Here is a 55,948-nt window from a genome sequence, read left to right as displayed (position 1 = left end):
TTCTTCCTAACATCCTATGGTGTTGTTGCGCTGTCACCGACAGGGGTTGTGCCAGAGGGGCGGCCGGGGACGGCCCACCCTTGGAATCTGGCTGCGACACGATTTAAAACGGTTAAAATGACATGTAAAATGCCTAAAAAGACGTTAAATGCCTTAATAGAGGCCTAAAGCAACTAAAGAGATGCAAAACAACTAAACAGAGAAGTAAAAAAACTAAAGAGACGTACACAGAACAATAGACGCGAAGTGTCTACAGAGATTTAAAACAACTCAAAACAGATGTAAAACAACTAAAGAGATGCAAAACGACAACAAATAGTAGCAAAACAAGAATGTAACTATTAATAATGTACAGTTTATTACTGCCAAGAACCAGGGCCCCCCCCCCCGATTCAAAATATTTTGAACCCGCCCCTGGTCTCTCACAAACCATGTGTTCAGTGCTGCTTTGAGAGGTGACTGCATGCTGCGCAGTGTCCAGACTCCTTGGCCCCGACCTCAGCTCCATTCATTGGGATCAGAAAGAGCTTTTCACTGGATGGTGCTGTAGTCACAGAGGAGCTGGACTCAACTCTGCTCTCTCTTTTCATGGACTATACAATAACTCTGTGCCAAGGGACAAATATTCTCTTTTACTGCAAACCTTATATAAACTTTCACTAGGATAAATGATTTTTCTTGAAAAAGTTAATGTAGGCCTGACTTTTATGATTTGATCTGAAGCACATGTGGAGAACACCTACGATTATAAAGCCACAGCTGTAAAATGAAACAATGCGTTATGCTTTTTTGTGTGGTCACTTATAGATAGGTCATCTTTTCAGTGACTTATTGAGTTAATTTTGCATTCAGCCCTGTTGAATTTCCAACGTCTCGATCTCCAGGATAGATTCACAACACAAAACGTGTCTGTCGTTTATAAATGACGAAAGCACAATGTCACTTTGGGCGTGCCCTTTTGCGAGAGTCCAAGGCTCAAATCAGCCGCATTGTATGCTTCTTCCTCAGTATATTGTACAGGCGTCACTGCACAGGCCCCTCTGCCCTCATAAACACATCCAGAAGGGAGTGATTATTTCTCAAGATGTGGAGATCGAGGACTTGCCAGTTCATGCCTCTTTATGAGTGTTTTGGCATGACGGCTTGTTCCGCCTCACAATGCTTTTGTTCCTCTTGTTAGAAGAGATGCTTATCCCAACCACCCTGTGGGCCATGTGTCTCTGTCACCTTGAGCTCAGCAACTGGGCTGAGAGGAACACCACTGTGGCTTTCTGTGTTTGTGTCTCCCTCCAATGAAATCCACCGTATCAAGTGTCCCCAAATTAGTAACAGTATTGCAGGTCATAAAATATGGCATCTCCTTTAATCCACAGTGACACGACCATGCCCGCATTCTCTCATGTTGCAACATCAGGAATGCATTTTCATCTAATATGGGGCTTCTCAGCCATGTTCATGCATTTTTGAGGGGACCAATTTGTCCCCAGATTGTGAAATTTGAAGATGCAATAAATCAGAACATTTAGCAGGGATATTATGGGTGGTTGAAGTGTGGGCTTTGGAAAATGATTAAAAAAAATGTGCTCAGTCATAAGAAAGTTTTTTATTTTTCCTTTTCTTGGAGAAGACGCCTGAATAAATGCCAGGAAGCAAGTTTGTCATTAAATTGGCACAGATAAGCTTTGATGGGTTAATTCTTAAAGCTCAAATATGTCTTGCTTCATCTTTTATCCTCATTTAGTGATAAAATCTAATTGTTCTTATGTTTCCTACCCAACACAAGGAAAATTTCATATCTTTCTCCACAAGATTATTTGTGATTAGTCCTCCACACACACTGCTATATCAAATTATGTCCAAATGGAACCAAAAGGAAATCTGAGCAATGCCTGCTGATGAGGATCTTGTGAAATGATTGAAATTTCCAGAACAGCTTTTAAATGGACTTTGTGGTGATTGTTTTCTAAAACTTCAACCTAATTTTGGAATAACACCAGGGAATAAAACCACCCTTTCTTTGATTATGAGGATGGTTTTTCCTTTTTCATTCATAAAACTGAAGAAAAACATTGACAGAGGTGTGAAGTAAAGTAAAGAAAACCATCAAATGATGGTATTTGTTTAAAGTAGCCATTTGTTTATTTGTGTCTACATTACTCTCTAGAGTATAGACTACAGTTTCTGACCTGAGATTTGTGCTCTCTGGAGTCAACAAGACTGAATAATGAAATCATCACTTCTCCTTAAAGACCCACTCATCTCTGAATACCTATCATTTTAATTATATTGTACAAATACTACTGGCTCTTTTCCCAGACCTATACATACAGAATCAGTCACACAAGATTGGGCTTGGCAAATGTTTATTTTCCCAAATACTAAATGGGACCCTAGGGATATTATGCTTCATTCCACTTTGTCTCTCACTTCAAAGGGCACTGGCACTGCTGGGAATCAACTGTCATATTTCACTGAGCTTACTTGTCCTATGAACTAGACACAGAAAAGAGCATATATAACATATATGTGTGCTTATTCCTTAATAATTTCTAATTCTCAAAAAAGTATTCTCTAGCAATGAATAGAAAAAGTCCACACAACCCAACGCATGCAATAAAAAGATCACTTCTGATTTTACTCAGGGATTTTTATTTCCCATGGCCAAGCATTATCCCTTTGCATCAACATTAGTGAGGAATGTACTGGCTTCATACCTACAGGCCTCATAAATTAAAATGTGTAGACAAATTACACACAATAGCCAAAAAAAAAAAAAAAAAAGTTAGATGATAGAAATGTGAGCTGTGTATTCAGCAGCATGCTGTTTGACTCTCTGGCTCTATAACAGAGCTTTTATTATTGTGCTGCTTCCCGGTACTCCTCAAACAAACTCTAACACTCACTTAATTAAATCCTCGATTGGAAATGTGTTTGTGGAAAGAAAGGAGATATTCCATGCAAAAAATCCTTTTGCAGACAATTCATGGCCTTTTGTTTTCCCAAAGAGGGCTGCTCTCACTCCAACCCAGATTGTGTCTGTGTTTGTTGGCTTATACATCGGTGAATTTATTTCCAATAGCCTTTTTTTTTTTTTTTTTTTTTTCTTCTCAGCGTCTCGGCTGTGGATTCTTACACTGCCCTAAGCTGAGAGTCAAACGGAGGCCCGGGTCATATGAGCAATTAAAATACTCAAGGTATCCAGGAGTCCATACTGACATTGTGCTGGAACATTATGACACTAATGCAGCATCGATCTTACTCCGGTCAGAAAGTGTTCCCTTGGAAAAGCTTGCATTCTCTAAAGTTTGTAATATTACCTCTGCTAATTTCTACTAGTTTTTCTTTGGATGAAAAGATGGGGTGTTTGCTAATGATCCACCTTGAACCCAGCAATCTTACTTTGAAAGATACCTGCTGGACATTTACTGTCTGTTCACTTTCAAAATCATTCCCAACTTCTTATTAGCAGGTTTCTTCATCTGTCAAAGTTTACATTTCGCTTTCAAGCGGCTGTTAATATTTTTGATATCATCACATGCAGACAAAAACAACTGGCTAAAGCCACTTGACGTGAAGTTTAAAGGCATTCCACATGTATTATCATAGTGGGGACTTTTTCCAACCCACAGACTAAATCCTGTATAATGCTGCTTTCTTACACATGCCTCATGGTTTGGGATATTTTTGGCACGGCAGCCTGGGGAGTCCACAACAATCTGTGTTGTAGAAGCGACAGGCCTGTTATGATTGACACATTTCAAGTGGGATTTGCAGGGATTGAAAGACCATGAGCACATTAGGAGTGGAGACATGGTGCCAGAGGCAACACCTGTAACATGAGTCGCATGAGTTTCAAATGAAGTAGCATTACAGTCAAATTCAATCTGTGCTCTCTAAGAAAATTAAATGTAGCAGCCAGTAAAGTCCAAAGAAATACGAAACCCTCTTGCTTCCCCATGCCTTGACATTCTTGTATTCATGTCTCTGGTGATATTTATTTACCGAAAGAGTAAGATGGTGGGAAATTTGTCTTTTCATACCATTCATGTAGGCTTGTATTCAGAGGCCAAATAACCTCCATTAGGTTGAGCCCAGTGGAGTGGAGAGCAGGAATGCATGAGGGATGGTAGCTCCGAGAGTGTGTTTACTGTAATGAGAAGCAGACAGGAGGAACTCTGAGCTGCTATTGTTGTGCACAGGTTTGCTTTGGATTCCTGTCTCACCCCTGCAGGCTACAGACCCATGAATATTTAAATAGGAAAGGAACTTCCTCCAAACATCAATCAAATCCCTATCTATTCAATTACTGGCCTCAGATCTGAGATGGTCAACCGACAGCAGCTTCTGATGAGACGAAATTCTGCCCGTGGCAATGCCCGCGAATATTCCAGCCAAGTGGACAATGAGTCAATTAAAAACAGCCCCTCAATAGCTGGCAGACCTTCAAGAGAGGAAAGTCACTGGATATTTTTTCAGTGACACTGCACTTGGAATAAATTCATAAGAAGTTTAAGTCTGTTGAAAAGGATCACAATACAGCTGAGTTATCACAGTAAAGAAATATAATCCCCTTTAAAAAAAAAAAAAAAAAAAAAAAGTGTATCCAATATGAAAATTTAACAGAATTCAGTATTTTCTCATAAAGTATGTTGAATAGGCTCAAATTCAAAGGTACTTTCTCTCCCTGAACACATTTCATCCTTGATAAATGCCAGAGGCTAACACAGTTTCTTTTGCACAAAAAGCAAGAGCAAGCATTAAAGAGCGTGTGTGTGTGGGTGTGTGTGTGAGAGTGGGAGGGGAGGAGTGAGATGGGATCAGATAAACAAACACTAATGTAAAAAATAAATAAATAATAAAAAAAAACTTGACAAAAGAGGTGATGAGAAAGAAAAACAACAGCTTTGGACACCTGTTTCAAAGACGCTCTGTTTGGCCTCTGCCATGAGAAAACGATGGCCTGCACTGGCAGGGGATCAGTTGATTAGAGGTGTGTCATGTAGCAGCCGCAACATCTCTGTCAGTGAGCGAACGCACACAACTGTCCCGCAGTCTTTTCTAACCGCAAGAGCAGCACGGCTCAGCCTGCGGAGAAGCTGTGCTTGACACAAACCTATCCTCCGCTAACAAGAGCCAGACACATCAGCCAGAGTGCTATTCTTGGCAGTCAGCACTGGTCGTCCATGAAAGACAGATCGTGCAGCGAGGCCAGAGGACTACTAGAGGAATTTTACAGCGACCACTACAGTGGTTAGTTAATATAATGTTTGCTTTTTGTATTATCTTTACATATTGTGGCTTCCCGTTCTTGATTTGGTCATACTAATTGAGTTAAAATCAGAGTGTTGTGCCCAGCAGCGAAATGGTTGATTTAGTCGTATGAACAGAAGAAAACCATAGAGAATCTACAGAAACACAGCAAGGAGATGAATGACCAGCGAACAGTGGCGTAATTAGTACTCTGATTAAAGGAATAGTTTGACATTTTGAGTACATGTAATTGCTGAGAGTTAAATGAGAAGATCAATATCACATACTGTATGTCAGGTAAATATGAAGTCTGGAGATGGTTAGCTTAGCTTAGCATAAAGACTGGAAACAGGGGGAAACAGCTAGCCTGGCTGTATCCAAAGGTAGCACCTTTAACCTCACTAATTAACATGTTAGATTGTGTTTGTGTAATCGGTACAAAAGCCGAAGTGTAGAAACGACTCATTGTTGTTTTAATGGAGGTTATGTGCAAGATTATATCCTGGCCAGGCTCACAAACTGCCAAACTAAGTTAACCAGCTGCCTTATCTTTAACAGACAGATATGAGAGTGACTTCAATCTTCTAATCTAGCTCACGACAAGAAAACCAGTAAGCATATGGCTCAAATTGTCGTGTTCATGTGGCCAGTGGATTTCTTTGCCACAGGTTCACAAAGTAAGCACAGTTCGCTGGAGAATGTGGTGTCTCCACAATACTGAAAAATATAGTCATGAGGATGCAAAATACATTCATGAAGCTTCATATTTTTAAAAGTGTTTCATCACCAGGGTAATGATTTTAAGTCTGTAGTGTAATAGTGCTATCAGAGCTTGGTATGTAACCCATACGCACTATGATCAGAAATTCTGGCATTTCTTTATCAAGACATGGTGTTATTTTTCCACATACATATGTAGAAGCCATTTATTAAAAATGAGGTTGACTTTGTTTGAAACAAAGTGTAATAAGTTTGCTTTCACGTAAGATTAATTGATTGGCAATCCAGAAACCCACTAAAGAGATGATGGTAAAATATTGTCTGAGCTGAAAACAATCTGCAACACATTAAGAGCCTCGCTTGGAGGAGCAGATGAAAGGCTCTGTCCTTATATTAAAAGAACTGCTGGGGGGGTGAGGGATTCTCCTCAGGAGAAATCAAAAACACTCTTTTCCCACTGGCGCACTGACAGTAACTCACCGGGCTGTCAATCCATTTTAATCAAATTACTGTGATGTTTCAAACGGTCTATTTTAAAAATGGAATGACATAAGTCTCTGAGATTGCCAGATTCACATTTTGAAAGCTGTTTTCAATCACATGTGCACAATATTTCATTGTTTCTGGAGCTTTGCTTTAAAGGACTGTAAATATGAGAGGAGATGAGCAGGGAGCTCTCTGGCAACATCATATAGTCACAGATGTTAGAAGAGAGAAAGCTTGAAAGCCGTAAATTATTCCTGAATTGAAAAGAGGAAAATGTTTGTTTGCTTTAGCACATATGAATTGTGCAGGAACAATGTGTTGTTGTAAGGTTTTTCAGGAATGATTTCTCTTGAGGTCCTTTGCTTCAGCCAAATGACAGCTTATGTTTGATTAGACAGTCTCTTGAGTAGAGTAAATAACCTTCGGGCAATTGAAAACCTCAAAATATGTTGCTACACTCATCAGATATCAATATAAAGGGTCGGGTGGTGAACTGAGCCCAGAAAATACTCTTTAGGTTTCTGTCATAAGTGATGCAAAGCAGATTGTCCCAAAAAAGTATCGGGTAATTAAGCTGATACTGTCATTTATCCCAAAGGTGGGAGGCGGTTAACAGGCACTTACCATCAAAGCGTGGAAAAAGAGAGATCATCCCTTGTTTAACCGTGCCGCGTAAACCTTTCTAACATGTATAACATATGTTTTACTCCTCCTGAGCGTCATAAACGTGTCACAGGCTGCGCGGGCACAGTGGCCTGTCCTGACACTGAATCACGGGACTCCCCCAGCTCACCTAAATCTTGGCTCCACTCAACACCTCAACACAAAGGGAACTGTTTATGTTGCAGACAGGCTCAAAAAAGTACGCTTGCAACGGTGCATTTAGACAAGGGATTTATGAGCAGGATGTTACTGCTCTATTTTATGCTGTTGATCCACCCAGTGTGGATTTAGCACTGTCCCAAGATATTTACACCTAATATCTGTTAATACCCACTTCAGTCTGGTAACAATATCCCTATTATCCCCTCTGTAATCTGTAATTTTTGGTAAAATGGGACTTGTTAGAGGCTTCAGTGGTGTGACAGTGAGATTTATCTACATGCGCTGTGCACCACCGTCCTCACCCTCTGAGACAAACTAGACCAGGCTGTGCCTCCAAGCATGTTGAGACACAGGAAATGGTCAGCCATCACTGGGGCCATAAACTGAAAGTATTGGACGTTCCCTGTACTCTGCATTTTTTGGTACTGCTTTCTAATGAGGCGTACTTTATAAAGGGCTCCCCAAGTTGTAACTAAGGGCTTTGTTAATGGTTAATAAATACCATGCTTCATAGAACAGTGATAAGGCTTTAATAGGGGCAACTCTTGGGTAGACTTGGTGGTTTATTAGGGAGTAAAATACCAGGACTCTATATGAGTAGCTTTATTTAGTAAGGTTGTTTATTAACCCTTAATAAAGCCATTAATCTCAACTTTCTTAAAATATGCTTTATTAGAAAATGGGACCAGCTTTTCTGACACAGTCTTACAAAATGAATTTAGCATTTCTGACAATGCTGTGAAAAGTACACAAGGGGAACTCTGTATAGTCTGAGATATGTATTAATTTATATTCCTGGATGTGTCAAAGTTATACATTGCATGATTTCTTTCACATTAACCCCCAGAACCACCATTCGAAGTCTTCTTTTGCTTTTCTGAGACATTACTGACCAAAGCCGAAGTCTCATGTCGAACAGGTCTTAGTGTGGCAGGCATCTGCCGAGAAGAGCTCGCAACTAGAGAGCGAGGGCAGTTGACTTTCACCCGCCAAGGCCCTCCGTTTGACATCATGTTTTCTTAATGAGAACCAGCTGCTCGCAACATCAACATTCAACTTCATCCCAGAATCAAAAAAATATGAAAGTTCGAGTTTTAAACATGTCCAGATTCCTTTGTACGCCACGGGCAGAACTAGCCTGCTCGTTAGCATTACAATCAATGGTGCCTGTGATCATCAGCGGTGGAAATGAGGTCATAAACATTGTTGTTTGTGGGCCATCTGCTGGCTTTGTTTGTAATGTATGTAGATAAACATATTCATACAAAATAAAAACAATAAAATCATATTATCCTGGTGCTAATTTATTTGTGGGGTCAATTGCTGTCCCATGCCATGGAGCTGAAAAGCTTTTGCCTCCATGATCAGTGATTGCAGATATGAGCTGTTCTTTTACAGAGCAATCGATTTCATGCTCTCTTTTCAGCCCATGCCTCATTTTGATTTTCTCAGAACAACAAATGGATTTTACATAAATTTTCAAACATGTCCCAGTGCTTGTATTGTGAGCAATAATGGCTTCAGATGCCTTCTTACCATATGTAAACAAACAGCTGCATGTATTATTTTGGTTAAAACCAGAACACAGCAGACAGACATATAGATTGGCCGTTTAAAAGATAGTCTTTGCCAGTCTGGAACAATCAAAAAGAAGACAGAGGAGGTTTTCCTCAGAGAAATCTCTGGATTAAAATGTGCATCTGTGTCTGAGCTGATTTAAAAATTAAAAGGTTTTGTTTATTGTAAAAAGATCTAAATACGGCGATCTCGAAAACAGCCGTCAGAATACATTCCTCTCGTCTGTTTTTTCTGTCGCCCCAAGTTTATTTCGAGATACTGAGGAAGCAGAGGAGCTGAAGCATGGTGTTTACACATCAAATTATGCCTGTCATCATTTCCTCTTTTACTGTAACAGCTGGCCTGTGTGGTAGATGTATTATCTTATTAACACCTTTGAATTAGTGCTCAGAGTTGGAGTTGTGTTTGCATTGTCTGATTCTGCGCCTGCCTTGAGCAGTCTTTAGCCGCAGGCCTGCGGGAAAAGTGGAGGAAGCTCTGCTCTCCCCGGACAGTATCTACTTCAACATCCTCTGTGTGGATTCCATCTGAACTCAACCCCTGACCCTTCCCTTGTCCCTGAGCCTGGGCCCTGCCCTCACGCTGCCGTCCATCCTCCTGGGTACAGGGTGACCTTTGAACCTTGCCTCGCCTCTGAAGCCCAGCTGCCGACCCCGCCTGCAGACTTCACAGGAGAAAAGAACACAAGACGGAAAGTTGCCCCTCATCACTAGTCATGCCCGGGGGTGTACTGTTCTGTGAAAAACTGACACTGTCCAATTTAAAAGTGTGTTGTATGTTGATGAACTGTATCATTAGAGCAACCTATGAACTGTATCATTAGAGCAATCAAGATCCTGTGACACTGGATTGACCACAATGAATAGATGATTACATACCAAATTTCCTAACTTCATTAATTAGGAGTAGGCCGCTTGGGTCAACATGTGTTTATTGTCAGGAAGAAGCATTAAAGGGATTAACACTAATCAGAGGGGATTATAAGAAGCTATTACCCAGCTGGATGGTACTTTCTTGCCTGATCTCTTCACTTTGTAAGCCTGTGGAGAAGGATGTTTGGTTTGGAAAGAGGGATCTGGATAATGACTCCTCTGGTGACGTTTTCTTTGTAAACACAAACATACTGGACCTCTTGCTTACCTTTGACCCAAACTCCGAAGAGCCAAGTCTGTTAAGGAAAATGTGTTTTAATTGAGCAAGAGTTAAAAAAAAAAAAAGTAATGGAGATGTTTCATATTTATTTTTTATGAGGTTCATTGATTGCAAGGATCAGCAGGAGTCTTGTTGGAGTAATGGTATGGGTCATCATTGAATATTCTGGCTCTGGTTCTACACACTGAGCTAGCAGTTTATTGGGTAGATCTGTACAATCCAGTTCAGTAGGTCTGATAAGAATCCTCTCTTTGTGATTTTCATATTTTTTGACACTGTGTCAGAGAGGTGTTGATTCAACTGCACTATTAGCACTTTTGATACTTTAATTGCATTTCGGTTTTAGTTCATTTTTAATATTTTGCCTCCACTATATATTAGAAATGCATCTTTCTATTATGGAATCCAATATTTCTCCACTGCAACATTATCATAGAGCCCAAACAACACTCTCTGACACAGTAACAGCAAAAACTGAACATTATGAGAATGAAGTTACTGTGGCGCTATTGTACTGATGGCACAGGTGTACCTTATAAGCTTGTAACTTGGTTGATATGAAAGAATTTTGTTATGATATAATTATAACAACTGACTTGAACCCTGTACGACCCAAGATAGCCCATCTTCATTTAATCTAAAATATACACCAATATACAACAGGCAGAATCTGGGAAAATCAAGTTCCCTTTGGAGCCGCAGATGCAAAAGAAATTGTTGCTGAAATGAAAGGCAGAAAAAAACACACACATTGTCTTTCTGTCTTTGGATGTGTCAACGTTTTAACTTCAGTGTCCTGTTAGTACTGTTTTTTTTTTTTTTTAATCTTACCACACACATGCGCTTATCATGATTTTCACTTTGTCAACCTTTAGAGAACAGGAGAAGAATACTACACTTGTCAACAGTGTTGTTGCTGTAGTGCTCGTATAACGTGTGGCATGCATGTTCTCACGTCTGTCTGTGTGTTCTGGTCTTCATTAGACTTAGACTGAACATCTTTGCGGCCTGACAGAGAGATCCTTTCATGTATCCCCTGCCTGGTCCCACTCACCAGAGCCTAACCAGAAACATGCCACTGCCCAGGGCAAGGTCAGATTTCTCACCATACCACAGCATTAAAGCAACATTGCTGTTCCTAATGGAGGGGGGAAATATTGGGTATTTTTCATCAATCTCTCAGACAATGTATTCCATCTCATCATATTGAAGGAGTACCAGCGCAAATGGACATAGTCCATGTGGTAGTAATCTGGACTGAATGCCTGGCTCTGCTCGATGATCTCACTGACCTGAAACTCATGAGAGTAAAATTTGGAGCTTTCGAATCATTCAGGTTACGATCGGTGTCATCTGAAAAGGGGAAGCAAAGTCCATCCATTTTATTTTTCACCTCATACTTCAAAGTCAAACTAGGATTGAATTTATCATCAAAACTTAAATTCCCCCCGTCCTTTCAGGAATAATGTTTCAGTTGTTCAGTCAACTATCGTAGGATGACCCATAAAAGTGGCTTAGATTTGATAAATAGTCATGCATGGCTCATTGCAGTGTTAATCTGCAGAACGGGTGCAAAGAGGTCAGAGGAAACGTGTTGAAGAAACAGCCTATCTTTGTTGTGCGCTTCTGAAAGGACTCACTGTTTTATTCTCAATTCTAATAAATTAGGGGCTAATGTCAACCAGAGGACGGGTAAATATTAACTGACTGGGATTATTCAAAGAGCCAAATAAATAATATTGTTTGCAGAAATATGTGTTAGGGATGTAATGCCATGCAAAGTGAATAAGCCCTCACTGGCCTTGTACCATCAGAGACAAAGCTTTTGTACCGACGACTGGCCTATTATTTAGTTGTTGCATTTTTCCCCTTTCTTTTATGTCCTCTGAGGCTTGGACGTCTTGCAACATGCCTCAAAGAAGGCTGGAGGCCCTTTTGTTTCGAGGTTTTCACACTTGAGGGCCATGGTATTTGCTGTGTGTAGAGAGGGACTGTGACAGCCTGAAAGGGAGAGGGGCTGGACTGGCTCACACAGAAAGGAGCCTTGGCTAAACACTGGCCCGGCTCCTAGAAAAGAGTGAGGGATTAGCGTGCACAGACCAAAAGGAACTAATCTCCTGTGACATAATAGAACTGTACATAAACAACATCCCTGAGAAGTGAGTGGCGAAGCCCTGACTGACTGAAGAGGCTGAGTGTGTGAAAACAAGGGCTCAGAATAATTTGTCGCTTGCTGTGGAAACTGGTCACAAGAACAGACTTTGAATCTTAAGAGCAACGTCTCTTCATAAACACATACACTCGTATATTACAAAAAAACAAACAAAAAAACCCACATACAAATGTGCAATCATCCCACCAATTTCACACAGACAAAAACAATACAGTGTTTAATTTCAAATTTTGCCTTAACAAAGTTGTAATTGCAAGACTGAACAGACACTGAATAGGACACTCAACCTTTGCTAGTGGCGCAATGGAATAAAATTTGCCAATTTGGGGAAGGGAAGGCAAATTAGAACTGCAGTCTGGACCAATACCAAGCTCTCAAAACAGCCTCAGTTCTTCATGGCATGGACTCCACAAGATGTTGTAATCATCCCTTTGAGAGTCTGGTCCATGTTGACATGATTTTGGGAAACACTCCGGACCCAAAAGCACAATAGTCAATGATGGCAGGTAAGGGGTATTTACTGGAATGTTCAAAGGCAAACAAACCAGGCAGGCAACGGTGCAAAGAGGTGGAAGGCAGAATTGTAGTCAAGCAGGCAGGCAAACTGTCAGGAACAGGAACCAGGCAGATGTGCAACATAAGGTCTGGAGAGCTTGGCAATGAGCACAAAGACAATGTGACAACTGGTGAGTGGAAACAGGGAAGTATATATGTATATATACAGAGGGGGTGATTAAGTAAATGGGAACAGTTGTGTGCAGGGGCAGAGCAGCCAGCAGGTGGTAAACCAGGCAGAGGGGCGTGACTGGAACTGAAATGACATGAGAGGTTGTGACAATGAAAACATGGAACTGGCAGAAGCATAGATGGAATGTGAGAACCATGACAGATTTTTGCAGATTTGTCAGCTACACATTCATGCAGCCAATCTCTCGTTCTACTACACCCTAAAGGTGTTCTACTGGATTGAGATCTGGTAACAGGGGAGGCCGCTGAAGTACAATGAACTCATTGTCATGTTCATGAAACCAGTTTGAGATGACTTTTGCTTTGTGACATGATGCATTATTTTGCTGGAAGTAGCCATTAGAAGATGGTAAATTGTGGCCATAGAGGAATGCACATGGTCAGCAACAATACTCAAACCATGATTGATTGGTATTAAGGGGCCCAAAATATGCTGAGAAAATGTTCCCCACACTATTAGCCTACCACTGCCAGCCTGGACTGCTGACACAAGGCAGGTTGGGTCCACGGATTCATGTGTTGACGCCAAATTCTGACCCTAAAATCTGCATGCCTCAGCAGAAATGCAGATTCATGAGACCAGGCTACATTTTTCCAGTCTTCAGTTGTCCAGTTTTGGTTAGCCTGTGCCCACTGCAGCCTCAGATTTCTGTTCTTGGCTGTCGGGATTGGAACCTGACTTGGTCTTCTGCTGTTGTAGTTCATTCACCTCAAGGTTGGACGTGTTGTGCATTCTGGGATGCTTCTCTGTTCACTACAGTAGTAAAGAGTGGTTTTCTGAGCTATTGTATCCTTTCTGTCAGCTCCAACCAGCCTGGCCCTTCTCCTACGACCTCTCTCATCAACAAGGCGTTGAGTCAGCTGTAGAGACCGTTGTGTGTGAAAATCCCATGAGGTCAGCAGTGTCAGAAATACTCACACCAACCTGTCTGGCAACAACAATTATGTCAAAATCACTGAGATCACATTTTTTCTCCATTCTGATGTTTGATGTGAACAAGAACTGAAGCTTCTGATCTGTATCTGCATGATTTTATACATTGGGTGATCGGATAACTGGATGAGTAAGCAGGTGTTCCTGATAAACTCCTCAGTGAATGTACGCTGAAAGAAAGAAAAAAAAAAACGAAATCTGATCGCTGATGGGATCCCTGCATATTGTCATTAAGATAAAAACTTCATCAAAAGTCTGTGTCTTTTGAAGTCCAGAATGTTCGGTTTGGATGTGGAGCACAATCAACGCAGATGCAGAGGTGTGCATACTCTGAGTGAAGAGTGAACCACCATCTGGTGGAGATACTGATATTCAGTAGTGCAGCTCAAGACAATTTTTGACAACAGCTCTTGTTCCTTCGGAGGTTGAATGCACGTCCTGTACATCACATTAAACAAAAGCATCTGAAAAACGGAACATAATGTGATGACAAGGACCATAAATCATATATTTCTGTGGTGTAATAAACCTCTATCTCACTGAAACTACTATTAAGAAGAATGTAATGCATGCCAACTTGCCTGGATACACATGATAAAGTATGCACTATTAAACACAGTTCGGCATGCACTGCTTTCAGGATCGTTACGCGTGTGCTAGAAAAGGCTTTCATTCGACATATACAAGTAACTCATCTTGAGCTTTTAAACACAAAAGTACACAATCCACACATCTACTGTAAGCTTAAGTCTCATAGTGTCACTCTGAGTTTTATTTTCTTCTAAATATTTCCACTTTTCATTTTACAAGGGTGAAAGGCTGCTGAGCAGGGGAGGGATTTAAGGCTTTCAAACACACAAGCGCTCTGAGAAGTAGAGCATTATGTTGAGAGGTGCCCGACCTCAGCAATGGTAAATTCACTCGGGCTGTTGAGCTAGATGACCTGTTTATTTGGACTTGCAGAGCGCATGTCTCAGTCTCCTGGACCGATCAGTGAATATGCTGTACACAGAGTCTGCCATGGTGGATTTTACAGCCAAAATAAGCAACAGTAACTGCCAAATAGCACTGGGAAGAGAAGCATGTCTATTTACTGCTCACAGAAGCTTCAATTAAAAAAAACAGCAAAGGGAACTGGTTAAGGATTATTTTATTACTTAGCAGTTTGTACAGTTTCTACCATGGAAAAATAACATGTAACATAAGACTGTATTTACAATTCAATTTTTACAAAATGTCTTTACAAGATTTTTTTGCCGGTTCAAAAATTTGAGACTAAAACACACAAAACATACACATTCACACACATTCAAACCAAACTTTGTAATACACACATAAATAAATATAGACATTCAATGACTGTTGCACGACAAATATTTCTACAGCCAAGAACATGTACAATTCATCATTTCCCAACAAGTAATAATTTCATTAATAAACATTACATATTACTCCCAATATAATTCTTTGTTAATCTGTTAATGAAATATTGCTAACATAGTGAAAAGAGGTAACACAGACATTATTTCATGCCAACAAAAGGCTAATGGTTGTCATGCAAAACCATTACAAGCTTTCAATTTGAAGCAAGTAATTCATTTACAGTTAAAAAAAAAAAAAATCAAATGTACTACATGCAACATATTACGCAAGATATTCTGGGTTAGACAACAATGACTTTAGTTACGTTATCCATCAGTACTGCCTGTATGCCTAAGCGCCTCTGTAAAGGGTAAAACAAAATAAATAGATTCATTCCTACTTTCCTTTCTTCATGAATAAACTGTTTTACATGTCTAGCATTTCCTACCATCCATGTTCAACTATCTTCAATCAAGTTGCCAAATTAATTGTGTTTCTTTAAACCATGTACTAATTGCTTTTCATTAAATGGCTGATCAAATCAATTTGAAATGATTCATATCTTTTTACTGCATGCAATGACAGCTGAATCACAACAATTTTGGGGGTTCCTGGACCTTACTTTTACCTGGAATTTCACGACTTCCTTATAATTTCACTGTACAGACCAACCCATTCGGTGCCATGTGTCAGTCAAGAGAGAGGGGTTAAGAAGAGAAGCCAATGTGTTTGGAGCCTGGAGAGGATGGACCCATATTTCACGAGCAGGGGGTTTAGTTCATGGTCTGGTGTGCTGTGTTTCTGTTTGGTTCCACACTTTCCTTCCCTGACAGACTGGAGCAGAGAGCCACTGGTACGTTTCCCTATTGGGTTTGCCTTGACTTGAAACTCAGTGTCTCTCTACTGACGGCTTCTGGTGATGAGAGTGGTGCTGCCGGAGTCTGGGTCCTAGAAAACACACATTATCAGAAACCAGTCAGATAGAACTTAGAGGGCTAACATAATATTAATAACTGCATACTTTTTTTTCATTCAGGATAAATGTGATCTTTTTTGCTACTTGCTGTTACTGATACATAGCCATGTTTAACCTGTTATCTAGGTCATAAATACTTTTTACATCCTCTCCTTTTGCGGAGCTAAAAACCCATTTTTTTGCAACAGGTGCCGCAGGAACAAGCTGTAAACACAACACTGACATATTATCACCTTATAAAGTTGATATGGCGAACAGTTGCCTATATATCCAGTAAATACAAAGCAACATTAGCTTTTATTTATTTATTTTGGCAACATGAGGAATGTAGGATTAATATTCACTGTCCTTTTAGCTTCGTTTTGCTCTCCACCAATTCATGAGGGAAATATTTGTCTCTTTAGCTGCTAGATGGTCCAATATGTTCACTAGCTTGCCGCCCGTTTTGTGCTGGGCAAGTAGCATAGAGTGGGTTTTTAGAGATTTCTCAGTGAAAACAGCTGCCTGTTGCGGCTGGAAACAGTGCTAATGAGAAAAGTGAGAGTGAACCAAAACAGTAAAGTTGCGTGCCTGAAAACCAAATCAGTGAACTGACAGACGTTTGCTATTCTGCCATTTTACGGGGAATTGTGAGCCAGACTATTTCTTGGCTCTGAGCAGTTCAGATTTTGTTATCACTGGACAGAGCCAGGCTAGCTGTTTCCCCTTGATTCCAGTCTTTATGCTAAGCTAAGGTAACTGGCTTCTCACTGTACCCCTATATTTATTGCTTGATCTTCTCATCAAACGCTTGGCAAGAAACTGAATAAGCATGTTAAAGATAAATGGAAGATCTTCAGTAGGCTGTTGAACACAAACTTCGTATCAGTGGACATGATGTAGCACCAAAGATGCCACAATATTAAAAAAAATCTGGCAGATTATCACTTACATTGAGCTTATTAAGGTTCAACTCATAGCAGCAGCTAACAATGACTTAGTACTTACGGTGTTGAATGACTGGTAATATGTTTGGGGTCTGGAAGGTCTTGACAGTGGCAGGACCTTCTCCTCCAGTTGTTATGACCTGCACCTCCAATCTGTAGTAGGTGGATGGCCGCAGGTTGGACACTACGAGCAAGTTATGATCCTGCCAAGTGAGGGAGGAGAGCAGCAGAAGACATGCAAACAGTTGAAATACAACAGAACGCATCTCTGAATTTGACAGGATATAGATTTGAAAGGGCTGTCGACTAGGGGAGTATCAGCCGCATAGCTGTCTGTGCACAAGCCACAGACAAAAACAAAGACTTTATTTTTATAAGGCTTGCTGTCTCTCTTCATTGCTGCCAGCTTGATAAAGTGTGCGGTGGGAGGTTTTATTTATAGATGATCTCCAGAGGCTGAGAGGTGTAGATAGGCGGAACGTGTTGTTGATGGAGGAGATTATGTCAAAGAGCGGCTTTTTCAGAGCTCTCACGGAGGATGAAAGAGGAAGATGTGAAGGCAGATGAAAAGGTAGAGGAGGAGAACTTCAAGCAGGACACAACATTTCCTCAGATCCATCCCTGTGTCTGTCTACACACCACCACTTATCACAAGATTCATGCAAAGAGGCCACAACAGTGTTATCCCTAAATCACCCTAACCTCTGACAGATTCTGTGAAATTAAATGCTGAAGGTAAAACACACTTTCCTACCGCAAGGTCCCTGTGGCGTATGGAAAAATATTCAACCTGCAACATTTGAAAACAGCCTTTATTCTATGGCTTTTAGGGGAGTTAAAACAGAAACCAATCCTGTTTTAATGAAAACACACTCACTGGAGGCAGGATCTGGGACTGGGAGATGATGCTGTTGGGTAGACTGTTTTGCCGGCTCTCAGTGGTGATCTCAGCCCAGGTGACCTGGAAGCCTGTGATTCGCTGATGGGGAGCCACCCTGGACACACGCCACAGGAAGTTGCCAGTGATGTTTCCCTCATTGATGGAGAAGGAAGCTGTCAGGTTCTCTGGCTTAGCCAAAACCTTTGGGGGCCCTGGTGCTGTTAGGAGAGAGGTGGTGTTAGTCAGGTTGGTAATATTAGAGGAATAGTTTGACATTTTGGGAAATATGCTTATTTGGTTTCTTGCCAAGAATTAGATGATAAACAAGATACAACGTGTTAACTTGTGAGCTTTAGAGGTTCTGGTAGGCGGATTTTGTTACCTTTGGACAGAACCAGGCTAGCTGTTTCCAGTCTTTGTGCTAAGCTAAGCTAACGGAATGCTGGCTGTAGCTTCATATTTACCATACAGACACAAGAGTGGTTTCTATCTACTCATCTAACTCTGGACAAGAAAGCAAAGAAAGGTATTTCACAAAATGTTGAAGTATTCTTTTAACAGTGTATTAATTTTGTCCATAATCATGATTATAATATGCTACAGTGTATGGTTAATGTGTTTACACTAATGTGGATCAATTTTACAATGCCCTTTATATCTCAAACCCCTGAACACTCACCTCCCTCCCCTGGGCAGGGAATGTGTTTGTGAGTCTTGCTCCGAATGGTAGCACAGGATGGGGTGAGGAAGGTGGTGCTCTCATCCTTGGAGCGTCTCTTGGACTTCAGCATGTGAACAGTGACTTTGTACTTGCAGGAGAACAGCAGGCCCGGCAGGTTGATGTAGTTCTCCTGAGCCAAGAAACACATTATTCAGCCCTGATGACTTTGACATGTTACCCAGGTCAGGTCCCATGGAGTTTCGGAGATAATTAAATACAAAGTGCCGGGGCAGATCACATTCCCACTCAGTCCTCAGGAACATGCCCCACATTACAGGACCACTTTGAACAGTCACATGGTAAAGGTTAGACCTCTATTCTCCTATTAAAACTGCAATATAAGTGATTGTTTATAGCTCCCAAATGAAAAAACAAAGATGAACTTAATTAAGAAACAGTAACCAAATTGGAATCATGTGTAACTTGAAAAGAGAATAGCCTCTAAATCCATATTAATGAATTCTGTGCAGCAGTCTTACACTTTACACTCACTTCAAACTTTAATTGTCTATTGATCGTAAAAAAAAAAAAAAAAAAAAAAAAAAAAAAAGCCTTTCTAATCTTTTTTGGAGGACACAAAAAAAATCACACTGACTAGTGTATTTAGATCTTGCATTTGTAATAAAGATATTCTACATTAATAAGCAGTCCCTTGAGAAAGAATGCATGTATATTCTCTCTGATATGAAACAGCTTTGATTAAAAGTGAATGAGGCGCTGTGCTCACATAAAAGCACAAGCCTGGACTCCTTCCCAGTGATTTATAGAAAATGAATGTATATTTCCTAGCAACCAGAGCGCTGGTCCCCAAAGAATGTGTTGATTGCCCGGCCTCTGCCATCCTGTATCAGCCTGAGTTAACCCTCCCAGCCCGTACCCAGGCCCTACAACAGCCTAAAGGAAAACCCCATGTAGAGACAGTGCTGGAGCCATTTGACGTCAATGATTCCCCCATTCTGGGAAACATTTTTTCAGTAAATGCATTTTATTGGCCAACACACCACATGCTGACCACACGACTGACTCATAATATTCAAAACAACAGCCAGAGATTTGTCCAGCGCAAATCCAATGCAACAAGGGTTCGGGCTCACTCCTTGGAGTTGCTTTCTTTGGAGGAGCTGTCCTTTATAAGCAGTAGACAAAAGCATAGCCACATGCTTTGCATAGCATAGAGCTGCTGATCAAGTCATAGCTCTGTGCACTCTAAGATCCAGTCTTCAGTTGGAAGGTGTGAAATGGTTGCTGGGGACTGACCTGCGTGACAGATTTCTCTGGTCCTCGGGTCTCATTGTGGCTGCAGTACTCCGGCATCCACTGGACGTGGTAGCGACTCACTGTGGGATCTGAAACAAGGAGGATGAGAAGAGAAAATTCCAAATCACATAAGAAGGACCCAACTCAGTATTCAGATCTAATACTTTTTTATATTTTCTTATAAAATGTAAAAATACTCCATTACAAAGGCAAGTCCCGCATCAAAATTTTTACTTAACTAAAAGTATGTGCAAAATGTACTTCAGTACTAAACGTAAAAGTACCCATCAGGCAGCATAATGGCCCTTGTCAGTTATTATATTATTTTAAAATTGGACTATTTACTGGTGTCAAAATGATCAATTGATCAAATCAAAAGAAAATGTATCAACAATAATTTTTATCTTTGATCTGTTCTGTCTGTTTGGCTTCCAAAACAAGCAACGTGGCTCTATGAAACTGTGACAGTGTCTTAACCACTTTCTGAGATTTCACATACTAAATAATCAATGGATTAAAGAAAAAAAAATCAATAGATTAATCGAAAATATTGTTTAGTTTTTTAGCTTCAGCCGTAATTATTATTACTGATGCAATACTGTGTATGGACCAGGTCAAGGTGCAACTAACTTTAGTTACTATACACACTATTGGGTCCTTTAATTTTATAACAAGGCATCGTATCTATAAGGTCATTGCATGTTTTATATGTGAAGTCTTATCCTGCAAAGTGATTGGTAGCAAGTAGCTGTAGTTCAGTAAAACAGCAAGATAAATCGCATGGTTGGTTGTTTGATCCCCAAGCTTCTCCTCCACAGATCAAAGTGTCCGTGGGAAACAACGTTTGAGTAGGTGCACACAATGTAACTCTCTTTAGACATTGCGATGCGATGTAGCAACAGTGATCAAATAAATGCATCGGAGTACAAGGTTCTGCCTTTCTCCATCTGAAATAAGTTAAATGGGTTAAAGTATAAAGTAGCTTTTAAATCCTTAAAACTGTGCCTCAGTACAGTACTTGAGTAATGTTCTTGGTTACGTTCCACCACCGCACCCACTCAACATTAATCTCATATCAAAAGACAATCTGACAGACTGAAATGATTAACTGATGGGTATCTCACAGATTACAACACTTCCTATCTGAGATCTGGTATCACTGTTTCCATTATTGATGATCAAGATAACGCTCTGAAAGGAGAAAGCTTGAAAGTGCTTCCTTCTTTATCTTTGTATTAGCCTATTAACAGGATCTTCCTGTTTCCTGAACCTTTCCTTTTGTTCACTGAAGGCTCATTTCCCAAACCAAACTCTTCTGCTACAACTTCAAGGATTTGTATACTCAACAGTGGAGTAGCAGCCCTGGTCATGCTGGGACACTCTAGCTCTCTCAGCTGCACACTCAAGCAGCAACATTCGGTACAGTACTGTACAGTAGCTCCTCATAAGCTCATCAACATTGTTTATCTGCCCATCACCCTCATCTTATGTTACTGGATTTTTTATTCATTCAACTGTGTTGCTTGGATATGTGAAATACCTCTCAATTAATAATTGAGTTATGCTATGTTAACCCGTTGGCGGGGGCCTGGGTTTTGGTGAGGAGATAAAAGGGTTCCTTTGAAGGCTTAGACACAGATCTGGCACTTAGAGCCCCTGAGCTCTTTGGAAGCAGAAGAGAGGAATTACAGGGAACCGGGAAAAAATAAACAAGATATGCTTAGCGGGGTCTGGCGGAGAGGGGAAGTAATATGTAAAACAAGAGATGGGACATGGAAATCAGGTAGAGAACAGAACCTCAGCAGTGTCTGATAAATCACGACTGGAAGCAAGCCTCAGAAGTGCCGCCACCGCTGGACTGCCGTCTATTGTCTGGGTGTTGGGCAGACAGCGATATATTATCTGAGCTGGTGTACAGTAAGGTTCTCTTTCGACTGCTGGAGACAACCCAGAGGCTGGGCTGCTTTGGATCACAGAGACAATGAGTGAGGGGTTTAATCATGGTTCAGTTAACCTGTACCTTTTCTTTGTCACACAAACCAGATGTCCAGAAACTCAAACTCTCCTGGCCATCTGTATGTCTGTATGTTTACAGTAGTGGAACGCAGGTTGTCAGAGTCAAAGCCAGGTTCATCCCTCTGACTAACGAGCAGCAGTGACACACACACTGCAGACCAGCATCGCAAACAAGAGACAGAAAGAGAAGCTGGACCAGGAATCAACTCTGCTCTGCAACACTGTGATTCCCCAGCCATACTTGATCCTCGTCAGCATCACTCAGCTCTCTGAGTCCAGGCCAACCTTGCAAACAGCTCTGGGCCAACTCTATCTTCCCCCTCGTTCTCTCTCATTCTGATTCAGCACTTGGTGTCTCACCAGGCCTCTCCTTCAGCCAGGGTTTGCATTCTTGACTCTAAGATGTGGAGTTTGGCTTGGGCGATGACATATATTAGTAACATAACATAGACCAGTGAATGGGACTTGACAGGTTACCCTGAGAGCACAGCTTTCAAGGTTTCCATATTTTCACTCTGGTATTAACAGAAGGGCTGGGGAATGGACACCACTGGGACAGGCATTCCTATAGGCTTTAACCCCTTGCGGTGCTGCAACCCACGGCCTATTCTGCTCCCTATGACATCAGGTCTTGTAAAACAAAATGGGCTGCTTCAATGCTAATGGGAGGGTGAGGATCTATTAAATACAGCTGTCAATAAATCCCAGTGCACGGCTCCGGCTCTGTGTGTTTATTGTTCTTTACTAAACAGTGGCTCCGCTCTACCAGTCCATGTGCAGGTCTACACCAATTTGCCAAGCACTCACATTACCCAGCTCCCACAAAGACACATTGTTTCATTTATTATCACATTTCTAAAAGGAATCTTCCATTGTTTGAGAACCTGAGAATCAGTCATAACACTTTATGATAGTGTACATGCATCATAGTGATTGATGGGCATAATGGGGTGCTAATTAGATTCTAACAAAGCTATAAATCAATACAGTAGAGCGCATACCTCCCCGGTTCTTCCAGTAGACACGGACCTGCAGCTGGCCATCCTGGTAGAAGGGCGTGCCTACCTCTAGAGGGCCAGAAGGGCGTTTAGCCAGGGTCGATCCAAGAGGGGATATCTCCTCCTTCTTTGACTTGAGCACTGATTTTACTGGGAAGAGAAAGGAGAAATGTTTGCTGCTGTAGCTAAGACACAGTAGTGACTGTGTTGTGGCAAACTCTCCAGCATGGTAACAAAAAAAAACAATTGTTTCTTTGTGAAATAACAGCAGCTACAACATATTCACTATGCGTAGATTTGCTGTAATTTGATGGGTACACACAGCACTAACACTGCCAAGGTTAGAGGTTCAATTCCCTCTAAAGTTACACATGCTTAAACTGTACACACTCATAGTACTGAAGCTTGGTCTGTTCTTCCTAAAGACGCAGGAGCTCCGGATGAATGCAGATGTGTTGTCAGTGCACTTTGGCCATTCCTGTTTTTTGCAATTCTCATGATGATTGTTTTCTTGAAGACTCAGTAATTTGGGAAAATTAAACTTGATTAAAAATTGGAAACTGCTAGGTTTGTTTAGCCAATCCCAAACGGATCTGTAATCACACATCTGCAGCTCCATCCAAGTTTTTGTTTGATTTCAGGAAGTGCATGACCCTTCATGTGACTCATGATTGCACCTATCATTCGTACTTGGCTGCTAAATATCCTCAGCTGCATCAGTTTCTGAGCGGAGACTTAATCACCACTAAGGTGCTTTGGCTAAACATGTTCACCAAATGGCATATACATACATAGTATAGTGTAACAAGACTGCCCAGAGGCCATGCTAGCATCTCTGTGTGGCTATACAACCCTGCTTTGAGCTACATGCTAACATCAGCGAGCTAGCATGCTCACAGTAACAATGCTAACATGCTAGTATTTAACAGGTTTACCACATTCACTATCTTAGTGTAGGGTGTTAGCACACTAGCATTGTTCATTTGGACTAATCTAAAAGTGCAGCTGGGGCTAATGGTAACGTCATTACGTTTGCAGGTATTTCTTCCTAAACCAAAGTATTGTACAAAGTGAAATTTTGATGATGGCAATAGAGGAAAATCAAATTAATCAAAGTTATTGAAATTAAGTCTGAGGAGAGGATGAATGTTTGTAAGAAAAATCATGACAATCGTTACTTGTCGAGACCTTTCCCTAAAAAGCCACAACTATCTACCTCATGGTGGCACTACAGGTAAAGTCAGGGGATCACCAATTTTTTTGGATTCATCTTCTGGGAACCATGAATGTCTGTGCAAAATTTCATGGCAATCCATCCAATAGTTGTTGAGATATTTCAGTCTGGACCAAATAAGTGAACAAACCAACCGACACTGCCAACCCTCGAGCCATGAAGTTAGGGTGCCTAAAAGACATGGCTAAAATCAAGTTTGACAGCTCGATGAACAATAAAATATTAGCACCAGTGTTTACCTGATTCATTATTCAGGGTGGTGCTGAAGTGAAGAGAAGCCTTGGAGCTCTTCAGTCGCACCTGTCCCCAGTATGTGACAGCCTGCACCTCCACAGTGTAACTGTTGTTCTGTTGAAGTCCCTCCAGATCCACCCAGCTCTGAGCCTTTATCAACAGAAAACACAAGCATGTTGGCACGTGTATGTTACCGCACTGTCACTTGAGCCTCCTTTCAAAGCCCTGTCACTATCCCCAGTCATAGTTCCAGCTCAGCTCAGCCCGGGCCAACTTGGGCCTGTGGGAAATCCCTGCTTATTAAGAACACATGTGGAGCTGAGGAAGGTACCGTGGTGAAGAGATAGCCTTCAGGGCCTTCTGAGGAGCCATGTTATCAGAGCCTCCCAGGGCTTCCTCACTGTGTTTGACTTCCAGCATTCCACCATCAGCGTGAGCTTGATGAGTTCTTGTTATTGACTGTGCGTGTTTTGACATTCCTCTACCAGCAGGCTGCTTTGAAAGCCCTGAGGTGCCAAAGTGGAAACCAGTAGTACATGTGTCAATAGGTGTCTGGTGTCTCCCACCTCTATCTCTTCTGTGCCACATCTGCTACGCATTTCAAAAACTAATTCAGGAGAAGACTCTATAGAGGTGTGTTTGGACTGTCTAGACAATCTGTCTTTCTGCTCAAGTCTCTAATGAAATGCTATGCAGAGATAGTGAGCCACAGGTATGTGCTATCATGTTACATGTTTCGCGATAAATTGTGAACAAAACTTTTAAACACCAAATGTATTCAGCTATACATATAGTCTGTGATTTATGAGTAGAGTAAATTATCTTGTCATATGACTTATCTATGAGGTAAATTCAGTGTAGAAGGGTTTATGGACCCACTCCATCAGTCTTTGACAGTGCAATCAATGTTTGCATAGATAATTGTGTAATTTTTATGGAGAAACAAAAAGCATATTTGCAATACTATCAAAATGTTTGTGGGTTTCTGAGTTGCCCAACTCAGGAAGTCTACCTTTGGAAACTCTTAGCTTGCCTGTTTGTTAGAGCTTTGGTAACCAAATTATATTTATCCTTTCTAGGTGATTGCAAGTGGGGGGCTTAGTTTATGTGACATCCCAGACAAAGGGCCATGAAACTGCTTCTTTCTGGCCAGAGAAATTTTTGAGAATGTTCCAGTATGCAAACTAAACTTTTCCAAGGAATAATAAGGGCTTTAACAACAAGAATCAAGAAGAAAAAAATGTTTCTTGGATGTTTTAAGCTGTTCTGTCGTGTTTTGCTGAGTCTCCCTTTGTTCTAAATATACTGTATCATGTAAAAGATAATAATAGGTTAGGAACTGAGAGTATAGTTATACAACCAATGACTTTGAAGCTACTGACATTCATGTTAAAATAAGTAATAAATAGTCAAATAAACCCATGTACCACTTCAAAAATATCTGAAGTACACAATCATAAACTGAGTAGGAGAAAAGAAAAGTGCCAAAATACCAACTGAAAAAATATGAAGAATACAAATTGAGATATTTAAGAAACACAGATTTCAAATCATGATTTACCACTATAAATAGGGCTATTTATCACACTTAATGTGTTTTCTTTCAAAGCTTAACAGTGTGTTTAAGAGTTCTTTCATCAGTATAAGGAATCAAAACAATGAAGAACACATTGTATCAATCTGTGTGTGATTGATAGCCTTGCAAGTATATATAAAAAGAGGCAACTCCTACTCCATATTTATCCTTTTGGAGGCCTTCATGGATATTTATAGTGATGTGTTGAGGCCAGAGGACAAGATGCTGAGATAATCCTTGACAAGACTCTGTAGTCTTACAAAGAGATAAACAGAAAGAAAGGGAAAGAACACATCCCCAAAACAGGGTGGGAGGATTACCCCATTGGTGGTCTTTCTCCTTTTCTTTTTGGATGGCACCATGGACTTGGTGGACACAGTCCAGCTCCAGAACACTTTGAAGTGATGTACGGGGATATCGGGCTCCTCTGGCAGGGTCCAGTTGAGACGAGCTGTCACCAGGCCTTCATCACCCAGCGTCACGTTGGTGATACGCAAGCTGGTTGGGCTGGGAGGGGTGGATGGATCTGTAGATGTAGCAGCAACAAGAAAAAACACCGTCAGTGTTAACAGAGTTTAGTACATCTGTATACATTTAGGGAGGAAAATAAAAAAAAGTCTCTGGTTCTTGTATGTGACAAATCTCTTTCGTGACAAAGGCAGTTTTCTTCCGAGTATAATTTCAGGTTGAATGCATGACAGGTTAAGATTCCTTTCACCACTTGAAGGGGTTGCATTGCAGGTGAGGAGGGGGAGCAGTATGACACTGTGTAAAGTAATTAGTCCTCCACTGATAATCTGCCGTGAGATGTTATGACAGGTGTCATGTCACATCTATGAGAGCATTCTGCAGGACCGAGAACACAGGTCAGGGGTTAACAAACACATGCTGCTCACGTTGGCTACACACTCAGCATCCTTGTACTCTAACTAATGTGTGTGTATGTGTCCAGAGTGAAGCTGGTTCTGAACCTATCCGTATGTGCTGTGACCCGGCCTGCTGCCGGCTGCTGATGTCAGCCGGCTACAGGATGAGAGGCAGGGCCACTTGCCATACGCCAGACCAGAGGGAATGGCCCTGTAATAAGAAAATGATTCACGTCACAGCCCAGTTAGCTCTCGTCTCCACTGCCCTCTCCCACCTGAAACACATTTAATCCAGTCGAAAAACACTATTGGACACATCGGTTCTCCATACCAGCTGACGTTGGCTGTGCAAGATAAATAAGCGATCAGTTCTTACAAATTGCCCTAACAAAGTATAGTAGTGCAAAATTGCAATCAGATGATATTGCCAGACTATATAAATAACAATGGCATGACAGAATGGCCAGGAGCTCATCAAGTCCATGACAGCTCCCATCAATCTATCAACATTCTGGCACTGATTGGTGTGATTGGAGATCGGTTTCCACCCCTGCAGCAGAATCCTTTTCCCACCTGGTGTCCGGGTCTGTCTGACAGCCATCCAGAACACTCTGGGGAGCAAATGTATGGCGAAGGATTGACAGGACAGGTCTCTCTCTCTCTCTCTATTTCTATCTCACACACACACACACACACACACACACACACACACACACACACACACACACACACACACACACACACACACACACACACACACACACACCACCAAATGCTATACGTTTTGTCTTTGGCACAGGTTTTTAGTTTTGGTTAATGGTTAATGCTTAGGACCTCTGCCACTGCTCTAGCAGAAAAAAAAGTTTATCTACTTTTGTGAATGAATAACACAAGTTTGTTCATGTGTACTCGATGCGCTTTGTTGATGTGAAAAAAAAAATGTAGCGGTCCACACAATGCAGACAATATTTTACATCATATATACTGAATTCAAAGCTGCTTCCTGAGCCATTTAATCTCAATATATGTGAACTGGTGGGCACATGGTTCTGACTCAAACACGTCAAACAAACACACTGTATCTGATCTGAATCAGATGCAATCTAGACGCAATATTACATTCACAAACCTGTAATCCCGGGCAACCACACAACAATTGGCTGTAACTTTAACAAATGCCATCTGCAACATCAGGCGGCTATTTAGTGTCATTCAACACTGAAAATGCAGGGAAGGGGAATTAAGCAGTAACACAGGATGCCATCAGAGCTCTTTCACTAATCTGTGGCAAAGATCTGAAGCGCGCCTCGGTTACGTCACTCCCTCTGGAAGCAAGACAACACTTGCATTCATTTGAAACCTGCAATATCCCGACTAATTCAGACATATTACATTTTATATGACTGTAAAGAGGGGGAACCCCCTCCTTTGAAGACATAAATGAAGATCTGGTTACACCACAAAGAAGAAATGTTCTGCACACCCATTCGCTCCTCATTACTCGAATTCTACTTGGCATCAACATGAATTACCCTTTCTATTTAGCACACAGAGTAAATGTGTGGAAAACTGTGGAGGGGAAATACTTATTTACAATTCAGGTTAACAAGGCAAATAAGAGGAATTCAAAAGTTTCACACCCAAACACAGTTTTAAATAAACACGTGTAAGCAGTATCAACACCATCAGTCAAAAGTGATAAATGTATATTTGGTTTTACCATAAATAGTTTGCTGCTGCCTAATGGAGCCCTGGTATTGAAAAGCGAAAAGGGGACTAAAAATTGAATTTTTTTTAAAGTTTTTTTTTTTTTTTTAAATGCAGAATTTCTTTGAGCCAGTGATAAAGTAAGGTTGGATGACATGCAAAGGGAATGTTCACCACATACACCTGGTTTGTATGCTCAGATAAGAAGTCAAATCAGGTCTAAACCTCTTTCCCAAAGGCTCCACCTGTTCCAAGGTCTTAACCATAACAAATGGGGGGAAGTAGGTGTCAAACAGGAACTTACACACAAAGCAAGGCCACACACACACACACACACACACACACGCGCGCGCATATGTACATACACACACAGACCTCTGGAAGAGCGGAAGTGTTTGCTGGGTGCAGTGAAGCCGCGGGTCCCATGGACATTGACTGCAGCAACTCTGAACTGGTACCATCTGCTGGCTCTGATGTCGGCCAGTTGGACACGCTCCTCTGCAGTCTGAGGGACAGATGGGGGGAGAGAAAACCACAGGGGTCAGGGTTCGAGCAGGGTCACAGCCCCATGTGAGTTTGCTGCCACATCAGTCATCTGTGTGTTTCTCTTTGCCAAACTTTCAAAGACACTGTGACTGTGAGGAATGTGCAACCATGTGCAACAGTCTGTCAGTGCAGTGCAGCACTTTCACAGCTGTAGCATGTGGCACGCTGGGACATGTGAAGCTGAAATTTCATTCTGATACAAATCTGATCGAAAGAGAAACAAAATTTGATGGGATTTAAAGACAAAAATTTTTTTATCTTACTGGTAAGCCTCAGCATTTTACTTGCAAGGTATGTAGATTCCTACCTGTGCCACTGTCTGCCACTCTGTGGCATCATCCTCGCTGGGATGGATGCCATAGTTCCAGCGGCGCTGCACCACATAGAGGACAGGCTCCACGGATATGTTGAACTTGGAGGACCAGCGGATTTCCAGCTGACCTGACAGCTGCTCCAAAAACACCAGCTCTTTCCTCGGCTTCAGAGGGACTCCTAAAAGTACAAGCAAGGAAGACAACACTATGACGAGAGTTGATATCACCACTGTGTTGAACATTACAGGTCAACTTCTTCTTCTTCTTCCTCTCGCGAGTGAAAGATAAACGACACCTCAGAGTTGGACAGATACAGATTTGAAAATGAGACATGACCTCACTAGAATAGATTTAATACATGCTGTGGGTCAACAACATCAACTTTCCACCGTGACAGATTGTCATATTTCCTGGCCGGAGTGATGTGTTTTATGAGCTGTGCTTCTTAGTAATGATACAGATAGTTTGCATTTAGGTATGTGAGAATACGTCTCTCTCTCTCTCTATTGCAGAGACAAAATGCACAAGTCCAAACATACACACATACATGTTAAGCTCATTTGCATCGTTGCACCTCACACAGGGCCTTTCAGACAAAGTTGATGTGGTCATGTGCAATAAATTACAGATTTATTAGTTGCAAGAGTGGGCCAAATGCTCAGCCAAGTCAGACTGACTCTCTCAAGTGAATTTACTGCAGTGGAGATGTAGTGAGTTGTTGATTGAGCGTCGGGCACTGTGATAATGAGATGGAGATTGGAAAAGCGAGTTTTGAAGTACAGGAGAGGGCTGAATACATCTCACAGTTCTCAATAAATCACCTCGCACTTCAGACCATTATACTGGACCTCTGTCGCTGCTGAGCAGCCCACCACTGCTCCGTATTTATAAACAGCATCAACACACGCTCAGGGCTACCGCACAGCATGTCGGTAAACAACATAATCAAGACTGTGTTTTGTATGCACAGCTCTACATTTACTTATATCTCTATTCAGTCTTCATAAACAGCATGTAAAAGTGATTGATTGATGCATATAAAATCCTCGAAGATGGAGGAGGGTGCTTGAGTCACATGCATATGGAGTCAGTACTTTGTTTTGACCCGCTGATAGCAGCTTTCTGCATACTAACAGCTGGGGGTCATTGTGCTGTGGTTTCACAGCTCCACAGCCGAGTGTGTGTGTGTGTGTGTGTGCGCGCGCGAACAAACGTGTCACGTTTCCTGTGCAATAATGAACACCACAGCATTCCTCTTCTCCCTCTGTCTTAACTCATCCTCCAACAAAGTCACACAAGTACTCCTGCAAAGCACACACTAAAATATAAACACACACACAACCTCTCTCTTCCGCAATATGCAGGAGGGGAAACGAATACACTTTTTCTCAGCTTGCTCTTTCCAAAGATAGCTTTTGGGTCAGGGTTGGTCCAAGAATCATACAGCGTTCAGTTTTCAATGGCCACACGCTTACTCCAAACCATGATGTAACTGCTCCATTCATGTCTTAATCATGCCAACAATTACACTCCAGGAATATAATTCTCAATACTCACGCACATACTGTCATAATCACTGCTCTAATTACAGGGGCTGAGGAAAACACTACAAATACTTGTAGCACAAGGACTTACTGTAAACTGAGGATGGCTGAAAGACTGATTGAGCGACTGACTTGTTGTGATGGTGTGAATATAACTCTTGCTGAATTTAATTTCATGCTGACATCTACATTTTTCACATATTCTTTATTTTAACTACCCCCAGTTCTTCTTTCCATTTCATTCACAATATAGAGTAGAACTGTGCACGGCTTTTGATCAGAAAACATTCGTAAGAAGTCGGCCGGCATCACATATGGTGCTATTTCTTCCAAGGGATAGAGCAAGACAAGGGGAGAACTAGAGAGAAAGATATGAAAATGAAAGACATACAAGATCCTAAAAAGACCACCTATTTCCATAGGTGCACAGCATATTTTATCTGTGGCAGACCTCTGCAAATCTTTGAGTCAAATTTACAGAGCAGTGGATGATGGGTGACAGCATTGGCTCTATCGATGTAAAAAAAAAAAGAAAAAAGAAGACGCTTTGTTACACAACAAAGGCCCAGCGGGGTTCCAGTGTCTCAGAGCTCCTGAACACTGCGGCTTTTCTCTATCAGTGACATGCACATGGGCTGGGGACCCTAACCTGAACATGCACACACAAACACAAACACACACACACACATCTGAGAGTGATCTCAGTGAGGGAAACGCTCCATTTCTCCCCGCTTGTGTTTGGTAATAGCTTCCAGCATTATGGCTCACCATGGCAAAGACTACATACACACTTGTGCACACATAGAAACAATTATGCTCTTCAAACCATGAGCAACTAATTAGACCTTTAACACGGAGGACCAGGGCAGGAATTCCATCCGGACTTTCACCAAAATGCTCAGTGTAATTCAGTGTAAATGTAGTGCTGACGGCAACCCGTCATGAGTTTGGGCTAAATCAGCGGGTAGGCTACTTGATTTGAAGGTCTCACAGCGCGGTGAATGGTTTTCATTGACTGGGTCACTGTATTGAAATTTTCAAGGTTACGCCTGCTTTCATCTTTCCCCGATTAACGTGCTGTTCACCTTTAGAGCATGACATCCAGCATGAAGTCCCACGGGATTTTTCCAAATCAAATATAAATACTAGCATGCCCTTGTGCTGTGTGCACGAGCTCAAACTCACAAATCACATGCTCTTGCTTGTCACTACCAAACACAGTATGCACAGTAAAACATGCTTAAACTTTCTGCAGTGTGATTCAAAGCAAACACAGCTACACTGTGGCAGTTCAAAGCTTGATTTAGACCCACTGCTCTCACTTCAACGTCTCCTTAACTTTGTTATGGCCCTGGGCTGCCAACACTTGTGTGCTGATAATATATATAATGTAGTTCCAGCTCCCATCTCCAGGTTCGGGGGCACTTGGTTCTCCCACATAATGACTCGGCACCCTCAGAACATTAGGCCGCCTTGGGCAACACTATTAAACTGTTTTACTGGAGCAAAGATTCTTGGGTACATCTGTGTCTGTGAAACCCTCAAGCTCATCCAGCAAATTCAAGACAGAAGATATTCTCTGATTTAAAACAGAAACAGCATAAGGAATGTGTGGGTGAAGTACAATATGAAAAAGATGAAATAAGATTTATGATTCTAAGCAAGCTGTCAAAAATTCTGCAAAACAATCTGCAATCTACGTCACTGAGATTTAAAATTAATGTTTGACAGAGGGGGGTTAATTGGTTCAATGCTATTTATGCAAATTATGAAAACTGCGATACTTAATCACATTAAAAACATAACGTTTGTGTTGGACCACTTTCAGATGTACAATGTGATTTTTTGAAAAGGACAAATAGAGAGGGAGGGAGTATTCAGGATTCAGCTGATGAACCGTGTTAATCTGATCCCTCCTGGAACAGTACTGAGCAATAATTAAATAAAAAGATGAGTTGTTGAGTACCATCAGTCCACAGAGTCTAACATTCAGACACTTTATACAACGGTGTCTGTCAGCCTGGGTTACTCTACAACTCAATTATTTATCTTAATAATCATGATGTTTCTAATATAATTAATTGTTAGAGTTTTCATATTTTTCACTGAGACTTTTATCTCATGTTTTATGCAGTTTTATCTAGAGTCTTCCCTCTCTATCTCATTGCTCTTAATCTACACTGTCATGTCATTTCAAACTCATACCGTGCACTAAAACATTGTTCGAATCCACAAAAGTTTATTGCATATTCTACTTTGGAAAGTTTTCTTTGATAACAAGTGTGTCTGGTTGAATTTTAGAGAGATGTGTATTAAGTGAGAAATGAGCCATCCTGAAAAATTCCATTTGATGAAATGGTGCAACAAAACCATGGAGTATTACGTTTGAATATTTCATTCAGTGTAAACATGATTCAGCTTTAGTGAGGGGCTGGAACAGATGTTTATGAAGCTACTAACTTATATTACAACGAAATACTAAGTTTTAGGCTTACTCTAAATTACTATCAATATAGTAATATAGTAATGTTGTAATTTTCAAGACTTCATGAAATCAACCCTGTTTTTGACTTTATTTATTGTCAGTAATTGCCTCTCTGTACAGTAGTTTTCAATGTTAGTGGCTGAGCCTGCCATTCCGACACTGGAATCAAATGCACAAGGGAATTACGGGAAACAACGTTTGTATGTAATCCAGCTTTACTGTTTTTCGTTTTATCTAATTAATAACAGTGCCTCTGTGTACTATTTACTCTCCTCCTGGTGCTGCTTCACATTACAAGGACTCAGTTCAGTTGTATTTCTGACAAAGTAGCTGCTCAACAAATGGTTGCTGTTGTATTTATTATGTCGCAATTTTGCCACCGTCAACAATGGGTGTCACCGAAATTTTAGAATTACAACTTCAGAGAACAATTGGCTGTGGCAGAATCATATTACTGTAATACAATAAATGCAGGTGTATTAGCCTTTAGCATTACCTTTGTAGAGGTTTTTGGGCAGCTGGCAAGTGTGGCCACAGCCGTTAGAGCAGCACTTTTTCACAGCTGAACACTCTCCGTCCTCCTCGCAGCTCTCCACGCAGGCTGCTGCAAAGCCGCTGGCCTTCTCCGGGGCAGGACAGTCACCCTGCTTCACTCCCTCTACCGACTTCAGGAACTCACAGCTCGTAAGACACTCATAGTGCTTCTTGGGAAAGAGGGGCTAAGGAGTGGGGAGAGGATGACAAGAAGAAGGAGGAGGAAGTGGAGGAGGAGGAGAGGAAAAATACATGTCATATTACTTTTTAAGACCAACCTGCCTGGATTCAAACTGGCAGCTCTGTGAGCTAACAGGGATTGTCCTGTTTACATTTCAGCTTATGACTAACTGGAGCGGTGAGTACATTAAACAGCTTTGATTTAGCCTCACAGAGTTTCACTACAGGGCAAAAAAAGTTACTTCACACTCCTCTCAAACTTTCCTCTGATTGAGTTTTCCCACTAAGTCTGAGAAGCTCAAACACTTGACTCTGACGCAACCGCCATATTTGTGGCAGTGACATACCTCACATAAATCCTGGCACTGGTTTTCCTTCAGGTCCCAGGATTCCTTGCAGGGCTCCAGGCACTGTGAAAAGGAGAAGGGTGTCAGTTCTTCAAAGAGCCAGCCACATCAAAGGGCCGCTGCTGTGGAGATGGTGCTTTCTTTGCTCAAGCGCTGGCTGGCTGGCTGACAGGCACCTCACTCAGCCACTTCCCCTGCACGTTCACAACAACGAGTCACATCTCATTTTGTTACAGATTCCCCGCTTACCGACACAAACAATCTCCTGCAAAAGAAACATAGGGCTCTGGGGTTGTCCGTTATGAGCAGACAGGCACAGCCTTGCACTGTCTAGAAATCTACTGAAGCTTGGGTTTGTCTTGGTGTGGGTACCTGACAGATTCCTTCTTCATGCCTTAATACTACTAGCCTCCCATACTGCCTACGCCTCATCCTCATCCTGCCACTTCTCTTGCTTATTTCTGGGCCTGATACACTCTGGCACTGGCACTTAATTCCCTTCTCTTTACCACGCTGAACAGAGAGCGCCTAATAAATGATACACTTGGTTTAATGTTCTTGTGTTCTTGGGATTCCCTTTTTTAAACACGTGGAACAAATTCACTGAATGTTTGGCATAGGCATTGGATAAAAGAAAACCCTCAGCGTGAGTGCAGCTAAAAGTCATTTTGCCAAACATAATGGGATGATAAAAATTTTAATGAAAGTTTACCAATCTAGCCAAAATCCCCTTGCCTTAAATACAAAAACTCACTCTGAACAAATCAAATTCAATAAAAGCAAATGTAATACAACACAAAAGTCCATGCATGTCCAATAGAATCAGGCAGATGCTGCCGCAGTGAAGGGAATGTGTTCAGATGGGACTGAAATGAGCTGGGGTCTCATGTGCTCCTGTTGCTGGCCACCGGGAGCTGGTGTGAAAGACAAGAGCACGTTCAGTCAAACAGACAAACCACTGCCAGGCTGCTTCTGTGCTGCGCTGGGAGCAGCCCAAACCACACCAACCAGGGACCTGCCAAAGTTGCTTATTCAAGTGCATTTAATTTAGACCCCTGCACCAGCTACAGCACTGAGACGGGGCACAGCGATACATTTTCAACGCATTCACCTACATTCATCATGGTTGACAGTCCAATACGTTGGTCGATGAGAGTGGGAGACGTGATAGAGTAGATACAATAATAGAGATCTGCCATTAGCAGAGAGTCTCAAATCAGAACATTCTGTAGTCTTATGTAAGGTACAGTACAGAAGAGTGGTTAAATGAGGGCACCTACTGCGGAATGTATTTAACACAAAGCTGATGTAAGAAATTTCACATCTCAGTCAGGGGGCCAGAGCTGTATTTATGACTCTTTAATTCACTCATTAGCCAGCTCTGTCATTATTATGCCATTGCCAGTGAAAAGTTTATTTGCTTTTTATGGAGTGTGGTGGACGGGCACATGATGAAACATAAACCTTGCTTCTGGAAGAACTTGCTGCAATCAGGACCAAGCACACGCCTGCCAGCACCCAATTACACTCAGCTTCAGCTCTCTGCGTTGCCCAGCCTCGTCTCAGGCAACCCAGATCCCTGAGTGGACAATGTGTTGAGTGTTTAAAAGTCAGCTCTTCGGTGCAGAGAGGGTGGAGGAGGTTGGGAAGAAGGGTATTTTTTTAATTACTTCATAGCAATGTAGATATCAATCCAGTGATATTAAATATAAAGTGTCAGAGGAAAAAAATCAGATGCATTGGAGGGAAAGCACATAGTTATGACAGATGAGAGCTCCAAAAGAAACTAATGTGGTTTCTACAGAGCTGATCAGGTGAAACCACTGTAACACCTCGGAGATTTAAGATGACATATGAGCTCAAATTTACTGTCCAAGTTATGCCTCACCGTCTAGAGAGTCTATGCAGTTTCATCATCTGCTATTAATAATATGGTGACCTTATATCATCAGTTCTGCTCTAAATTGTGTCCTCTGAGAGTAAAGCCTGCAGCGCAGACGGGCAGTAGCAGCAACCTCAGTATCCCGGCCTCAAACGAGCACCGTGAAGGAACAATGAGGTCTTGAGGCAATAACTCTGTGCTGCAGCAGTGTCTAAAGGACATTCTGCCAGTAGACGCACATGTTAAAGCCCCCAAATCCCTTCTACAAATCACTGAACATACACATGTAAGCCTGGGGATCAAGCTCATTTTACTCATTGAAAGATCTTGTGTGCATGGAATGAATGCATTCCATTGGTTTTTCTTGAGGATGAATCTTTTTCTGGTTCAACACAATCACAACTATACAAGTGAAAATAGAATCCTCGTTACCTCGAGATGCTCGGGCTTGCGTGCCAAGCAGCATGAATTAGCACAGCACATTGCGTACCAAGGATATTGCAACACAGATGAGAATGCTGGCTGTTTGTTTAGTGTTGTCTCACGCACACAGTCCCAGCTTTTCCTTTATTATCAACTTCTTCAGGCTAAAAGTTCCAAACTATAAAAAAAGAAACTGCTGAATTGTACCAGGAAGTTGTTTTTTTTTTTTTTTTTTTTAATTATTTATCAGGACAGTTGCTTTTGCTAAATGAGCGGATATGTCGTAAACGCCTCTCTTAAAAAAAGATAAGCATTTGTGTCGAAGCAGTGATAGCTCCCTGCAGGTGTGCTGAAAACTGACAATCTGTCATCGTCTCTCCCCAGCCACACCCACAACCTGACATTTAAGCAGGGAAGAGGAGGACCGACGACAGATGTCTTGCCAAAGCAAATAGGACGGCTGGATATAATTACAAAGGTGCTCCCATCAATCAAGTCCCTGATTCCTATTTACACAGTTTGGTGTTCAATCTATACCACAGTACTGATGCTGCCAAAAACATGCTTGGGAAAGTGCCATAACATATTTTCTGTAAGCTCTTGTGCAATTTTTGGCTCCGAGGGGGGGTCACCTTCACCCTATCACATGCAGATACACAACCTCATTGTCCTCAAAAAAGCAAAACTTGCAGAATGTAATAAATTGTACACTTTTGTTTTCAGATCAATGGGAACAAGTTAAGAGATATCTGTGGTCTAACAGTGAATATCATTGGAATCCCAAGAGGCTTGGAGCCCTCAAACATTTGCACATCTTGCAACGTCAATAGCTATGCTGTTGTTTGACTTCTGAGATCTAATGTGGGAAAAACACACCACGGAACAGGAGTAGAGAACACAACTGAGACGGATGGGATCTGCTGGGTTTGGGTGCCAACGTCTGGGTCTCCCTCTATCTCTAATGTTGGCAGCACATCAGACATCAACCATCTGTTTGAATAGCGTAAGGAATGCATGTTATTATCCTATGTGATGTTAACATATTTCTGGACAAATTTCACCTCAGAAGACACAAATGCTTTTGCTCTGAGATGTAAACAAGCGCATAGGGTTGTTTCTATGGACATGAGCTGTTAGTCCTAACAAAAGTGGCTGATTTCCCCTTTGTCCCCTTATCTTCCTACCCAATAGTGACACATTCTGCATGGTTAAGTAGGAACATCCATAGCGGTCTTTCACTCCCCATTTCACGCCGTAATAAAACGCAGCAGTTGTTACTCTTGGGGACCCTGAAAGGCATTCTGTGGGGCCGATGAGAGAGTCAGGCTGAATGGCAGCCAATGTCACAGCCCATCTTCAGTTTGTCATGGCTGAGACGAGCGGGTGAAGATGGGGGAGGAGGGGGAAGGGAGAGAAAATTGGGAGGGGGGGGGGGGGTTGCCGTGTATAAAGCTGTCTTTTTCCATCATAGGAGAATTATCTAAACTATGAAAAAGTACATATATAAAATGTCACGCAATTGTTTTGTTTTAGTTAATGAAGCATGAACTGCTACCGGTCAGGACTGCTCCAGGCTTAACAATACACAGTGTATACAAAATAAAAGATGGGCCAAAATTCATACTGATGCAGATGACATTTTCCAATTTGGCCTGAACATTTATGTAAAGTCTCAGGGAGATGTGTGAAACATCTATGAATGACCCTGTTATTTTGTAAATGAAATTTAGCAAAAAACACCAAATCATACGCCAAAACATGTGAGTACCTGTGCTTTCCCTGTCTCGACACAGTCTACTAAAATATGGACTTCCCTAGTATGTTTTCTCTCTGTTATTTCAAAAGCTCGCAGATGACATTTGGGGCCTGAATGTATCGATCCCAGCGCTGATGGTTAGTGCTAAGCTCAAGGGGGGCCGGCAGATATTTACAAGGTGCCTTAGCTGCCCCTTGGGATGTAGCCGCAGCTTCCTGCTCCTCTGAGAGACAGATATGGAGGAATCTCCGACGTTGATCACGCACATTGTAAATCTCATCCCCATCATCAGTGAGTTATGGCTATTTTCTGCTGCCCTGGCACTCTTCAAACTCCCGATGACCAGACTCAATTATTCCAGGTGCTCTCAGCTGTCTGCTCACATTTATCGACCCATCCAGGAGCAAGACGTTGGGCTCTGCTCTCTTCTCAATTAAAATGTGCACAGATTGACTCACTTCTCACCCTATTGGACTTTTACTTGGCTATCATCTGCACTTGACTTCCCCACTTTCTTCTGCGTTACTGTCAGTTACTATCAGACCACATCCGCTCTAATTCACATACATTTTAAAATTCATCTTTTCCCTCTGTGTTGGCTTTCCATCTGCACTAAGCCAGCGTGTCCATAGTCAGAAAATTGATGTTTTCGAAAACTGTGTCTAATGTAGATAAATTTGAAAACAGCAGGCTCATGTTGCCGTGCAGGCAAAGAATGAACTTTTTATCATGAGATACATCTGTCACAAACACGGCCAAGGAACTTTCACTTGCCAGCAATGATATGAAGCCATGTTTCTGTGGCCTCCAACTTTTTGCTGTGATCTTTTTTTGTGTGTGTGTGCGTATTTCCAGCCCATAGCCAACCACGCAATTAGGGCTGCTGTGATCAGTTGCTGTAATTGATGACATCAACGCTGAAAATACAACAACATCAATATTTTAAACCAACACTTGAGGAATGTCAGTCATTCTTGGTTCCAGTCAACGCTACAGTTTTAGAAAATGGGGGCTGCAGCCGAGTCCAATGCGGTTGCGGCAGAGTCCGTCTCGGTTCAGTGTAAAAGTTTCCAAAGACGCAAGGCTCCGATAGTATGGGAGTGCTTTCATATTATCACAAATCAAAAAGATGGTTTGTACACTGTGCAAAGTCTTGATGGCATACCGAAGCAGCACATTCATGAGCACCTGAAGAAGAAAACACACAGGCACTTGTCTGGATGATGGACCACCAGAAAAGACAAAATCACCCTAATTGGTTGGGAGGAAAATTAGTCGTTTAGAGTAATCGACTAATCAGTAAAATAGTCGAGATAAAATAGTCGTTGGTGGTAGACCTACAGGCAATACAGGTGATGTCCCCGACACGTTTTGTGTCTGTTGTAAGACAGTTTGCATAAGTCAGTACAAAATAGTCATTTAATGAAATATGCAAATCACAGACTGTAGAGAAAAACAAGAACAGGGTTTCAAGAGATATTTTGCGGACTGGATTTGAATTTTCCGTTTTATGCAATCTTTGTAGTTGTAAATAAAGAAAATCCAAATTTCATCAAAGTGGAAGAAAGGTGGAGCTGAGTCGAGACAAGCAAGCAACAGTACCACCATGGCTGGCTGCAAGCAAGTGATCACACCCCACATACTTTTGATGTTTAAGCAAACAACAAGATTGTTTTTCAATGCAGGTGCTCATCTTTTGTACTCATGATTCAACTGGGTGAGTTTCATGTCCTTTTGAAGTGCTCCTACTGCCAGTTCCCTAACACTGTCTATGCAGAAAACACTGTCTGCCCAAAATAAGCGCTTCAATTACACAAAGAACATATGACCTTCAAATCTAATTCCCTCTCTATACTGTACTTGTGCATGTATTTATTATAACCAAACACAAAATATGTCGATGACCACACCTGTATTGAATGTCCAGGCACTATGAGACCCAAAATAAGCAACCACAGAGGACACAGGAAGTGACCAACCTAAGCTTTGAAGTATGGGCTGTACGTAACGATTATATTGATTATTCATTAATCTGTTGATTATTTTCTCAATTAATCATTTGTAAATGTCAAAAAATATTGAGAAATGCCTGTTATAATTTTCCAGAACCCAAAGGGATGATTTCAAATTGCTTGCTTTCAACCTCCAAAAAGCCAAAGATATTCAGTTGAAAAATAAATAAATAATAAATTTCAATTTTCAGTGATATAAAATAAAGCATCAAATCCTCACATCTGAGGAGCTTGAACCAGAGAATTCCTAATTAGTTTCATCCTTTTTTTTGGAGCGTTTTTGCTTGAAAAATAACCAAAATTAATAACTGATGTCTAAAATAGTTGACGACTCATTTTCTGTCAATCGACTAATCAATTACTTGACTAATGGTTTCAGCTCTGCTTTAAAGTGAATACCAAGTACCATCAGCTATGTATGTCACAACAGCCTATACAGCACATTCAACCCAGTTTCTTTTTAAACTGTGGTGCCATTTCGTAGTTTGAAAACCGCCATTAAACATATGAGAGGAAGAAGAAGAGGAGATTTTGTTCTTTTTCTATTCTTTTGGCATTTCATTGTGGATGCCTAACATTTTGAGAACAAATCTGAAAACACTATGATGGATGAAACACTTTGGACATGTAAGCATTTTTTAATTTATCCACAATACAGTGGACAGACTCCACACTCGCTGTCTGTCAGTTGTTGCCTTTCTTGCCCTCAGTTCTCAGAGGAAAGCCACAATGAGGACCATTACTCTTGATGGTTTCCTGTTTTCTCCCTCATTCTCATTCATGGCACATGCTCTACTTCAAGCTGCCTTACAGAATCCAAAGCCAGCTTGATTCAATCTAAAGCCATACTCAAGAGTGCAGCATGCCTAAAATCTTCATGGTTGCCTTTCAGCTGGTGCCCACTGATACTCTCATTACAGGTTTACCAGGCTGAAACATATTTCATGAAGTGCTGGAGTGAGTGTAAAATCATATGCTTGCAAGGCTTTCCAATAGGTCTCTGACAGGCCATTAAGTTTCAGGGGATTGTAAAAACACAGCGAGTAAATCAGGAAAACGGTATCCCTGTCCTGAATGGTTAGGAAGTCCAGACACAGTATTTTACTCAACCTAACGTGAACTTATAGTGTGTTAGGTAAATTCGAAATTGTGTATTTCATTTCTGCACTGCCGTAAGTCCGCGCAGGTGTGTGTTGAGCGGACAGTGGGGTGGAGCAGGTAGATCAAAAAGATCAACAGCATGCTGACTTGAGCTGTGAGTCTGCAACTTTATACACAGCAAGCTCACACAAGTGCTGAGAAATATGACATGAGGTTCTCCAGTGAGAAGAAGGTTGCTTACCTAAGTGCCATACTTATCTTATAACCTATCAGAAGGTAGAGATGGTTGAGAAATTAAATTTAATAATTGTATTGAAGCTGTTGGAATCAGTAAGTGTTGATGTTTAAAAAGGAAACACAAAAAGCTGTGTGAATGACTGGGAGTGCATTTTAAATATTCAATTAAAATAAAAGTCTGGGTTTGATATTTCACGGGGGCACAGATAAACTTATACTGCAGTGGTTGCTGTGGGGTTTTCTGTTCTACAATTACATAAGCCTCCGCAAACTAACAGGAAACCCACATGGCTTACAGTGTACAGCATGGTGGTGCTGCCGCACTTCATTTGTTGCCAGTGCTCAAGTCTTGGAGGTACGTGATGCACGTGTGGAAACCAGGTAGTCTATGTCTATGTGTGTGTAGCAAAATCGGTGGACGTCTCCACCCCTCTGTCTCCGTGAAAGCGCAGGTACCCAAACCATAAGGAAAGGTGGCATTAGGTGCAGCAGATCCTTTTCATCCCTGTATCTGTTTATCACTTTTGTCAGAGCTGGACAAGAAGTCTGCTAGCGATATTCTGCAGCACCTAAGAAGCTCAAAAAAATCTAAAGCTGGTTTTCATATACAGGGGTGCCAGCACCTTGCACCATTTACATTATCGCAGCAACCCATCGACAGGGTTTCCAAATGAGAAGTAATAGAAGTTATTTCCCTTATACAAGTAATGACATATTTTCCAAATCTGTGTTTTACAGCCCCGGGAGGGACGTACACTCTGAACGTTGCCAGTGTCATAATTCCGCCATATTTACAACCAACTAAAACATTGTAGTGTTCCAGCTCCAGTGCGGTGATCTGAAATGTATACGATTCAAGACTCTCTATTTTGTTTCTCAAACCAGGCTCAGAGACGGTGAGTAACCTAGCAGGTGGTGTCACAGACCTTCTTTGAGCATCACTTTAATTATTAATTTAAATGCAGTTGAGGGTGCAGACAACAAAGAGCTGAAAAGGAATAGCTTGGCAGAAAGTGAGAAGAAAAAGAGGAGGAGCAGGAGGGGCAGTGCATGAATTATACATTTACCCCACAATCAGAGGTGCCTGCCTTATTTATGAGCAAAAAGCCCACACAGCTTAGCTAGAATTGTGCTTTGTCTGCTGTGGAATGCCATAGCAGTTCACTTAATACTTAATGACTCTGAAGTTTCACCCAGACACCCCACACACACACGCTGATGCCCCACTCCCCTGCGAGGGCTCCTTCTCTTACCGGTCCTCTGCCATCTCATGTTGTTATGTTCTGCCAGAATTACAGTGGCTGTAACTTGAGCCTCAGTTATCACCTACCTCTGGGCTCAGTTTACATTTCATGACAATTAGACTCAACAGGATGTATCCATCATGTGGGGTCAGATCCGTGATAAAAGAGGCCAGCAGGCCCTTCGCTGTGACGTGGCATGGGAAAGCCAAGCCCTCTCTGCTGCTCTCTGAAAACCAAATCAGATCTGCCCAACACTTGATTTACTGTATTCACTCCCACACAATCACACTGAATAATATTATGATGACAGATAGGAGCCTAGGAGCAGAGTTGAAAAGTAGATCACATAATAAAACAATTCCGCTGGATATATTTATTCAAACTGTCTATAAGGCTGATTTATAGCAACAATAATGAAATCACATCGTCCGTGCAGAGGTTGAAAACTGCATTTCAGCCATGGCAACGTCAGTCATTGCAGACTGAGCAGATAGTAAACAGGATAAAGGATGTCAGCCTTGTTGGCTTGCTCCTACAGCGACCACTCAGGCTGTCCCAATCCCTCCTCATCTAAAATGAAATGAGACCTGGAGATTCTGTCTCAATGTAGGCCAACAACATGTAAAACACGACACGCCGCTGAGGGGAGGAAAGCCGTCCTAATCCCATGCTGCAGTCACATTCCACCACTATCTCCGCTTGTTTATTTGAGTCTCAGAAACACTTCAAATTCACTAATCCTACTTGCCCTCTCCAGCTTCCACTAACAGCTCCTTCCACCAGTGGTTCCTCTCAGTATCTTTGAACTGTAACATATCCATCTTGAGAAATAATGTGCGCCCGGGTATAATGCATTGTATTTTCTTTGAGGTGATGTTTGATTTCTCTTTTATGCGTATTTCAAAAGCTTCGAACAAAGACTTTACAAGGAAGTTCAAAACTGGGCAGGGTGGCTGTATGAGTTTTGGATTTACACTGCTGCAGGGAATAAACGAAAAGACAAAGATGGTTGATACAAGTACAGTCTGGAGAGTTTCAGAATAAATTACTCTACTCAAACAGTCATCCTCAAGTCAAAGGCTAAGAGAACGGTTAGCGACTGTGTCTCTGACACACATTCTGGTTTTCCATCATCCTGAAACTGTCACACACAATCTGTGGGATTTATCTGCAGGATGCATCAGCTGTGAGCAGAGCTGAAATAAATTGATAAGCCCACATCTACTAAGCAAATCAGCTTTGAGATTCTTACATTCTAATCTTCCCTTCGTCACTATGACTGTCGGCACGATTAGTTCGGTAACGATATATTAACATAGACGACAAATAAAGCCGCAGAATAATTTCTTGTTTCAGCACCTCTCAACACGTGAGCTTGGGAAGGAAAAGACAGCAAAGTCAACACGGTATGTACGTTGTCATCTATGATACTCGGCCAATCCATCCTCGGAATGCAAATAACACTTGGATGACAGCAGATTGTCTCAGTGTGACTGGTCATTATTGCTAAAAGAGGATTTCACAGCAGCTTTGATTACATTAATCCTTCAAGAAAATGAAATCCCTTCTGACAGGGAGAACATGTTGAATCAGGCTATCTGTGAAAGGTTGATTATCTTAGAAAATAAATGGCCACTATTTAAAAGTTCCCTCTGTTCTTTAGTATCAATAAAAACACCGGTTGGTGGATGACAGTGCATTTATTTCTTCATGGACGATTTCCTGGAGTGCTCGTCACTCAGATATTGAACAGACAGCGTTTCAGAGAGCAGCTTTGGATGTGAGCTTTCACTGCTGAAGAAGTCTAAACTGCAGTTCCACAGTTCCACTCTCTTCGCCTCCTCTCCTGTGGCCACGTCTTTGGGTTTTTTTTGCTGTGGGGGGTTTTCATTCTCTGCCACCCACCATGTGAATAATGAGCTCCACAGATAGCAGCCAATGAAGCGACCCCCCCTTCAGCCAATGAAACTTAACAACCATGTCCAGATCAGGTCCTTCCTGCTGGGACTGACCAGCCCTGCTTCACACTCCCCTGCCACCCACACATACACTAACATTCACACTGCCTCAAACAAGACAAAATAAAAGAAAAAAGGCTCCAGAGAAACTACAGAGATGTCTCTTTGCATGATCTCCACCACCTCAGAGTTCTTCCACATATATATGAAATATGAAAATCAATAGTCAAACTGGCTAGGGTTGTTTCTTAAATTTTACAATCTGCTTAGAAGCTACACTGACAGGCAATCCAGACACTGCCCTCTTGACAGATTGATAGTCCAGCTTGCTTTGGGGTGTTGGTGTTGGTAATGTGGCTAACACAGGGAGGTGAGATGAACGTCTGGCCTCAACATGACCAAAAGGTGCTTTGAAGTCTGTCTAAGCACCTTACAATCCCAGCCATGCCCAGCCGTAAACTACCAACCAGCACACACTTTATCACGTCTTTTCACTTAGCCTCAAAATGTACTACCAACCGCAAAAGAGAAGATGACCACACAAAAGCCTTGTAAACTGCACTGACACACTCTCAAAGCATCAAGCGATAGTTAAGTATGTGCTGTTATTTTTGTTTTTAATTAAGAATGAAGAGTGAGGCGGTACTTCTGAGTTAATTTTATAGGTTCAACTGATCCTGAGAAAAGAACAACCGATGGGGAAGTTTCTCCATTTTATTTTGGCGTGAGAAAATGTGGGGGTTTGTGTGTGCGTGTGTGTGTGTGTGTGTGTGTGGGGGGGGGGGTGGGCTTTGAAAGACACTTTTGAATGAGACATAGTAGCTTTCCAGTGATTGTTATTCAGGCTAACTGCTCCAAACCTTCCAACACATGAAGACGAAGGCGCACGTAATCAGAAAGAGTAAACACTTCTTATTCTTGTGCTGGTATGTGCAGCTCAGAGTGTGAATGGCAGGAAACAGCACTCAAAAGAGCCACCTGGGATAAGTGAGACATCTATGAAAGACATGCACGACTCATTGCAATCAAAAGTTGACCAGACAATGTTGCTTTAAAAAACCCCTGTGCAAACTCTTGATAAATAAAATGCAGGGAGGTGGCTGGTCCAGAGAATTGTAAGGTTAAGTCAACGTCCCATTGCTAAAAGACTCCCGACTTGTGCTTTAATTCTCTTCAGCTAAGTGATCACCTCTCAGTGTAAATCATTTGGAGATCAGCCTCAGTGGAGGAAAAAGGATTCTGATTTTTAAAAATGTCCAGGATATTCAGTGTTTTTACAAGAAAAACATTACACTGTCTTCCTCAGAAATTAGAAGTGATGGACACTCTCCAAAGACTCACCACAGGCCAACTTATCCAGGCATAATGCACATGTCCTTTTTTCTCTTCCTTCCCTGAGAGAAGTGTGAGTAATGAAGTGCACCACTTTGTTGGAGACCGGCATTTAGCCGCCTTAAGTCAATCCTAGCATTTGATTTGGAGCTTGGATCACACCCATGGGGAAAGCAAACCCTGCTAATATCAGCCATGCTCTGAATGTGGAAGGCTCTTTGGCTGCTTCTGCACACTCTCCCATGTGCATGCACAGAATCTATTTTCTTTTCACCAGCAGGAAAAAAAAGAGAGAACACCCTGGAGTTTTTAAAACTTTCAGGGAACTCATCCAAACTTCTCAAGTGGGAAGCTCTTAACAGTACGGAGACAAAATGACAATAGCTCATAGAAATGCCTGGTGTCTGTTGTCCTGGCGTCTCCCTGCTGAATGGAGTTTGTCTGCTGGTCCAGTGTAATGGCATGATAATGACTCCCCGGCTCTCCAAATGCCACCTCGCTCTGCTCTGGAGAGAGGGCAAGCAGGTTAATTATCATGACAATGGGGACACGGAGAGCAGGGCCAACTCTGGACACTGCATACAAAATGACCGGCATGACTTTCTCATCACAAATGGAAACAGGGGGCTTTGATTTCCTAAAATGCAGACAGATGGACAGGGTCACAGCAGCTTTGTCTAAATTATTAGGCAACCCTTCCTCACATTTTCTTCACAGGCAGGGAGCTCTCGGTGGCTTTTTAACAGAGCTCTGGGTGGACAGGCCTGCTGCCCTTACGCACTCCCCGGGAGCCACCGCCTTTGTCTCTCTGTTTGACTGTGTGCTGTTCATGAAGTGAAGAGGCTAATCAGCGACTGTAGAGCTATTTACAGGGAACCACTGTACAGCATGGGCCCATTTGGTACAATTGTTAGACTGGTCACAATAGCTCTGTGTTTTGACACACTACACACAGGCCCCTATGTGTGCACTCGAGCTACTGATGTGGATGTGAAGTGTGGTGATGTTTGCTACCAAAATATTGACTTCTGGCTTCAGCACAGTGTCCTGCCCTGCATCCTGAAAGGCTGAACCAAAACCTAGGATACAACACAATCAATTAAATTCAGAGAGCCCTTGAAGCTATTTGTAATGGCAGAGTAGCAGAGCACCACAGTTGTACAACAGTAACACAAGCATATCATTATTTTTAACATCAAATGCAGCCTCATGTATTTACAGCCTACAAGCAGGATAGAGAAGTGTTAACTGTCATCCTTGTTATAGCAGGGAGAACAAGAGTCCATTAAAGAGTTTTTGGACATTTGGGTTTTAGCAATGTTAGCTGGTTGATTATGAAAACAGTATGCTGTGCTTAGACTCACAGCCAGCAAAAGCCTTATTCAAACATAAAACTCTGCCGAATGACTGGGGAATGACTAGTGCCAAGAGCCGATGTTGGCGATCACAGTGGAAAGGAGGTTTCACAGCATTATGGTGAAAACAAAGGAGGCTTGCCTTCCTGAGAGCCTATACTTTAAATTGATACAAACTGGTCAGGGATTATTTAACATATTAAAGAAGACATATTTTTTTAACCTCATATTTTGTTTAAGAGACAATCAGACACTCCTGAGCTGCTGTGCTTTGCTTTCAGATTCTTTAATTACCAGATGTTGTTCAATTTAAAGAAGTTACGTCGCATTCATTGATGTGACAAAACACCATGTTGTAAGTATTTGCCAAGAAGTGTAAAGAAAATAACCTATACATTTGCACATGTAGTAGAAAGCACGAAGCACAGTAGCTCTATTGTATCCCAGGCAAATGCAAATAGCCAAGGAGACAATTTAAATTTCAAAAAAGGAATTTAGAAATCAAATACAAAGGGCCATTTTGCAAGGCAGTTGATAGTAGACTGATTGTGATTAATATGTACACCAAATGCTAGGCCATGTTAAGTAAGCAATGCATTAAAAAAATTCAACCACTTTGCATTTTCCTGAATTTCAAATTAATCGCCATCATTGCAATACTGTGATTGACCCAAATTCTCAGCACGCATTCCTCTATAATTACAACAGCATCTGAGGACTTTTGGGAAAAGCCAATAAATATACACAAGGATTGCATGTAATTCGTCATCACCCGTACGAAAACATATTTCCTGTATTTTATTTTAACACATCTTTATAGCATGAATGAAAACCCAGTAGAAAGGAAAAACCAACAGACACACAGCTTCATGAAAGGGAAACCCGTCCCCCTGAGAATATGTGTTGTATATGTCCTATTTTTGAGTCCTCATGGGCTAACAGCATTGAATCCTGGTTTCACGGTCTGTTTGTGAGGAAGTGAGAGCCTTTGACAGCTACAGACAGCACTGTTTAGATTGCTACATGGACCAGGCTCTACTAGCGTATCATCCTCCTTATTTCAGCTCCATAGTGTTCTCTGTCTACAGTCTATACAGTACAACTCTGAGGGCCTTGTCAACAGCTCCAGGAGAGTCTGATAGAATATGTCAGCACCATCTTTTCACAGGAGCTGTCAACACCAGCTTTGCAACCTCCCTCTTCAGGACAGGGCACGAAACACAAACAAGTGCCGCAGGAGGCGTACCACAATGCATCCTACCCAAATTCCAAATGATAAGTCTATGAAAAACAATCATGTTTGCTTTCATGAATCGACAAGCATTTAACATCTTCAGATCTTTTTTTAAAAAATTGTACTTAATTTTACCCATTTAATAGAGCAAATGAGAAAGCAGAAGCAATCTAAGTAAGGACTAGCTGAAAATAAACGAGTTTTTCTCCATATAGTCTATGTCAACAGCTCTCGAGGTGATTCCTGCAGGCATAACAAAACCAGTCCTGTCGTGACTCGTACACTTTATGTTGTATTATCCTCTAATAATGAGGCATGCATGTGGCATATGTCTCATTCAAGAAAGAAGTGAAACCACACTACCTTGGAGCACTGCTTGTGATTCTGGCACCACACCAGGGATCCATTATTCTGTAGGGGAAAAGGAAAAATATCATCAATCATCAGAAATATTTTTGAAAATACATTTACATTAACAAATTCATAAAATAAAGCTTGGACTTTCTCCTCTGCCATCACAATACATCCTAATACCACTTTCCTTAAGTCATGGCCTTTTCGATTAACAATAATGCTAACAGCAGACAAAGACTGACTTCAAGTTAGCTTTGCTTGCTGAGTGCGGGTAACCTTATCAGGAAAAGTGGGGTAGGCAGCACCAGGGCCAGAGCAAACCTACGGTCGGTTTCTGCAGAGCATGGTGATCTCAGCTTTTCTGAGGACCTGTCTGATCTCTCGACAGACGTCCCTGAGGTCATTGATGCGGGAACTGATGTCAGCACTCTGGTGTAGACTGCAGATAGTGCCAATTTCCTCTAATTGCTGTGGAAGTGCCACCTTCTGCGCTCCAAAGAGGCCAACATTTGGTCCTAATAGTGCTGTGTCTTTATAAGTCCTCTATGTGTAAATATGGAGAGTTGTCAAGCAAAGGACCAGTGGGGGTAAACGGCTTGTGCAAGTGGTCATTTCCTGAATTCCATTAGGGCAAAGAATTATGTTGTCATTCTCTGCAAACGTAATTGTGCTTGGAAGATGCCAAGAGCAAGGCCAGTGCTTCAGAATAAATGACCAGCTCATCAACATGAAAGGGACAAAATGTTTGAATGTGTTGTATATTAAAAAAGGGGCCATTTAGGTCTTTGTTTTAAACCTGCAATATCAGGTTTTTTGGCCACCTGCGAGCAGCGGAAACATGCTGTGAACACTGACATATTATCACCTTTTAAGCTGATTTGGAAAACGCTGTTAACAGGCAGTTGCCTATTTACACATCCAGAAGATACAAAGCAAAACATTAGAATGTATTTGGAGTCGAGGTTTTGGCATCTTGATGAATGTATTCACTCTTCTTTTAGCTCTGTTTTTGGTCTCCACAAACAGAGAACATCACTATGAGAGCAAAAAAGTTGCGTGGAGCGGAGGGCAACTGGGTCGGGTGCGTTCATCGCCACAAGTGACAACTGTGACAACGAATGCAAATAGTCTCAGTGGAGGCTCTGAGTTCAGAGTGACATTAAAGGAATTCCATCCAGTCAATGACCTAGATCTGAGTTTCAATTTTGTAAGTTCTCAGTGCTTCTATATGAAAGTAATGAAGCTGTAGGATACATCCAAACTTTAGGGGTCTACAGGCAAAAAGTCTGCTTAAGTTCAATGTCAAGTTCAAAGCCTTTTCCCACAATGTAATCCAGAGGAAATTTCCCATGAGACTTTAGGAGAGAACTTATCATTAAAGGGTTTAATTTGACATCCAGTACCAGTAAGTGCTGTGCTTTTAGTGTCAAGGATAATGGTCAAACGGCTTCAAAGGAATCCATGATTGTATGGTCATGTCTTCAGAGAATCTCTTCCACTACAAACTGCAGATAAGGATGAAAAATATATGAGTCGCTAAGGAGACTAGGAGTGGTTGTTTGATTTTGTTGCCAAATGAAGTGGAAATGACTATGAACTTTGCTGAGGAGTTTAGTGTGCATCAGCAGGTTTTCTGTCCTTTTGTGTGAAATGGAACACCTTCACTCTGTTTGCCAAACATTAATTAAAATATGAATTATTCCTCACTAAGTATATCATTTTGCGCTGTATCACATGATTAAAATCCTTGTACAGTTTGATAACTAAAAAAATTATCAGTACAACCAAGGTAAACCTGCTATTGGGGACACCGCATAAATAAAGCCTTGACATTTCCACTGGCAGGCAATGCCTCAGGATAATTTATACAAATTGTCACAACTCTAGACCATGCCCTAAATCATCAATCCTGTTTTTTGACACCTTTCTTCACCCATCCATCAACAGCGACAGGGCCGGATCCAGAGAGGAGCTAATTTTGCTATGTGACAGCATCCATGTAGCAGAGAAGCTCAGCAGGATGTTGCCCCAGCTGTCCAGGCCTGACCCCACCATGTCAGGGACCAACGGGGGAATAATTATAGGTCAGGACTTCATCCCTCTGACTCACCATGACATTCCTCTGCAGTCTGAACATTATGCAGAGCTGGGGACTGTCAAGGACTCTAGTGAATGAATGCTTTCCAGATATCCTCCTGTGTGACTGGGGTCGAGGAGAGGGGGCCTGACAGTGGTCTACAAATGTGTGGCTAACTCGCTGCTTTGTTAGTGACACTGGTTGAGTCGTGTAAACAGGGGATTTATCACAGAGGTACCTTATGGCTGTTGTCAGCTGAGAAGTCAGAGCAGGTGGTCAGGGGCGTGTTGTATTGTCTAGACAACTGAGGAGAACATGGGCAAAACCCCTTTTATCTCTGTGAACTGAATTCCACCTTTTGAAAATGGAAATCTTTTGTTTCCTGTGAGTCACTCATTTGGATGAAATGGATCTCAGTTTACACTGGTGAAGTGTTTTTGAATTGCATTTAATCCTGCCTATATGTTTTCCAACACTGAACTACTGGAAAATGTTGCTGGTCTATGATACCTAGTACATTTTTGGCCAAGTTAACAGGAGATAGGACTTCAAAGGAAAGACTGGTGTCTCTGTGTGTCCTTTGACAGCTCAGGGGTCCTCAGGCAACACCAAAATAACTTCTCCTTAAGGGCACATATGCAGCACTAAAATAAAGGGCCTCAAGATTTAGGCTTTGACTTGAGTGGGTGTGAGGGCTGTGGTCATTGTACTCGTCAATTATTCACTTTATATGAATTATTTGACAGGGGCTCTGAAAGTGAGCTAATGTGTTCAGCGCACATCCAATGTTAACATAAAAGGGTGTTTCAGAAATCTCAAACAACACTGGTATAAAGTTGTCTCCACCAAGAAATGAAGGCTGTTTGTCAAATGAGGTTGCTCAGGGTGTAGCAGCACTGGGGGCTGAGATTTACAGACAGGACTGTCATGGTTTAAAAGCATTTACAGAGAGGTAAGGCCAAGCTACATAGACCCCTATTCATCCGCTGTCTTCACTAATGAAAAACTCCACACATGAGACGCGCACTGGCTGAGGTTTGATTCCACCACAGGTTATTTAATATCAAAGGCAAAAACAAGGGGACACGGAAAAACTACTTTCCAATGTTTTTTCTCCCTTTTGCTCAAAACACAAATCTCTCAAGCAAGATGGTTCGACTTTACTGCACAGCACATTAGAAATGAATGACTGAATTTAAGATGCTAGATTTTTATTGCTTTGAATGTAATAACAAACCCTCATGGACACACCTTGCTTTTGGCTTCACAGATCCCCACATAAATAATCCACTACAAGGCTGATGCTTTCAGAATACATAATTGCACAGGGCCCCCAGCTCGCTCTTAATATTTCAGAGTGTCCGTGGCTAATATTTATGGTTGGGTGTTCCCCTCTGTCTATTATACTAGGGTGACAAGTTCCCCAAAAGTGGAGTAAAATGTCAATAAATCTGTATTTGGAAATACTATTACATCAATAAAACTAGAGTTGCTATAAATCTGACAACCATCTGACTACCCATGTGTTTCCTAGCTCCATGCTTGTTCCCATTTCACTCGAATTCATAATTGCAACAATTAAAAACAAAGTCTCTGATTTGTCCTCTGATTCAGACAAATAAAAAGGAAAGACGTGGGTGTTCATACCATCTGAAAGTGCTAAATTCTCCAAGTATCATTCTAGTGTTCACAGAATGATCAAATTAAAGCTGATATGAAAAACAGAGTTGTAAAGTCCAGCTGCAAAATGTCTTAAGAGGACAAATTATCTGTCTTGCCATAACTAACATCAGTTGTGGTCCATATAGATTACTAGATATGGAGTAGACACAGTAAAATACTGAGAAACAGTAGGAAAAAGTGACAGCTTTGACATACAGCCCAGGAGTTTCAATTCTATTAAAATGGAAAGTGCTGTATGTCTTGATTTTCCTATCGAGTATTAAATGACCCCTGAAGGATGTCCGAGATTAATTAAAAGGTCTGTCGTCTCAATCACTGGAGTGGAGATCCTGGCTGCCTGTCAGCCCCTTGCTGTAAAAGGATCTTGCAGAGGAAGCAGATCCACCTGTAGGTTGTGCCGAGTGAGTGTTGTGGCAACAGTACACGAGAGCTTATCACATTTAGCACAATTGGGAGCCAGCATTTAGCAGGAAGGTGACCTCAATGGAGCAACATCGGTAGCTCAGTGTGTATCTTCAGCATGCCTATGAGGTGTGATGCTGGCATTTATTGGCAGGGCCAGGGGGTAGAGGGCAGGGGGGTGGAGAGCCATATGTTTTTGCAGCTGACCAGACCCCCCATTTTCACCTGAAAGGACTGTTGGCAACACAGTGCATAAGACAGTCCTTGCATATTATCAACAATTGCCTTCTATTCTTAGACCCACAGGCTTGCTCGAGCAACCCTGCTTATCGCTAACCATAAAAATGCCCCTCTCTTTAGACAAATACCTCCCTCCTATTTTCCCTTCACTTAATGAGCCTGCCTCAGACTCTGAGGCTCTGCAGTCAATTATATCGACTATTAGCTGTTCATTAGAAGTGAGACTTCCATCAGTTATTTGACTTTTCAGTCAGTTGGTGACTAATTTAATTCTTCAACTTTGCAATCCAGAGCAGTAATATACTCTTGGAATCTTCTCGAAACAAAACCTTAACACTACTGGTTCTGATTTAAGAAACACTGTTTTCAATTTGTGCCTTTTGGATGCACAGCACTACTAGTTTTCTGTCCAGCCAGGATGTTAATTATAGTTAACTGCATTCATCCTTCACCCCAGGTGTATATTCTCCCTTAATAAAATTGCTAAAATTGACTGCAGTAGGTCTCACATGGAGGAACTGCATTGAGAACCACTGCACTAGATCAATAAGTGCTTTCAAAGTAAAGTTAATTGGGGACAAAGAAAGAAACAATGCACTCTGTTGATTCATTGGACTTAATTACAAATTTACCTTGCTCCACAATGTTTCCAGACAATTAGGGATTCATTAATGCACCTTAAGAAAGACCAGCCTTTCAAATGCAAACGAAGTGAGTATAAAGGCGGTCACCAGATAGATAGCTGGTGAAAAGAAGCAGAGAGGAGAAGGATCAGTGACCGGTCCTTTTCTCTGGAGTCCTGGGAGAGAACAGTGTGTCCAGCGGAGGGTGAAAAACAACTTCTGACACCACATACCAAATCATCCAAAGAACACAGCTAATTTATAGCAGCTCCAAACAAAGTCTGCATCACAACATGCTTTGTGGGGGGATACTAGTGTAAAATTTTTAGGACGAATATACTGTATAAGGTAGTAGTTCCTCTCATTTGAGAGGAGTACAGATACCTTAGAAGTAAATAGGCAACAGAAAAGTAAAACTATATAGAGTCATAACAAGAGTTAAGTCCCTCACATTTGTACTAACAGCATCATCTAATTTTCCAGTAATCAGCATATAATGAATGGAAACTGTTTCCAATGAAAGCAACCATCATCTGTCCGCCTCACAAATACTGCAGTGTGTTAATTAGATATATTTTAAAGCGTTCCACTCTACACGCAGGCGACCAGTCGTGTACTGTATATGGAAACTTTGCAAGCAACCAGACCTGCATATAGATGCTTATATCTGAAACTGTTTTTTTGTTGTTGTTGTTGTTGTTTTCCATTTTGTTGACATTTTCTGCTAAGAAACATCAAGTCTCCTCTCCAGTGATAATCCCTGACAGAAAACAAAACTAAGAAAGTATTCCAGCACCATTGGTGACCTGCTCCTGTCTGCTCACAATGGGCTCAAGAGAAACAGGTTTGACTTATGTGGAAAGCATCGACTGGCATATTTTCATTTATAAGGGAATACAACGCTGGGTTTGTTTCTGTTTCCTCACCATATTGCCAGGAGTTTGAGTTACTGTGACCACATGCTCGTACCTGAGAGTGCTTGAAAAAGGCAGAGATGCGAGTGATGTGCAGACTGAGGCATCTCGAGGCGCATCTTGCTCGGTAAATACTGGCAGTGAAGAAAGAGTCGTCCTGCCTCCTCGCAGACACACTTCCCGGGCTCGTTAGCGCCGTAATCCACAAACACAGGGTCACACACGCGTTCAGGCTCCTGGAAAACATGGTCCCGCGGTTGTGTATTTAATTCCTCCACGGAACGGACACTACTGCGCGCAGGCTCCGCCGGAGAAACTAAAGAAACTTCAATTATACACTGGGGAGGAGTCACGGGCCCACGTGCCCTGTGATTGGAGGATCCCGCAGTGACTGACAAGACACGGGGAGCGTTAGAGCAGGTAGACTGCTGCTGCACAGTCCTGCACACTATTCAAGGCATGAGCAGGTTGCTCAGTGAGCAGACGTTCAAGGATGAAGAGAGGGGTGTGTGAATGGTCTATAATCAGAGCTTCTAATATAATCAGTACTTAC

General features: G+C 41.7%; 1 protein-coding gene across 2 annotated transcripts; it reads right to left on the bottom strand.

Moving 5' to 3' along the window:
- Positions 1 to 14,996: 14,996 nt before the first annotated feature.
- Positions 14,997 to 55,702, bottom strand: LOC120802012 (anosmin-1). Of its 2 annotated transcripts, XM_040149434.1 has the most exons (15): positions 55,451 to 55,702; positions 49,466 to 49,513; positions 34,569 to 34,631; positions 34,004 to 34,226; positions 29,472 to 29,656; positions 28,994 to 29,123; positions 26,366 to 26,571; positions 24,475 to 24,619; positions 23,005 to 23,151; positions 19,988 to 20,076; positions 18,689 to 18,860; positions 18,007 to 18,227; positions 17,884 to 17,919; positions 17,191 to 17,332; positions 14,997 to 16,175 (listed from the first exon to the last, which is right to left on the bottom strand). In XM_040149434.1, exons 1-15 carry the CDS (start codon positions 55,640 to 55,642, stop codon positions 16,117 to 16,119), a joined length of 2,058 nt encoding a protein of 685 aa, XP_040005368.1. In that variant the 5' UTR covers positions 55,643 to 55,702; the 3' UTR covers positions 14,997 to 16,116. The 2 variants fall into 2 exon arrangements, with proteins under 2 accessions (XP_040005368.1, XP_040005369.1); XM_040149435.1 differs by lacking the exon at positions 17,884 to 17,919.
- Positions 55,703 to 55,948: the final 246 nt, after the last annotated feature.

This window comes from Xiphias gladius, chromosome 16 (genome assembly GCF_016859285.1).
Source record: "Xiphias gladius isolate SHS-SW01 ecotype Sanya breed wild chromosome 16, ASM1685928v1, whole genome shotgun sequence".
NCBI classification, from domain to species: Eukaryota; Metazoa; Chordata; class Actinopteri; order Istiophoriformes; family Xiphiidae; genus Xiphias; species Xiphias gladius.
The sequence above is the reverse complement of the archived record's forward strand: the minus strand, read 5'-3'. Positions and strand labels throughout refer to the sequence as shown.

Coding starts and splice junctions, on each gene's coding strand:
- LOC120802012 (XM_040149434.1), bottom strand. CDS start 55,642: ATGTTTTCCAGGAGCCTGAACGCGTGTGTGACCCTGTGTTTGTGGATT. Junction 29,124..29,471: donor AGTGGCAGACAGTGGCACAG/GTAGGAATCTAC, acceptor TCTGTCCCTCAG/ACTGCAGAGGAGCGTGTCCA. Junction 18,228..18,688: donor TCCCTGCCCAGGGGAGGGAG/GTGAGTGTTCAG, acceptor CTCTCCTAACAG/CACCAGGGCCCCCAAAGGTT.